The 72089-nt window shown below is 42.3% G+C and overlaps 1 protein-coding gene across 1 annotated transcript; it reads right to left on the bottom strand.

Moving 5' to 3' along the window:
- Positions 1–23907: 23907 nt before the first annotated feature.
- On the bottom strand, positions 23908–70541 carry LOC124719984 (prostamide/prostaglandin F synthase-like). The gene is made up of 5 exons (XM_047245210.1): positions 70354–70541; positions 57290–57494; positions 54327–54442; positions 49389–49566; positions 23908–27310 (listed from the first exon to the last, which is right to left on the bottom strand). Exons 1-5 carry the CDS (start codon positions 70420–70422, stop codon positions 27183–27185), a joined length of 696 nt encoding a protein of 231 aa, XP_047101166.1. The 5' UTR covers positions 70423–70541; the 3' UTR covers positions 23908–27182.
- Positions 70542–72089: the final 1548 nt, after the last annotated feature.

Here is a 72089-nt window from a genome sequence, read left to right as displayed (position 1 = left end):
TGGAAAATTGCAGGGCACCATTGTTTGACAGCATAAACTTCAGTCACAGGAAATTTAGTATTGTAACACTTAAGTAAGTTGGAATTACTGAATTTTGTGGAAATGCCCTACACAGAAATGGTGGAGTCCACTCGAGAGAACTCAGCTGAACCACTTGCAAAGAGAAAGTATGGCCTGGGAGGGCTTCACAAAAACAGCAGGAAATGTAAGTTACAAATAATCCAACAAATTTCAACCAGTCACTGAGTATGTTAGGTGGACACAATCACATGGAAACTCCCATAAGGAATCGATCTTAAAATGAGCAAACTTTAGGTACACTTTCTGAAGAAAGTGGTAGAGATAAAAACTCAGAACTTTTACAGAATACAAACGAAACACCAATTTCAAATCCCATAAAAGTTGAAGACTATATTATGAATGTTATGAGTAAACTTTTTTAAAATGTTGGAGCTTGTAAATTTGTTCTAGATGTCATTAGAGGTCCGTTTTTTATCTGATTAATTATCATTTCATCTTTATCAGTTGTAGTTTTTGAGGGAAGTGTTGTTGTTGTGGTCTTCAGTCCTGAGACTGGTTTGATGCAGCTCTCCATGATACTCTATCCTGTGCAAGCTTTTTCATCTCCCAGTACCTACTGCAACCTACATCCTTCTGAATCTGCTTAGTGTATTCATCTCTTGGTCTCCCTCTACGATTTTTACCCTCCACGCTGCCCTCCAATACTAAATTGGTGATCCCTTGATGCCTCAGAACATGTCCTACCAACCGATCCCTTCTTCTGGTCAAGTTGTGCCACAAACTTCTCTTCTCCCCAATCCTATTCAATACTTCCTCATTAGTTATGTGATCTACCCATCTAATCTTCAGCATTCTTCTGTAGCACCACATTTCAAAAGCTTCTATTATCTTCTTGTCCAAACTATTTATTGTCCATGTTTCACTTCCATACATGGCGACACTCCATACAAATACTTTCAGAAATGACTTCCTGACACTTAAATCAATACTGGATGTTAACAAATTTCTCTTCTTCAGAAACGCTTTCCTTGCCATTGCCAGCCTACATTTTATATCCTCTCTACTTCGACCATCATCAGTTATTTTGCTTCCCAAATAGCAAAACTCCTTTACTACTTTAAGTGCCTCATTTCCTAATCTAATTCCCTCAGCATCACCCGACTTAATTCGACTACATTCCATTATCCTTGTTTTGCTTTTGTTGATGTTCATCTTATATCCTCCTTTCAAGACACTGTCCATTCCATTCAACTGCTCTTCCAAGTCCTTTGCTGTCTCTGACAGAATTACAACGTCATCAGCGAACCTCAAAGTTTTTATTTCTTCTCCATGAATTTTAATACCTACTCCAAATTTTTCTTTTGTTTCCTTTACTGCTTGCTCAATATACAGATTGAACAACATCGAGGAGAGGCTACAACCCTGTCTTACTCCCTTCCCAACCACTGCTTCCCTTTCATGTCCCTCGACTCTTATAACTGCCATCTGGTTTCTGTACAAATTGTAAATAGCCTTTCGCTCCCTGTATTTTACCCCTGCCACCTTTAGAATTTGAAAGAGAGTATTCCAGTCAACATTGTCAAAAGCTTTCTCTAAGTCTACAAATGCTAGAAACATAGGTTTGCCTTTCCTTAATGTTTCTTCTAAGATAAGTCGTAAGGTCAGTATTGCCTCACGTGTTCCAGTGTTTCTACGGAATCCAAACTGATCTTCCCCGAGGTTGGCTTCTACTACTTTTTCCATTCGTCTGTAAAGAATTCGTGTTAGTATTTTGCAGCTGTGACTTATTAAGCTGATAGTTCGGTAATTTTCACATCTGTCAACACCTGCTTTCTTTGGGATTGGAATTATTATATTCTTCTTGAAGTCTGAGGGTATTTCGCCTGTTTCATACATCTTGCTCACCAGATGGTAGAGTTTTCTCAGGACTGGCTCTCCCACGGCCGTCAGTAGTTCCAATGGAATATTGTCTACTCCGGGGGCCTTGTTTCGACTCAGGTCTTTCAGTGCTCTGTCAAACTCTTCACGCAGTATCGTATCTCCCATTTCATCTTCATCTACATCCTCTTCCATTTCCATAATATTGTCCTCAAGTACATCGCCCTTGTATAGACCCTCTATATACTCCTTCCACCTTTCTGCTTTCCCTTCTTTGCTTAGAACTGGGTTTCCATCTGAGCTCTTGATATTCATACAAGTCGTTCTCTTATCTCCAAAGGTCTCTTTAATTTTCCTGTAGGCGGTATCTATCTTACCCCTAGTGAGATAGGCCTCTACATCCTTACATTTGTCCTCTAGCCATCCCTGCTTAGCCATTTTGCACTTCCTGTCGATCTCATTTTTGAGACGTTTGTATTCCTTTTTGCCTGCTTCATTAACTGCATTTTTATATTTTCTCCTTTCATCAATTAAATTCAATATTTCTTCTGTTACCCAAGGATTTCTACTAGCCCCCGTCTTTTTACCTACTTGATCCTCTGCTGCCTTCACTACTTCATCCCTCAAAGCTACCCATTCTTCTTCTACTGTATTTATTTCCCCCATTCCTGTCAATTGCTCCCTTATGCTCTCCCTGAATCTCTGTACAACCTCTGGTTCTTTTAGTTTATCCAGGTCCCATCTCCTTAAATTCCCACCTTTTTGCAGTTTCTTCAGTTTTAATCTACAGGTCATAACCAATAGGTTGTGGTCAGAGTCCACATCTGCCCCTGGAAATGTCTTACAATTTAAAACCTGGTTCCTAAATCTCTGTCTTACCATTATATAATCTATCTGATACCTTTTAGTATCTCCAGGGTTCTTCCATGTATACAACCTTCTTTCATGATTCTTAAACCAAGTGTTAGTTATGATTATGTTGTGCTCTGTGCAAAATTCTACAAGGCGGCTTCCTCTTTCATTTCTGTCCCCCAATCCATATTCACCTACTATGTTTCCTTCTCTCCGTTTTCCTACACTCGAATTCCAGTCACCCACGACTATTAAATTTTCGTCTCCCTTCACTATCTGAATAATTTCTTTTATTTCATCATACATTTCTTCAATTTCTTCGTCATCTGCAGAGCTAGTTGGCATATAAACTTGTACTACTGTAGTAGGTGTGGGCGTCGTATCTATCTTGGCCACAATAATGCGTTCACTATGCTGTTTGTAGTAGCTTACCCGCATTCCTATTTTCCTATTCATTATTAAACCTACTCCTGCATTACCCCTATTTGATTTTGTCTTTATAACCCTGTAGTCACCTGACCAGAAGTCTTGTTCCTCCTGCCACCGAACTTCACTAATTCCCACTATATCTAACTTCAACCTATCCATTTCCCTTTTTAAATTTTCTAACCTACCTGCCCGATTAAGGGATCTGACATTCCACGCTCCGATCCGTAGAACGCCAGTTTTCTTTCTCCTGATAACGACATCCTCTTGTGTAGTCCCCGCCCGGAGATCCGAATGGGGGACTATTTTACCTCCGGAATATTTTACCCAAGAGGACGCCATCATCATGTAATCATACAGTAAAGCTGCATGCCCTCGGGAAAATTACGGCTGTAGTTTCCCCTTGCTTTCAGCCGTTCGCAGTACCAGCACAGCAAGGCCGTTTTGGTTATTGTTACAAGGCCAGATCAGTCAATCATCCAGACTGTTGCCCTTGCAACTACTGAAAAGGCTGCTGCCCCTCTTCAGGAACCACACGTTTGTCTGGCCTCTCAACAGATACCCCTCCGTTGTGGTTGCACCTACCGTATGGCTATCTGTATCGCTGAGGCACGCAAGCCTCCCCACCAACGGCAAGGTCCATGGTTCATGGGGAGGGAGGGAAGTGTACCAGAATACTAAAAAAGGAGTTTTGAGAAAGACTTAAAAGTTTTACATACAAAAAACTAATGTGCCATTACTATGCAGACACTTAAAATATTCCAAGACTGTACTGTGGTTCAGCTTCATCCCCTATGCTTTTTTACCTTCTGGCTATCCTTGCCTCCCCAGTAGCATATCTTATAGAAATTTCTGCGTAAGAGGTACGGTCCATGTCCATGCTTTTCAGTCCCCTTTCAATATTGATACAGTCCTTTGTCTCCAAGAGCCTTAACACATTGCTCCTTTTTACACACCAACACTGAACCGTGTCATTCCATCATAAATACCAAACATTAGTATTCTTTTTCTAACAAGAACAGTTTCTGGTAGCCTCGCACAGTGACAGAACTCAAACTTTTATTCGCACTCAGTGTTTTACAATGGAGACACTTTTACAAGAGCTCTTGTTGGCTAAGGTCTCTGAACACACATCTCACAGTAAGCAGGATAGTTTCTAGAATTCAATGTTCACGCTTTTAATTGGAACTTATAGCTGGGTGGTTGAATTTATTCCAGCTGTCGGGTCCCCGTAGGCAAAGGTGGTGGTTGTGGTTTCTCAGCCACTGAAATTTTATGAATGAATGTATCCCAGATAGCTCTTCTCATTGCTTCTACATTGTTGCAGTTAAGAATAACTGCCGTACCATAATAATCCTCCACCCTTTGTCAGGCCACCTTTACTAGTGAACTTTTCTCCTTATACATTTTAAGAAGTTGTGATCCCATTCTTTTCTGTACATCCAGTATACACACCAGCTTATTTATTTTGACTGTAGACCCATCTGGTCTCTCTTCCAACACTCCCTGATAGGCCTTACTGTTCCCCAAGACAGTCTGTACATGGGACACTTCTGAACTGCTTAGACCTTCAGGGATAACAGGAAGCACCTAGAAGCATTTCACCCGAAGCACAGACTCGAGGCTGACTTTACCTTATTATTTACTTCCCTCTGTTCGTAATTAGAAATTTCATTGTTTATTTTTATATATTTATTTACATGAAATTTGGCCTTCTAGCCAAGCTTTCTCGTTCTGCCCATTCTACTTTCAGCTTTTCACATAAGGGCATCACATCATCGCATTTCTATCGCAAAAACATAAACAACAAAGATGAAAGAGTTGAGAAATGATAGTTAATACTGCAGATGGCATGGCAAACGTCAAAAACAAAATCAATCCTCTCCTGTGACTGAAATAACAATATCTGTGAAACAAGTATCTGCAGTGCTCAGCAACAGAGTGCAAATGTGGGTGTGCCACTTACCACATCTCGCACACAAAATTAATAACTCAGAACCCAATTCTCAAATTTGAATGAAACAAATGACGCTCTGCAGCCATATAATAGCAGCATTAAACAAGACTAAAAAATATTTGATTTTTTAATAATTCTGTTCGCAGTTGTCCCCCCTTCATGACAAGGAAACTGCCTATAATTCATTAAATTTGTTAAACTTTTTAGCAGAAAAGTATGGCTGATCAACTTTTATTACAAAAAACCTTGCTGATAATGAAGTTTAATGCAAATGACAAAACTCATCAAAAATAATTTTTTTTTAAGTTTGATACGTTAATGCACAATTTGAAAGCATATGGTGATAATATTTAAGAAACTTATACCATGTGTGGTTCATTTCTAAGAATGCTTAAAAACACAAAGTTACTCTTATAGCTCTGAAAACCTTGTCAACTGAAACAGTTTTGTGAAAGTAGACTATGAGACGAAGAAACAAAATGTAATAATTTTAAAGGTAGTCAAACGTTACTAAATGGGCTGTCTTCATCTTGAGCATTTGTCTCGCAGCAAGATCAAAGAAAGCATCAAGTGAGAACTGAGTCGCCAAGTATGTATGATACAAAGTCTAAATTACATTAATAATTTTTCTGATGTCTTGACCACACTTTTTTTTATTATTTCCAATATCACCTTACCCATTTTAGCAATGTTATTTATTTATTTAACGTGATCAGATTAGGGCCATCAGGCCCTCTCTTACATTGGACCAGTGTTCCACACATGCAGCATTTCATACATCAGAGTTACATCATGACAATAGTTTAAATAAGAAAATTAGATTATTCTAGTCACAATTTGAATAAAGAGTAATGACTAAGACCTAATAAAGTAAGTACTGGTAGTATTTTTGCAATAGGTGCTATACATACAAATTATGATAAAAGCAATAATAGTAACAGTAAAAAAATCAAATAATAACCATAAACATGAGAAAAATTGGCAATAGTAATGAAGATTTGTGCAGATGTACATTAATATCTTGGTGTCTAAAGAAGATGTTTACTAGTGTAGCGAGTTTTGGGGAAGGGAGATTTAAGGAGGGGGGGAAGAGGGAAGTAATGAGGTGAAGTGCATTCATGTACAGAGGAAGGCATTACTGTTGCTTAAGTAGATAAGTCACTAACTGTTTTTTGAAGCTGGACATGTTTTTAAGTTCTCTAAGTTGTCAAACATATAAAATTGTTCATAAGATACATTGTATCTTGTCAACTTTCTCAATCACAAGAAAGTTGACAAAGTGCAATGTATCTAATGAACAGTTTTATATGACTGGCGTAACACTGGTCAAGACATAAGAAAAACTTATTAAGAGCATTCCAATGGCCACTTCACACTGTAGCATTTTCATGTAAGTTGCAGCTAAATATACTTGTTACAGGTGTGGGAAACCCGGTCATATTTCGGCACAATGAAGAGCAACATTATCACTAAACCATAAAAGTAACAGGTCCGCAAATGTAGTGGCTAACTGACAAGAAACAAATGGAAGTTAAGAATTTTTCTTTCTCAGGGGTTTCTGGAAGTTTTTCAAACAAAGTGGTGTGATTTCTCTACTCACAGGGAATGGAACATTTTGTTACTGAATGTCCCTTTGCAGATGTGGGGCAACTAGAAAATACAATAAGAATTAAGATTGCCAAAACAGATAAATTTTTGTCTGCCTTAAAGGTTGGAGAAGTTGATACTTAAAACATTGTTTCTGGAAAGATACTTCAAATAAAAATAAAAGACCTTTTGGCAGTGACAAAGTATTACTAAATAATCTACTGACAGCATTTAAACTTGAAATGGCTGGCTATTGCATTGTTTTTGAAAGTTCAGCAGGTTCAGTTCGAAAAGCTGATGAATAGCTGTAGCTCGAATGAAAGATTCGGGCTAGTATACCCATTGCTCTGACTTCTCATGAATGCTCTGTGCAGTGCTTGTGTCTCCAACAGTAATGTCAACTTACATAATTTGAACTCTGAAAACATAAAGAAACTTTGTTATCTAGCAGGAGAACTGAATGCAGCAAAGTTTTCTGCAAGTACACCGAGGTGGAAAAAGTCACGGCGTGACCTCCCCTTCTATCTTTGCTCGTTTCTTTTGCTGATCTTTCCTCTTCTTTCTTCCTTCTTCGCACCACAGCTATATCTCAGGGTTTTCAATGCAGAAATGTAGTGAGAAGCGGGCATGTGTGTGCGATGGTTCACGATATCGTAGTGCTGTGAGGGAGCGTCACTCGTGCCTCTGGTTTGAGAATACTAATGACTGAAGTACGAACATTCCTCAAAAGAAAAAAAACAGGTATGTGCTCTCTTTTCTTTTAAAACTATAAATAGTAGCGTAGCTAGTACTACCTGTCTTTCTACTAAACTGAATGAGCGGGACACCACTGATGAAGTTTCGATCTTGAAAGAAGTTTATTAATAACAATTAGCTGAAAAAATCTCATCCAATCCAGAAGTCACTCACAGTTAGAGTAATTAGTTTCTGATGTGTGTGTAGTGGTCATTAATACTTAAAAAAATCGTTTCAATAATTCTAAAACTGTCCGTTTATGAGTTGCTAAGCAACGTATCCACAAGCTGACTATAGAATGATTAATATTTGTCGTATTCCGACAGTAAATCACTTCTCACTTGCTTTAAGCGTCAAGACGATTACTTTATGAATACAATAGAGGGAAACATTCCACGTGGGAAAAATATATCTAAAAACAAAGATTCTGTAACTTACCAAATGAAAGTGTTGGCACGTTGATAGAGACAATAACAAACACACACAAATTTCAAGCTTTCGCAACCCACGGTTGCTTGATCAGGAAAGAGAGAAGGAGAGGGAAAGACTAAAGATTGTGGGTTTTAATGGAGAGGGTAAGGAGTCATTCCAATCGGGAAGACTTACCTTAGGGGGGAAAAAGGCAGGCGCGCGCGCGCACACACACACACACACACACACACACACACACACACACACACACACACACACACACACACACACACACAAAAAAAAAAAAAAAGAGAGAGAGAGAGCAAGCAGACATATGCCCGATATCCAGCTGCGTATCTTGAACTCCGCACCAATATTGCATAATGCAACAAGGTGATTTGCTATGTCAAAACATATTTATAACTGTGTCATTAAAATTAACCTATTAAATGTTGTACATAAATTCTTCACTCTGTAAATACTCAATAAAATTAAGAAATGAATGACCTGTATTAAAAAAAATCTCAAGTTGATATGACGTCTCTGGTCACTACTGGTTTCGACTCCCCTACACACACGTGATGCAAAGTAGATCCGACTATATAGGACATACTCTTGTAATGTTACAATGGCATAGCAATATGCACACACAGAGATGGCAGTATTATCGCATACCGTATTCACTCGAATCTAAGCCGCACTCGAATCTAAGCCGCACTCGAATCTAAGCCGCACTCGAATCTAAGCCGCACTCGAATCTAAGCCGCACTCGAATCTAAGCCGCACTCGAATCTAAGCCGCACTCGCCGCACTCGAATCTAAGCCGCACTCGAATCTAAGCCGCACCTGAAAAATGAGACTGGAAATCAAGGAAAAAAAATTTTCCCGAATCTAAGCCGCACCTGAAATTTGAGACTCGAAATTCAAGGGGAGATTAAAGTTTTAGGCCGCACCTCCAAATCGAAACAAAGTTGGCCCATTGTAATGTGAGACAATTTAGGACGAATGAATGACGATACAGCTACAGTAGTTTGGTTCGCGTAGTAAGCTTAGCAGTTAAGCTTTGCCAGGTAGCCATTGCTATACGTCAGGCGCTCCGTCCATATTTATATGGGTACCCTTCCTTTTTCATGTGCTTCGTCTGGTTTGGATTGATTGCTTATTTTTTCTTTGATCTGATAAGTGCCGTTCTCTTTGTTATAGGTGTTTACGTCACTCTAAGCTGAAAATGCATTACTTTACTGTGTCATGCACTGTTTGTCGCATTCTGATAATCAGTGTTTACGACCTGTCCCACTCACGGCATGGCTTGCTTTTGTGCGTGCTACCGCTGCTTACAATTAAAAATAGAAAAAGAGAGGAATCGTCTCATTAGCAAAACAATGGCAAGAGACTGCTATTTGTTGTTAGTTACTAACACTGCTGCTTTCTTTGACGATGATCAACAAGAACCAAATAATAGACTGCGTATGATAGAAGATGTTCTGAACGAGAGTTTAGCGAAAATTTTTCTCCGTTTGAAAATCTTTGCAGACGCCTCTTTAGTATATAACATTCTGCACAGAAATTAGTCATCTTAGATTTAAAAATCTAGTCAATTCACGTGCTTCATTTCTGACTGTATCACTATTAGGCATAAGAATAATACGAATATAAACATGAAATGATATATATATTCTTCCGCGTTTGCTGTTGTCTCACTCTAGTTTCGTTGTTTATTAAGCAGACAGGATTTAAATGAGATAGCAGCAAACACGAAACAATACACGGCAAAATGTTTATATACTTATTATTCTTATGGTGAAGAGAATACTGCATGTGATTCACAATTCATAAAAGTTCCTATTAGCAACCATCTCTTCTCATAGGTAGAAAAAATTCAGAACGTAGAGTTGGCCATATTGACAAACATCCCAAACAGTCTTGCCAGTCGGATTTTCGTAGTACAGTACATTGAAATGTTGCTACATTCGAAGATGAACAATACGGAAATTGTATTTACTTCGTTGGATAATGAATGAAACTGCAGTGATCGAAACTCTGGGCAGCGAAAAAATTCTCGTCTTCCACTTTTTTTTTGTTTATTTACTGACGCAGAGGTTTTGGCGCCAGTATTTATCTTTGTGCCTGAAAAGCATGCCTGTGAATTGCTACATATATTCGACGGCAGAAGTTAGTTGTGACGGCACCTACCAACATTTTTCAGAACTTCCGCTTACTTTGCACTCGATTCTAAGCCGCAGGCGGTTTTTTGGATTACAAAAACCGGAAAGAAGTGCGACTTAGATTCGAGTAAATACGGTACACAAGGTACATACAGGCAGTGCATTGGCAGAGTAGCCACTGTACTTTCGTGATACACGTGAGAAGGTTTCTGACACTTATCGCTGCAAGACAGGAACTAACAGACTTTGAATCCGTAATGGTTGCTGAAGCTAGACACGTGGGTCATTCAATTTTGGAAATTGTCACGAAATTCAATGTTCTGAGCACCATAGCATCACAAGTGTGTCAAGAAAACCAAATTTCAGGCATACTTCGTATCACGGACAACACAGTGACTGACGGCCTTCACTTAACGACCGAGAGCAGCGACGTTTGCACAGAGTTGTTGGCACTAACAAATGAGCAACTTCGTGTGAAATAACTGCAGAAATAAATGTGGGACATGCGACGAACATACTCGTTAGGACACTGCAGAAAAGTTTGTGTCAATGGGCTATGGCAGCACACGACTGACGCAAATGCCTTCACTAACAGCACATCACCACCTGCAATCTCTTTCCCGGGTTCGTGACCAAATCGGCTAGACCCTAGATGACTGGAAAACTGTGGCTCGATCAGACGAGTTCCAACTTCAGTTGCCAAAAGCTGCTGGTAGGGTTCGAGTGGGACGCAGTCCCCACAAAGCCGTGCATCGAGTTGTCAACAAGTCACTCTGCAAGCTGGTGGTGGCTCCATAATGCTGTGGGCTGTGTTTATGCGGAATGGACCGCGTCTTCTGGTCCAACTTAGACTGTTTTCAGCCGTTCGTGGACTTATGTTCCGAAACAACAATGGAATTTTTACGGATGACAATGCGCCTCGTCACCGGGTCAGAATCTGACTGGTTTGAAGATCATTTGGACAATTTTAGTGAATGATTTTTGCCCCAGATTGCCCAACGTGAATCTCATCAAACATTTATGTGACATAATTGAGAGGTTTGTGCACAAAATCTTGCACCAGCAACACTTCTGCAATTACAGACAGCTATAGAGACAGCGTGACTATGTTTCCGCAGGGGACTTCTGACGAGTTGTCGAGGCCGTGCCCTGTCGAGTTTCTGCACTACGCCGGTGAAAGGAGGTCAGACACGGTACTGGGAGGAATCTCTTGACATTTGTCATGTCAGAGTAAATGTTTAAGTTGCATACAAGGTGCAGCAACATCTACATCACATAGATTCATATATGAGCCAATCACTTTTAGTGATACAGTGATATGTTTCATCCTACAACACCTGTCTCTTTTGGTAGAAAAAAGTATACAGTGACTTCTTTATGATTATACTCATGTTACAGCAGCTTAAACCATTAAAAATCTGAATTGTTTCATTGTTTTTAACTATATTCTATAACAGCAGTAGCTCATTCTAGCATGAAAATCAGCGTATTTGGATGTGGCACGGATCATGAATATATTATACAAATAAAGGATGTGTAGTTAAGAGTTCACCATGAGTTACACACCTCAGCAAAATGAAGGGGCAGAACAACTACCTCTTACTGCTATAATTGGAAAGGCCCACTGAGTGATTCCTGGATGCAAACTCAGAAATCAATTGGCCAGAAGTTGTAATGGCAGCTGTTTTTATCGGTAACTGTAGTCCTACTTCAGCATTAGATGGAGAAATTCCAGGAACACTATGATATGGAAGAAAGCCAAACTTTAAGGAACTAAATATGTTTTGGTGCACTGCTTAAACCTATATTCCAAAGCAATTAATAATGAATAAGTCTCACACTACGTCACTTTAGTGTTTCAGGACTGGATTTTGCCCCAATGGTTATAGATAATGATGCCATTACTACAAACTTCTGTTTGGAAGAGACGCAATTTTGTGAAGAAGACATTTCTATTTGAAACTAGAAATAGTTATGATGAAGGAAACTATTATTTGAATAGTGACAACACAACACAGAATGAAGCACAAGCACAAGATCAAGGTCATTAGAAGAAACCACCTTTGAGGAAACTGAAGGTAACTCAGAACTTTGGAGGGAAAGGAAACAGAACCTCTATGGGAGAGCAAAAGAATAATGAGAAAATCTACATACTTGGATACTTACGTAGTGTTGGCACTGGATGCAGGAGGATTTGTGAAAAAGACCTCAGAATTTTGAAGATGTGAAGGATAGACACTACGAAGAAGGGACGAAAGCAATAACTGAAGAATAGGACACTTGTCATCCGATGGAAACTGGATTTATGTACAACTTCCAGCAAATAAGAGCACCACTGGTAGCAAGTGGGTGTTCAAAGCAAAATGAGATGTATCTGAAAATTTTGAACAGAAAAGGCACGATTAAACAATGGAAAATCCAGATACGAATATCAACAATGTATGAAAAGACAGATTGCTACTTACTGTAAAGAAAACATGTCTAGTTGCACAGCATCTAAGTACGCACGTGGGATGCAAGCAGCAGGCTGGAGGGGGTGGGGAAGGGACGGTGAACCGGTGGAGAGATGAGGTGGGGAGATGATGGACGAATGCTGTCTGGTGGGGTGTGCAGGGACTAGAATGTCAACAGGTGCGGCGTCAGGAGGTTGTGGGGCAAGCAAGTGGGGAAGAAAGCAGCAAAAAAGGAGAGGAGTGGAGGGGAAAAAAAGGAGAGGAGTGGAGGAAAAAAAAAAAAAAAGGAGTGGAGTGGAGGAAAAAAAAAAAGGAGAGGAGAGGAGTGGAGGAAAAAAAAGGAAAGGAGAGGAGAGGAGTGGAGGAAAAAAAAGGAAAGGAAAGGAGAGGAGTGGAGGAAAAAAAAGGAAAGGAGAGGAGAGGAGTGGAGGAAAAAAAAGGAAAGGAGAGGAGAGGAGTGGAGGAAAAAAAAGGAAAGGAGAGGAGAGGAGTGGAGGAAAAAAAAGGAAAGGAGAGGAGAGGAGTGGAGGAAAAAAAAGGAAAGGAGAGGAGAGGAGTGGAGGAAAAAAAAGGAAAGGAGAGGAGAGGAGTGGAGGAAAAAAAAGGAAAGGAGAGGAGAGGAGTGGAGGAAAAAAAAGGAAAGGAGAGGAGAGGAGTGGAGGAAAAAAAAGGAAAGGAGAGGAGAGGAGTGGAGGAAAAAAAAGGAAAGGAGAGGAGAGGAGTGGAGGAAAAAAAAGGAAAGGAGAGGAGAGGAGTGGAGGAAAAAAAAGGAAAGGAGAGGAGAGGAGTGGAGGAAAAAAAAGGAAAGGAGAGGAGAGGAGTGGAGGAAAAAAAAGGAAAGGAGAGGAGAGGAGTGGAGGAAAAAAAAGGAAAGGAGAGGAGAGGAGTGGAGGAAAAAAAAGGAAAGGAGAGGAGAGGAGTGGAGGAAAAAAAAGGAAAGGAGAGGAGAGGAGTGGAGGAAAAAAAAGGAAAGGAGAGGAGTGGAGTGGAGGAAAAAAAAGGAAAGGAGAGGAGAGGAGTGGAGGAAAAAAAAGGAAAGGAGAGGAGAGGAGTGGAGGAAAAAAAAGGAAAGGAGAGGAGAGGAGTGGAGGAAAAAAAAGGAAAGGAGAGGAGAGGAGTGGAGGAAAAAAAAGGAAAGGAGAGGAGAGGAGTGGAGGAAAAAAAAGGAAAGGAGAGGAGAGGAGTGGAGGAAAAAAAAGGAAAGGAGAGGAGTGGAGGAAAAAAAAGGAAAGGAGAGGAGTGGAGGAAAAAAAAGGAAAGGAGAGGAGTGGAGGAAAAAAAAGGAGAGGAGAGGAGTGGAGGAAAAAAAAGGAGAGGAGAGGAGTGGAGGAAAAAAAAGGAGAGGAGAGGAGTGGAGGAAAAAAAAGGAGAGGAGAGGAGTGGAGGAAAAAAAAGGAAAGGAGAGGAGTGGAGGAAAAAAAAGGAAAGGAGAGGAGAGGAGTGGAGGAAAAAAAAGGAGAGGAGAGGAGTGGAGGAAAAAAAAGGAAAGGAGAGGAGAGGAGTGGAGGAAAAAAAAGGAAAGGAAAGGAGAGGAGTGGAGGAAAAAAAAGGAAAGGAAAGGAGAGGAGTGGAGGAAAAAAAAGGAAAGGAAAGGAGAGGAGTGGAGGAAAAAAAAGGAAAGGAAAGGAGAGGAGTGGAGGAAAAAAAAGGAAAGGAGAGGAGTGGAGGAAAAAAAGGAAAGGAGAGGAGTGGAGGAAAAAAAAGGAAAGGAGAGGAGAGGAGTGGAGGAAAAAAAAGGAAAGGAGAGGAGAGGAGTGGAGGAAAAAAAAGGAAAGGAGAGGAGAGGAGTGGAGGAAAAAAAAGGAAAGGAGAGGAGAGGAGTGGAGGAAAAAAAAGGAAAGGAGAGGAGAGGAGTGGAGGAAAAAAAAGGAAAGGAGAGGAGAGGAGTGGAGGAAAAAAAAGGAAAGGAGAGGAGAGGAGTGGAGGAAAAAAAAGGAAAGGAGAGGAGAGGAGTGGAGGAAAAAAAAGGAAAGGAGAGGAGAGGAGTGGAGGAAAAAAAAGGAAAGGAGAGGAGAGGAGAGGAGTGGAGGAAAAAAAAGGAAAGGAGAGGAGAGGAGTGGAGGAAAAAAAAGGAAAGGAGAGGAGAGGAGTGGAGGAAAAAAAAGGAAAGGAGAGGAGAGGAGTGGAGGAAAAAAAAGGAAAGGAGAGGAGAGGAGTGGAGGAAAAAAAAGGAAAGGAGAGGAGAGGAGTGGAGGAAAAAAAAGGAAAGGAGAGGAGAGGAGTGGAGGAAAAAAAAGGAAAGGAGAGGAGAGGAGTGGAGGAAAAAAAAGGAAAGGAGAGGAGAGGAGTGGAGGAAAAAAAAGGAAAGGAGAGGAGAGGAGTGGAGGAAAAAAAAGGAAAGGAGAGGAGAGGAGTGGAGGAAAAAAAAGGAAAGGAGAGGAGAGGAGTGGAGGAAAAAAAGGAAAGGAGAGGAGAGGAGTGGAGGAAAAAAAAGGAAAGGAGAGGAGTGGAGGAAAAAAAAGGAAAGGAGAGGAGTGGAGGAAAAAAAAGGAAAGGAGAGGAGTGGAGGAAAAAAAAGGAAAGGAGAGGAGTGGAGGAAAAAAAAGGAAAGGAGAGGAGTGGAGGAAAAAAAAGGAAAGGAGAGGAGTGGAGGAAAAAAAAGGAAAGGAGAGGAGTGGAGGAAAAAAAAGGAAAGGAGAGGAGTGGAGGAAAAAAAAGGAAAGGAGAGGAGTGGAGGAAAAAAAAGGAAAGGAGAGGAGTGGAGGAAAAAAAGGAAGGGAGAGGAGTGGAGGAAAAAAAAGGAAGGGAGAGGAGTGGAGGAAAAAAAGGGAGAGGAGTGGAGGAAAAAAAGGGAGAGGAGTGGAGGAAAAAAAGGGAGAGGAGTGGAGGAAAAAAAGGGAGAGGAGTGGAGGAAAAAAAGGGAGAGGAGTGGAGGAAAAAAAAGGAGAGGAGTGGAGGAAAAAAAAGGAGAGGAGTGGAGGAATAAAAAGGAGAGGAGTGGAGGAGAAAAAAAAGGAGAGGAGTGGAGGGGAAAAAAAGGAGAGGAGTGGAGGGGAAAAAAAAGGAGAGGAGTGGAGGGGAAAAAAAAGGAGAGGAGTGGAGGGGAAAAAAAGGAGAGGAGTGGAGGGGAAAAAAAAGGAGAGGAGTGGAGGGGAAAAAAAAGGAGAGGAGTGGAGGGGAAACAAAAGGAGAGGAGTGGAGGGGAAAAAAAGGAGAGGAGTGGAGGGGAAAAAAAAGGAGAGGAGTGGAGGGGAAAAAAAAGGAGAGGAGTGGAGGGGAAAAAAAAAGGAGAGGAGTGGAGGGGAAAAAAAAGGAGAGGAGTGGAGGGGAAAAAAAAGGAGAGGAGTGGAGGGGAAAAAAAAGGAGAGGAGTGGAGGGGAAAAAAAGGAGAGGAGTGGAGGGGAAAAAAAAGGAGAGGAGTGGAGGGGAAAAAAAAGGAGAGGAGTGGAGGGAAAAAAAAGGAGAGGAGTGGAGGGGAAAAAAAAGGAGAGGAGTGGAGGGGAAAAAAAAGGAGAGGAGTGGAGGGGAAAAAAAAGGAGAGGAGTGGAGGGGAAAAAAAAGGAGAGGAGTGGAGGGGAAAAAAAAGGAGAGGAGTGGAGGGGAAAAAAAAGGAGAGGAGTGGAGGGGAAAAAAAAGGAGAGGAGTGGAGGGAAAAAAAAGGAGAGGAGTGGAGGGGAAAAAAAAGGAGAGGAGTGGAGGGGAAAAAAAAGGAGAGGAGTGGAGGAAAACAGGTGGATGTGATGGCAGAGGGCTGCAAATAAACAGGATGGGAGATGAGAATGGGAACAGAAGGGTGGAAACTGTTGGGCAGAGGGTGTGGGGACAGTATGCTACAGTAGGTTGAGGCCGGGTAATTACAGGAGAGAAGAATGTATTGTAAGGATAACTCCTACGTGTGCAGTTCAGAAAGGCCGGTGGTGGAGGGAAGGGACCAGATGGCTCGGGTAGCGAAGGAGACATCAAAATCGAGTGTGTTATGTTCAGCTTCACGTTGTGCCACAAGGTGATCTACTTTGCTCTCGGCCACAGCTCGGTGGTGGCTGTTCGTCCTCTGGACAGGGGGTCGGTAGTCGTATCGAAGTAAAAAGCTGCGCATCGATTGCAGCAGAGCTGTTAAACGACACGGCTGCTTTCACGGGGGGCTCAGCCCCTGACGGGCTACGATACACCTGTGACACGATTGAAAGTGCTGGGAGGGTGGATTGGGCAGGTTTTGCACCTGTCTTCCACAAGGGTATGATCCTTGTGGCAAGGAGTTGGGATTGGGAGTAGCATAGGGATGGACTAGGATGTTGTGGAGGTTGGGTGGGCCACGGAACACCACTTTATCTCTGAATCCTTCCTTTCTGAACTGTGCAGTTGGGAGTTACCCTTACAACACATTCCCACTCTCAAAACATACTGACCCCCATCCCTATTCTCATCTCCCACCTTGTTTACCTGCAGCCCTCTGCCAACCCACCTTTTCCCACTCCTCACCTTTTTTACCCCCACCTCCCTGCCCCACAACCTCCTGACACTGTGCCATAAGGTACAATTAGTTATTCAAGTTGTGCACATGTAAAAGGATACAGGTAAGATGAGGTATTAGCTCCAGTCACTCAACTCACTACTATGCAAACTTTTCTTTGTGTGGCAAATGAAAACGGCTATCGAACAAATGGACGTACAAAATACGTCGCTACATGCAAAACTGAAGACATTTGTTCGGAAGTGCCTCGAGGTGTACAGCAAAAAGACATGTATGTAAACTGAATGAAGTCTTATATTGAGTGAAGCAGTCTCCAAGAAACTTCGAACAATGCAGTTGAAATTTCATGAAGGCAATTAGTTAATGACAATCTGAAGTTTGTTGAAGTCTGTCTGAAAGCTCTGAGAATTCTAATACTTTTTTGCTGCTTCACGATTGTGATATTTTAACTGATAACAATTGTAACAGCAAACAAACTGATTTTAAGGAAAAGATAAAAACAAAATTCTGCGAGAACTCTGATTTAAAAGCCTTCTGGGAATTAATAGAGAATCGACAGAAAATGTTTCTTATAGTCTATTTAAAATTATTTAATAGTTGAAGTCTGTCAGATGCCACTGCGGTGTTGCTACATTGGCTGCTGGCTACTTCTGAGTTACACGCAAATGTGGCAAGTTACTTCAGGAATGCTGTTAATGTCTAACAGCCGAGCAATGCCGGAAGTGACCACTGCAAGGTATATTGGTAATGCGACACACTGTCGACAGCTGATTTTGAGGGGCCAATGACTAAACTGCAGCAGATGACATGTTTTGTAGCCCTGAATTTAAACTCTTGTCCTAAGCTATCACAACGACCCGACGCATAACGTAGCCGAGAAAGCAACAGTTGACAATCTACCGTACAACTAAACATCACGATTGCTTTGTTCACAGCTATTAAAGCTAACCTCTGCGAATCACAGAAAAAGTTAAGTTCAGACTAAAAGCAAACTGTAATTTCATGCTATCATTGGCTACCTGAAGCCATCCTCTCTCTGGCTACATGAGCCGCTGCGTTACAAACCGATGAACAGTCTTTGTTGGTACTGTGTTGCCGCTTACAGATAACCCTGCCAGATTCCAGACAAAAAAGAATGATGGCAGAAAAATAAGAGCAAAAAGAAGTCAATACAATGATAAAAATGAAGTGGCAAAGAACTAGAAATTTAAAAAATTACATTTAAACCAATTAAATGAATAAAAATGATAAACTCTTAATTAGAGTTAGAAATAAAAAAAATTAATTTCCATATCATTTGCAATGATTCTAACCTACGAACTTCAATATGAAGTACAGCACTGAGTCATGTCATATTTTTTTACTGTAATCACCTACTCACAAGGATGAATTGCAGCCTTCAGAAACTTGATTTCGTGTGATGACGTACAAAGCTTATCTGTCCGATTATGATAACCACACATATGATGCTGAATCCCGTCGTGCGTAGAAGTATCCAGTAATGTTTCATTAGTGGTGTGTGTGTGTGTGTGTGTGTGTGTGTGTGTGTGTGTGTAGTGGACTAATTGAGACAGTTTGGTAATGCAAATAGTTCAGGTGTGACGTCGAGTGCTCTGAAGGAAACCAGCTCAGACAGAGGAAGTGTCACCTATCAAGTAATTTTAATCAGACTACAGTTGACATGGATCATCAAAACTTATTGAAAAGATTCAATACAGAAGACTGTAGGCCTTATTAAATGTTGATGCAAGTCAAATCCAGGCAAGATACTTGTGGAGATACAGTTGAAAATACACCGTACAGAGGTTTACGGAGTTGCTTGACATCTATGACTACACATGACCAGTCATCAGTGCATCCATAAACTATTTTGGTAGACCTCAAAATAAACCCATAGAACTTTACTGGAAAGGTTCTCTTAGAAATATTTAAGGAATACTTTTTGTTGGCCTGTATAACAAGAAGAGAAAAGCAAAAGCTCGTCTTTGCTATGTTCATTCTGATTGGGGACGCAAAGAGGACCTAAGATCTACAACAGGATACATACTGCATGTTTTAGGAAATACAATTTGTTGAGTTGCAAAGAGACAAACTTATTTCACTGTTTTCAACAGAAGCAGACTATAATACTCTGCAACATATAAAATGGAAACTGTGGCTTAAGAACCTTCCAAGGATTTACAATATTTGTAAAGACTTCAGCAGTTTATATGGACAGACAGTAATGCATACAATTACAGTTGATAATTATGTGGATATTACATACAATCTGATATAACAGTTGTAGAATGAAGGACATCTAGATATGAAATTTATCACCACCAAAGGATAAGTGGCAGATATCTTAACAGAAGAAATTCTGAGTGTACAGTTAAATAGACTGCATCCTAGCATGGGGATGATGACACTGCAAGATCCTTTGTGCTTTAATGTTTGTGCTACTAATCCATCACTAAGTATGTGCCATTTTTTAAAGCCACTAATGAAGTTATTGAGGAGGGAAAAGGGGAGATTGAAAAAACAAACAATTTGATAATTATTTTGTGACTAATTTTCTCTCCGCTTTGATAGATTCGTATTCTGGCTCTGTTCATACTTCAGTACCTTTCCAGTAATGGTGGTTGATATGTAATTTTAATATCTAATAAAAGGCCTGTAAACAAGAAAAGTAAGAGGTTTGAAATCAGTTATTACAGCAAATAGATTCTATCACTGTGTGACCATCTTCAGTTCTTCTTTCCCTTTCGCTTTTGTCCCGTAATTTCGGCAGTGTCGGTGTTGTTACAATCGGATTTGGCACGGTTAGTTTGAAGGGGTGGCCTGGTGCCCTTCCTGCGACTACCCTGTACCCTCCGAGATGGAATAAGTGTACCCAAACTGTCTGTTAGGGAGACGTGGAAAACCGCCTAAAAGCCACAGCCAGGCTCGGGCCCAAAACTAGGAACGGTATATAAATAGACACTATTTGTGGCTGGCTGCAGTATTTCCCGCAGTGTAGCACACGTATTGTTATTTCCAAGACGGTACTAAGTTATTGCACTGTTATACAGAGATATCATTTATAAAACAAATATTTGTGAATAAGTCAACCTCGGCTGTATCAGCATCACAAAAACACACCGAATGAACTGAGTTTAGAATCTACAGTTTTTCAGTAAATTTAAAAAGTTAATTTTCCCTAAGAAAACAAATATTTAATAGTGCAACTATTTGATAACATACAGCCACATTAAATACTCACATATATTTGTTTTATAAATATCTCTTGCATAATTAATATGTAAATCATTAATGGAAAATCTCATATAAAGATGTGAAACAAATACTAACAAAGAGATAGAGGGGCTGGCCAGTACTTAGCTCAGCTCAGTAGAGCCGATAGATACACAAAAAACAGAACCAAAAATTTACGTTCCTAGCTTTCGGAACAAATGTTCCTTCATCAGGGAAGAGAGAGGGGAAAGAAAGGGAAGAAGGGAACGTAGATTCAGTTACTCACAACCCAGGTTATGAAGCAACAGGGAAAGGAAAACAGGGAGGGTAGCGAGGATAGAGGCATGATTGTCAGAGGGAGGCCAAAAATATTCTACTGTAAGTACTGTGCCAGTTTCAAACCAAAGAGGATGCATACAGAAGTAAAGAGGTATATAGTATAAAGATAAATACAACTATGTAGGATGAAAAGATGCATGAATGGCTAAAGAGGAAAGGGAAAGAGGAGAAGCGTGAAGAGTAAATGGGAGTGAGGTGGTTTAACGTAGGTTCCGTCCAGGGGGATGGCGGGATGAAAGGATGTGTTGGAGTGCAAGTTCCCATCTCCGCAGTTCAGAGGGACTGGTGTTGGGTGGGACAAGCCAAATGGCACATACAGCGTAACAGGTTCCTAGGTCCCTAGAATTATGCTGGAGGGCATGCTCCACTACTGGGTATTGGCCATCTCCTAGGCAGACAGTCAGTCTGTGTCCGTTCATGCGCTCAGCCAGTTTAGTTGTTGTCATACCAATGTAAAAGGCTGTGCAGTGCAGGCATGTCAGCTGATATATGACACGTGTAGTTTCACACGTGGCCCTCCCTTGAATTGTGTGTGTTTTACCAGTAGCAGGGCTAGAGAAGTGGTTATGGGGGGATGCATGGGGCAGGTTTTGCAGTGGGGTCAGTTACAGGGGTAGGAACTGCTGGGTAGAGAAGGTAGTCTGGCAATATTGTAGGGTTTAAAAAGGATGTTACAGAGGTTTAGGGGGGTGACGAAAGGCAACTCTGGGTGGTGTGGGGAGAATTATGTCAAGGGATGATCTCATTTCAGGGGTTGACTTGAGAAAGTCATATCCCTGGTGGAGTAATTTGTTGATGTATTCGAGGCCAGGATAATATTGGGTGACAAGAGGGATGCTTCTGTGTGGTCTGGGGGTAGGAACATTGTTGTTGGACAAGGAGGAATGTATTGCTCGGGAGATCTGTTTGTGGACAAGGTCCGCCATCCCCCTGGACGGAACCTACGTTAAACCACCTCACTCCCATTTACTCTTCAGGCTTCTCCTCTTTCCCTTTTCTCTTTAGCCATTCATGCATCTTTTCATCCTACATAGTTGTATTTATCTTTATACTATATACCTCTTTACTTCTGTATGCATCCTCTTTGGTTTGAAGCTGGCACAGTACTTACAGTAGAATATTTTTGGCCTCCCTCTGACAATCATGCCTCTATCCTCGCTACCCTCCCTGTTTTCCTTTCCCTGTTGCTTCATAACCTGGGTTGTGAGTAACTGAATCTACGTTCCCTTCTTCCCTTTCTTTCCCCTCTCTCTTCCCTGATGAAGGAACATTTGTTCCGAAAGCTAGGAACGTAAATTTTTGGTTCTGTTTTTTGTGTATCTATCAGCTGTTCTGAGCTAAGTACTGGCCAGCCCCTCTATAATTAATATGTAATAGCTTTATATCTTTTTTGAATTAATAATACTTGTGTACCTGTAGAAATGCAGCATCATTACATTTGAAATTCTGTTACTTGTGTTTACACATGTGCTACACAATGGGAAGTGCCTGTATGTCCATAAACATGTTTACTTTCACTGTGCTTCAAAACCACGCATCCATTAATACAGATGTTACGTTATTTTTTAGTTTGTCTTAGTTTTCTAAATTTATAATTACATTGTGTCACTGTAATGTACCACTGTAATCTTAACAGGACCACAATAAACCCAAATTTTGATGGGGGTGGTGAACGGTACTGCACTGTATTCAGCAATTTATGCGTGCCTTAGAGTTAGCACAAATTATATCTATCGAAAATCTTCCATTTGTGCAACATTTAAAGGTGCGAGTAATTTGCTTCACGAAAGTCTCGTATTTAACAGGATCTTAAAAACTATGTTGTTCTCTCCCACTGCCACATGCTCAAGGCAGTGCACTGTGGACAGCTTCGGTCAATGTTTGACTGTTGACTGAAATTTCAATACAGTTCTTACATCACAAAAGTAGAAGAAAACAAATGAAATTAAATTATGAGGCTTCATCTCTTTCTCTGATGCAAAATGTTTTACAAAAGAGCTGACACAGAGCTAAAATAGTTTTGTCATTTAACAGTGACGACTGCAGTCCTGTCGAAATCTTTGTCCTGTGAAATAAGAACTTACAGTTTTGACTAGTCACAGATATAAGAAAATGTGTGCCTCAAATGTGTCTACTAAATACAATGCCTCTAAATGATTAAGTAATTATTCAAAAAATATTTTTGCACGAGCGGCACTTACAATATAGTGCCGACCGAGGTAGAGAATCGAGTGATACCGATATTGTAGCAACAGAAAAATTACAGTAGTCCTTTTTTTGTTCCCAATATAGATTGAGAAAGATATGCCAACAGCATCTCAGAATTCAGAAATTATCTCGGCATTACAATTCCTCAACATTACGTAATCGTGTAGTATATGGTAAGTTCTCTACATATTTTTCCGATTTTTTAAATAAAGAAAAATGTAGTATTGTAAAAGAATCACAGTTCCGTACTACACCAGACGACCACAGCCCGTGAGCATGGCACCGACCCGGGGATGGGTCCCGGTCTTCTGGCACCCCGGAAAGACGTGGCGACGTTACTCCGGACGTCACAGTTCGGGGAGCCACCGGGTACGAGTTCAGGCACGTCCCGCACCGTCTAGTGTTGCCACTTTTCCGACAGGACGACGCTCGTCTGCACACGACTACTGTTTCTACAAACTGTCCAACTTACGTTGAAGTACAGCCGGCTGCCAGTGAGATCCACGATCTGTCCCCGATAGAAGGACGTCAAATCCCGCCCAAGTGTCAGTGTACGGGATATCGAGGGCCGGTCGGGACAGTTACGGGCAGACTCGTCTCGGGACACGGTACAACGGCTTTACGACACCCTTCCCGATCAAATCGGTGCGTCAGTGGGGACCGGAGGGGAGGGGATTTGCAATGTGCAACATTGCACTGACGAGCACACTCGTACTGCCGAGTTCTGTGCGAATTATTCCACTTTTTAGTGATCGCAGAAATAACATTGCGTATCCTCTCGAACTGCAAAGTTTCATTTTGTTTCCTCCCCTCCTCCTGAGTGTTTTACATTTTGTATATGCAACAAATTTTTTATGTGATCAGTGTGTATGTGATAAACCTAACAATGAACAGCACTATGTCCTCCAACCTGGACCTGCAGGATACAGCAGCTCCTAGACATCGCAGGTTGCCTGAAACTCTCGTCACCTAATTTTTAAATAAAAATTACAGCAGTGACTTCCCTCACCCTCAACTTACCCGATTGTGTCGCAAGTCGCAGGTGGCCGAAAGTGACCACTGTAGCACCACAGTGGAGTGGCCGTGTCGTGTTCTTAAGTTTGGCGAAAAATATAAGTGTGTGTTACTCTTCCTAAATTGACACTTTTTTATTACTCTTCTACAAAATCCATGTGTGTAACAGAGCAAATTATGAAGAACATTTGTAATTTTGTTAATAGTCTGTGCTGAGGGTAATTAACAATTGTCTAGTCCATGTGAAAGACATTTATTGGAAGAATATACGACATAATACAGTGCGAAACTGCAACTAAAGAGCTACATCAGTATAAAAAGTATATAACAACAAAGCTTCAGAAACACCGCAATATAAAACATATCCATAAAAAAACTCATCAGTCTTCATTTATCGAGAGCAAACGGAGGTATTCACATCCAAAAGTGTGTGTCCGAGGAGCAGCCCAGTGCGCGTCTGTCAAAATTCTAAATATCACTCTCAGACTCCGCATTACGCTGGCTACAAATGGCCGAGACAACTGCTCCCCGACACGGGACCCACTTTTATCTTTTACTGCCTCCGAACAGTGATTTTAAAAAGACTACCCAATATAAGAATACAAATGCTTCGAAAAGAGCTTTACAAATTGTGCCCACACATTTTGTGATGTAAGTACCTAGCAGAGCTTAGACAGTCTTAACTGCAGTACACTTAAACTGTGACCGACGAACGAACTAAAACACTTAGTGGAAGAAATTGCCACAACAGATACTCTTAACCTCAAATGAAATCCTTGACACTGTTGTGGCTTAGCAAAAAAGTTGGACAAAATTAATGGAACATTAGTAATGTAAATATAAAATTCCAGTAGGGTAATACAAGAAAATGTATATCATATTCTGCTATTTTGAGAGAGTTGCTGACAGTATATGAAATAAAATACAAATTCACATCTAACATCTAAACACTGACAACATAGCTTGAAGAATATAATGGTAATAGCCACTAGGCTCATTTTCACTATGTGTAAACATGATCAATGTCCTGCATGTTACTTCCAGAAACTGTCACATACACCAGAAGACAACTGACAAGTATCTGTAAGTAAACAAAACAGTAAAAGTTTTACATCTCATCTAAGCAGATGTCTGCTTCTCCCACAGCATCTTCTGCTGTGTATGTTTCAGTCCTCTAGTGAAAATCCTTCCAGTTTCAGGTTCTTTATTCCTACGTTACAGGCGAACTACAAAATTTGGTATCTGTAGTTAGGGGCGCAGTTATCTATCCATCTGATTCCAATAGCCATTTTACTGATGGACCATCAATGTTCCCCCAAATGTCACTGTAGACAGACTCGTACTGAAAATTAACTTAGTACGAACCTGAACTTCAACAGAATTTTAGAGGCTGTTCACAGATTTTTTTTTCGGGTATTTTGGTATAATGGAAAGTTATATTGTGCACATAGTAGGTCCCCATAAATTTGTGGCCACAGCAGACTTCGATGTGACGCATAACGATAAATCTTAAAAGGCAGCAAGCGGCACTTCCGGCTCTCCTGTGGGAGCTAAATGCATATTCTGAAGGTGGAACTCGTGTCTAAGAATAGGATGAAACGAATGAAGAGAATATTATTAGTGACAGGCCACGTGGTCTAGTGGTGAAGTGCACATCCAGAAACCGGGAGGTTGCCGCATCAAATCCTGGTCAGACCACAGAATTTCAGTCTGCTTTTAATCTAGCCTTCATGTCTCAAACACTGTGAGACTTCACCTGGAACAACAGGCAGTTCAGATCCCACGTTAAACTGTAGGTCCCCTTTGCCCAGTTGAATAACTGAGGTATATTAGGGACGTAATAAGTCCCCACAGAGGTACCCGACCTCAAGACTTTTGCCTGGTCATTCAGCTCGTATAATTAATTTTTTTATTACAATATAATTGGATAGATAAAAAAAATCTACTCGCAAGGTGGCAGCAGGATGAAACGTGTAGAAGTTAAGGAAATTGCAATCTTTTAGTGCTAGTGGCTCCCCCCTCCCTCTGGCAGAAGGAGAAGGACGAGGGATGCAGGAAATGGACTGACAAGGTTTACGAAATAAGCCGGTCGAAGTATTACGCTCTCGTGTTTTCGAATCTCGTCCGATGCAGTCCCCGACAATCGGTCTTTCCTTCTCGTCCCCTGTGGTACGTCTGCTCCGACCGGGGTTCCGGACAACTTTTCAGTAGCTCTCCACATTCCGTAAACCTTGTCAGTCCTTTTTCTTCATCCCTCTTCCTGCACCTTCCGCCCACCTTGCAGAAGGTGCTGCCGGCCTCAAAAACTTCCACATTTCCTCGAATTTTGTGCGAGTTCTCTCTCGCTGCCACTTTTTGAGTAGACTTTTTATCTAGCCAATTATATTATAGTTCCAAAAATTAATTATTATGTTAGCAAGATATCACTCTGACCAAACAACAGAGGTAAAAGTAAAGTGTACGGTGAATAATTAAGAAATAAAGGTAAGAACTTGCCGAATAGTAGAGCTGCCGAGTCATCAATAGACACAAACAAGCTTCACAATACTGATAGGCTTTGGACAAATACTTCTTCAGAGAGACAGGGCACGCACGCATGTACATACACCACATGCCTGAAGAATTTATCTAAAAGCTAGCATTCTCAAAATTTTTTGACTCAAACCTCAAATATACAGCGGACATTTTCTAATTTCATTTATATTCCACCGAGGACCTTACATTACCACATGCAAGTACTATGCTACAAAAATATGAAACTGCTTGTTCCTGGAAAAGTGATTTTCATGTCCAATTAAATTTATCATCATGCAGAACAAGTAATTAAAGTATTTTCCACTTGCAATATATTTTATGAAAGTGAAGCTGCAGTTCATTTTAGATAGTATAACATTAAATTTATTCACAGCAGTGTCTATATAGATAATAGTTAATCACGTTATGGAAGAGAATTATTAAGATATGGTTTAGAGATGACAATTTAATAAGTAATTGCCATTAGTGATAACTTTAGAAGTAACAAGCCAACTCTCAGTATGTGAGTGTGCGTGTAATGAGGCTGGCAGAGCCACCAGACAGACAGATGTTAGCTTTAACAGTCGACACCTGAGCCTCGCTCTCAAGACAGTTCCAGCTAATATCTGACCATAGCCACAAGCCACGACAACACTCCTTTCCCAGACAGAAATGCCCATTTCTCAGGGCAACCAATAATTCTAGTCCTCCACATAAAGTGGGTGGGAAAAACACAGACGCAACCATTTAACGTAACGAGTCACACACAAAGTTCGCCGAGAACTGTCGACCTTTTGATACGCTCTTTAGAGATAAACTGCAGAATTTTTGCATGCTTACACACAGGAAAATGATAAAAATCTGGAATCGAGTAATACACAGAGAAATTGTGTCTCACAGACAGGTACAGGGGACACAGTGGAAAGATATATGTATATATACACACATGTAGACAGGAGTAAAAGGTGGTTTTGTCACAAACCCTCCCCGAGGGAGAGCTACTCAGCAGCACTGGCAGCCTGCTGCTTCTCGGGAGTGCCGGCTGCGCCATTCATCTCGCACTTGCCCTCCAGCACCTTTGTCCCGTCACTCGGAGACTCTGCCTTTGTCTTCTCTTCTGTGTCACCTGCAACAGCCCAAGGGACTCCTCAACTTTGGTGGCACTCCGTAACAGTCAGTTGTTAGATTCCAACATCAACTGATAGCATTTGTAGATTTTTGGAAAATCTTTTGGGTATGTTTACTGGATACACTCTATGAAATTCCAGTGCGTGTGTGTGTGCGTGTGTGCGCGCGTGCGCGTGTGCGTGGGGGGAGGGGGGGGGGAGGGGGGGGGCGGCGTTGCAATTTACAGGCTCTCAATAGTTAGGTAATTAGTGCCCTTGTAAATGTTAAGAGAAATGAATGTGGATGTTGTTGTGGTCCTCAGTCCAGAGACTGGTTTGATGCAGCTCTCCATGCTACTCTATCCTGTGCAAGTGTTTTCATTTCCCAGTACCTACTGCAGCCTACATCCAACTGAATCTGCTTAGTGTATTGATCTCTTGTTCTCCCTCTATGATTTTTACCCTCCACGGTGCCCTCCAATACTAAATTAGTGATCTGTTGATGCCTCAACATCTCCTACCAACGCATCCCTTCTTCTAGTCAAGTTGTGCCACAAACTCCTCTTCCCTCCAATTCTATTCAATACCTCCTCATTAGTTATACGATCTACCCATCTTATCTTCAGCATTCTTCTGCGGCACCACATTTCAAAAGCTTATATTCTCTTCTCGTCCAAACTATTTATCGACCATGTTTCACTTTCATACATGGCTACACTCCATGCAAATACTTTCAGAAACGACTTCCTGACACTCAAATCTATACTCGAAGTCATTTAACCGTACAGTAAAGCTGCATGCTCCCGGGAAAAATTACGGCTGTAGTCTCCCCTTGCTTTCAGCCGTTCACAGTACCAGCACAGCAAGGCCGTTTTGGTTAGTGTTACAAGGCCAGATCAGTCAATCATCCAGACCGTTGCCCCTGCAACTACTGAAAAGGCTGCTGCCCCTCTTCAGGAACCATATGTCTGTCTGACCTCTCAACAGATACCCCTCCGTTGTGGTTGCACCTACGGTACGGCCATCTGTATCGCTGAGGCACGCAAGCCTCCCTACCCACGGCAAGGTCTGTGGTTCGTGGGGGAACGTGGATAAAATGGCTAAAAATGTTATCACACAGAGGAGAGTAAACCTACAAAATGACACACTCAATCACTAACTCCCACCTCACTCGTGTTAACACACTCTCGCACGTCATAAGACTATAAAGAAAGGGTGAATGGAGTTATACCTGGGATGAAATTTTAAGTAAAACAAAACAAGCTAAAATATCAGCACAGGGATAAGTAACTGGCTGATCACTTACCAAAAAATATGGATCAGCCAGTCATTCGGTTAACACATTAAGACCACCTGCCTAAAATTTTAGTAAACAATTTTGACACGCAAATAGATTTAAAACTCGCACAGCATTTGTGTGATCGTCACTCAAAAATAGGGAGCAGACCGAGAGTTAAATCTGCCAATTCCCTCAAATATGAAGATAATATGTGGCACACAGTGCTCTGTACGTAACAAGCACCACATACCGGAAGGCCCTCTCGCCAGAGCGAGAAACCGTGCCTCATAGGGCTGTGGCCTATTCCGAGACGAGTAACGAGCAACTCGTCCCACCTGCATAGCTAGAAGGGATGTAAACCACAGTCGCGTTGCGGTCTTTTCTAGATGCAGCTACTCTGTCACTTCCAGCTACTCTTCCACCGACACGCGACTCCGTGCCTTGACAGTGAGGCGGTATTACGCGAGGGGATGGCACACTGAACTGAGTGACAATCTCTACACGCTGCCTCCACACTGAGAAGAAAGTGAGACAAGAGTTGTAAGTTGTCTCCAATGCGACTCAATCTGCACACATAGTGAGCAGTACAGGAAACCGAGTTGAAATTTGAGAAGATAATTATAGTGCAGACAGAAGAAAAATTACCAACGGTACTGACTTTGAAGAGTAAGTGAACACAATGCATACTGTTGTGAAAAGAGGTTTTAAGATGAACACAAACAATAGCAAAAGGTGAGTAATGAAATGCAACTGAATTAATTTATGCAATGCTGAGGAAATGCGACACTGAAAGTAATTAACGAGTTTTGCTATTTGGGCAGCAAAATAACCAACGAGAGGTAGAGAGGATGTAAAATGCATACTAATATTATGAAGAAAACTTATTCTGAAAGAGGAGTTTGTTAACACTACATACAAAATTACTTTTTTTTTTAGGTATTTGTCCTGATAATAGAAGTGAAGGACTCTAGCAGCACAGAACAGCATAGTATTGTTTGAAATATAGTGCTATAGAAGAATTTTGGAGATAAGATGGGGTGATTGAATAACTAATGAGGACATCCCGAAGCAAATTTCAAATTGTGGATAAAAGAAATTCACAGTAGTACTTGACTAAAACAAGGGATCGTCACTTGGTAATACATCCCAGGGCAACAGGATTTTTTTTTACTTTGTGTGTGTGTGTGTGTGTGTGTGTGTGTGTGTGTGTGTGTGTGTGTGTGTGTGTGAGTGAGTGAGTGAGTGAGTGAGAGAGAGAGAGAGAGAGAGAGAGAGAGAGAGAGAGCGAGCAGGTGTGCGAAGGTGGAGGGAGGAGGTAGAGGAATTGTTGCAGAAGACCAATGCATGAATGCAGCAAGAAGGTCCAAACAGATGTACGTCGCAGCAGTTATGCAGATATTCGACACTAGCAAAGAATGAAAGGATAAACTTCTGTGAGGAGCTGCATCAAAATGTTCTTTGGACTGAAGACCACAACAATACTGACTGAGAAACAAAACACACAGTGCATCTTAAGTAATTTCACAAACCTTATGAGGCTGTTCTCAGAACAGACCAAAAGTAAACTCTGCAGATCTTTGTATTGACTAACTATGTTGATCTAGCAATCTGAAATGTACATGTACTAACAAAGAATTACTGTTTCTTCAGAAAAATTGGATGATTTATTCAAGAGAGTGTGTCACAAATTGAGCATGTCAATAACACACAGGCCCATGCAATGAGAGATGATGCTAGCAAACCCACCTGTGAAAACTCCACTGACCCATAATCATGGAATTTAGCAAGAAGCAAGGTTTCACACTATAATCAGAGCAAAAATTCCAAAGTCATGAATTTGTTATATAATAACACGAAAAAAGTCATTCGTTGTCAGACTGACTGGTAAAACCCCTTTTTCTCAGGAACAGGTAGATGTAGCAAGTTTAAACTTATGTCACTTATTAAGGCAGTATCATAAGTGTTCACTTCCAAATCCTTGCAATAAAAAGTTTCACCAACAGCCTTTACGATACTTCCCACTGGTCTAAAATCGTGAATCTGACATGAAGAAAGGTGTCACAGTGCAAGTAAAAGAAAATTGTTAATTTTTAATCGTATCACAGGAAAAAATATTTCTTCTGTCACTAGTTATTGGTTGGTGGGATTAAAGGGACCAGACTGCAACGGTCATCAGTCCCTTTTTCCAAAAAATTAAAACCACCCAAAGAGAATAAAAACAAACAGCAGGAAAGACGTCAGATGACACGGGACAAGAAATACGCCAACAGAGATCAGACAAAACAAATTAAAATCACACAGAGTGGTTGGCCGATCATAGAGACAAAAAAAGGAAAAGCCAACCACCGAGAACACATTAAAAACTCGGTTTAAAATCAGAGGCCAAAAGCCAGAATCAACACTAAAAAACAGAAACACTCAGATTAAATGATAAAAACCCTCTGCCCTAATAAAACGCAAAACTAAGCCAACCATAGCAGGGTCATCTGTTAAAAGGGCAGGGAGCGTGTCAGGCAGCGCGAACGTCTGCCTGAGCACAGCTAAAAGCGGACACTCCAATAAAATGTGGACCACAGATAAAACGGAGCCGCAGCGACACAGAGGTGGGTCCTCACGGCACAATAAGTGGCCGTGTGTCAGCCGAGTGTGCCCAATGCGCAGCCGGCAGAGGACAACAGACTCCTGGCGGGAGACCCGAAGGGACGACCACCACACACTCGACGTCGCCTCGATAGGGCGAAGTTTGTTGGGCACGGGCAGGTTGCACCATTCAGTGTCCCAGAGGTCGAAAATGTTGCGACATAACAGTGCCCGCAAATCAGTCGCCGGGAGGCCAATGTCCAGCGATGGTGTACTGGTGGCCTCTTTCGCCAGGCGGTCAACATGTTCATTGCCCGGGATACCGACACGACCGGGGTCCACACAAAGACCACAGAGCAGCCGCAACAGGCAAGAGTATGCAGGGACTCACGGATAGCCATCACCAGACGAGAACGAGGGAAACACTGGTCGAGAGCTCATAAACCGCTCAGGGAATCGCTACAGATCACGAAGGACTCACCTGAGCAGGAGCGGATATACTCTAGGGCACGAAAGATGGCGACCAGCTCAGCAGTGTAAACGCTGTTCGGAATGGTCCCCTAGAGTGAGCGCATAACTGACACGACCAGCGGCCATCGAACCGTCAGTTTATACAACGCCAGAGCCCTGTTACGTGGCCAGGATCGAATAAAAGCGGCGGCGGAAGGCCTCTGGAGGGACTGAGTCCTTCGGGCCCTGTGCCAAGTCGAGCCGAAGGCGAGGGCGAGGAACACACCATGGGGGTGTACGCAAAGTGGCCCGGAAGGGAGGCGGAACAGTGAAAACCCTAAGCCCGGAGAGAAGCTCTTTGACGCGGACCGCAATCGTACAACCTGACCGGGGCCAACGTTCTGGCAGATGGACGACCGATTGCGGGAACAGGAGACGATAGTTTGGATGCCCGGGCAAGCTAAAAACATGGGCAGCATAAGCGACCAGCAAACGTTGGCGCCGTAACCGCAGGGGAGGGCCACCTGCCTCCACTAGGATGCTGTCCACAGGGCTGGTCCGGAAGGCACCTGTAGCAAGTCGTATTCCGCTGTGTAAGATTGGGTTGAGCACCCGCAATCCAGACGGGGATGCTGAGCCAGAAGCCAGGCTCCGATAATCCAGACGAGACTGGAATAAAGCCTGGTGGAGCCGTAACAGGGAAGATCGGTCGGCGCCCCAGCTGGTGTGGCTCAAGCATCGCAGAGCATTTAGATGCCGTCAACACGCCTGTTTAAGTTGCCGAATATGAGGCAGCCAAGTCAACCGGGCATCAAAAACTACACCCAAAAATCTGTGGGTCTCCACCACAGCGAAGATTTCGTCGGCAAGATAAAGCCACGGCTCAGGATGGACTGTTCGGCGCCGGCAGAAATGCATAACACGGGTCTTGGCAGCCGAAAAACTGAAAACCGTGCGCTACAGCCCAAGACTGTGCCTTGCGGATAGCGCCCTGTAGATGCCGTTCAACAGCTGCAATGCCAGTAGAGCTGTAGTAAAGGTAGAAGTGGAAGCGGAAACAGAATTTCCCACTGCTGCAGCGAGCCTGTTTATTGCGATTAGAAACAGGCAGACACTGAGGACAGATCCCTGTGGCACCCCGTTCTCCTAAACTTGGGAGGAACTATGGGAGGTCGCGACTTGCACGCGAACGGTACGATACGACAGAAAATTTCGGATAAAGATCGGCAGAGGGCCCCAAAGACCCTATCCGTGAAGTATAGAAAGGATGTGATGACACCATGTGGTATCGTACGCCTTCCGCATGTCGAAAAAGATAGCGACCAGGTGCTGATGGCGGGCAAAGGCAGTACGGATGGGCGACTCCAGACTCACCAGATTGTCGGTGGCGGAGCGGCCTTTACGGAACCCACCCTGAGACGGAGCCAGAAGGCCCCGAGACTCCAGTACCCAATTCAAGCGCCGGTTCACCATCCGTTCGAGAAGCTTGCAAAGAACGTTGGTGAGGCTAATGGGGCGGTAGCTGTCCACCTCCAAAAGGCTCTTGCCCGGTTTCAAAACGGGGATGACAATGCTCTCCCGCCATTGCAACGGAAACTCACCCTCGACCCAGAGACGGTTGTAAAGGTCGAGGAGGCGTCGCTTGCAGTCCACTGAAAGGTGTTTCAGCATCTGACAGTGAATGCGATCTGGCCCAGGAGCGGTATCAGGGCAAGTGGCAAGGGTGCTGTGAAATTCCCACTCACTGAATGGAACATTGTAGGATTCCGGATGGTGGGTTCGAAAAGAAAGGCTCCGAAATTCCATCCGCTCTTTAATGGAGCGAAAGGCCAGTGGGTAATTGGAAGAAGCAGAACTAAGAGCAAAATGCTCTGCCAAGCTGTTGGCAATTTCGTCGGAGTCTGTACAAACTGCTCCATTCAGTGAGAGCACAGGGATGCTGACAGGGGTCAGACAGCCACTGAGGCGTCGGATCTTGGCCCAGACCTGCGATGGAGAGACATGGAGGCCAATGTGGACACATACCGCTCCCAACACTCCTGCTTGCTTTGGCAGATGAGGCGGCGGGCCCGCGCACGCAGCCATTTGAAGGTGATGAGGTGTTCAATGCAGAGGTGTCGCTTGTGATGCTGTAGCGCCCGCCAGCGATCTTTAATCGCTGCAGCGATCTCAGGCGACCACCAAGGCACAGTCCGCCGCCGAGGGGATCCAGAAGAACGGGGAATGGCAGATTCTGCGGCAGTAACGATGCCGGTGGTGACCGATTGAACCACCGCATCAATGACATCACTAGAGAGAGGCTCAATAGCGGCAGGAGAGGAAAACAAGTCCCAGTCAGCCTTATTCATAGCCCAGCTGCAAGGGCGCAGAGAAGACTGACACTGTGGCAGTGACAGAAAGAGCGAAAAGTGGTCACTACCACACAGGTGGTCATGCACTCTCCATTGGACAGACGGTAAGAGGCTAGGGCTGCAGATCGAAAGGTCGATGGCGGAGTACGTGCCGTGCGCCACACTGAAGTGTGCGAAAGATCGAGCTGTGCTAATAAATGCTCAATGGTGGCACCTCGACCTGCCGCCACTGACCCACCCCACAGAGAGTTATGGGCGTTGAAGTCGCCCAGTAACAAGAAAGGTGGTGGCAATTGGGCTAGCAGCGCAGCCAGGACATGCTGCGCAACATCACCATCCGGTGGAAGGTAAAGACTGCAAACGGTAACAGCCTGTGGTGTCCACACCCGAACAGCGACAGCCTCTAAAGGTGTTTGTAGAGGGACAGACTCGCTGTGAAGAGAGTTAAGGACATAGATGCAGACGCCACCAGACACCCTTCCATAAGCTGCCCGGTTCTTATAATAACCCCGATAGCCACGGAGGGCGGGGGTTCGCATTGCTGGAAACCAAGTTTCCTGAATAGCAATGCAGAAGAAAGGGTGAAGGCTGATAAGTTGTCGGAGCTCAGCTAGATGGTGGAAGAAACCGCTGCAGTTCCACTGGAGGATGGTATTGTCCATGTCTGAGAAAGGCGTGACGGGACTGGGAAGGCAGATTACGCCGCTGGGTCACCTGCTGCCTCCAATTGAGCACCGGTGTTAGTGCTATCCATGGTGTCTGAGGGACCGGCGAGATCGAGGTCCTCAGCGGATACCAGAATCTCCACCTCGTCCTCAGACACAGAGCTTGTAGGAAGCGGTGGGACTTTCTTGTTTCTGTTTCTCTCGTTGTGCCTTCGGTGGTTCAGGCTTGGAGGGCTTCACAGGGTCAGTCTCAGTCTCAGGGACAGACGACGACCGTGAGGCCCTACGACCAGGTGCTGGTGGTTGTTTGAGCCACTTGCAGGTGCCTGCTGTGCCGCTGGTCGGAACTTGCGAAGGGAGGTCCCCAAGGGACCCCTTCCTTGCGAGAGTAGCCGAAGAAGTCTTACTCTTCTCCGGCTGGGAAGGGGGAACTGATGTCCCCGATTGTTAGGGGGGGGGGTGTTGCACCTGAAGTAGATGGAGCAGGAGCAACAGGTTGCGAAGTGCCCCCCACAAGCAAGGGGGCCGGTGGATTCTGACCGATCTTAGAGCCGATTCGTGACGATGGGAGAACCGTCGTTGCAGCAGCGGCGTAGGTCGACGTCATTGCCACAGGATGGAGTCGCTCATATTTCCACCTAGCCTCGGGGTAGATCAGGCGGTCCAGGGTCTTATATTCCATTATCTTCCTTTCTTTCTGGAATATCCTACAGTCCGGCGAGCAGGGAGAATGGTGTTCTCCGCAGTTAACACATATGGGAGGTGGAGCACACGGAGTATCGGGATGCGAAGGACGTCCACAATCTCGACCAGTGATGCCGGAAGTACAGCGAGATGACATGTGCCCGAAATTCCAGCATTTAAAACATCGCATCGGAGGAGGGATATATGGCTTCACATCACAACGGTAAACCATCATCTTGACCTTTTCGGGTAAAACATCACCTTCGAAGGCCAAGATGAAGGCACCGGTGGCTACCTGATTATCCCTCGGACCCCGATGGACGCGCCGGACGAAGTGAACACCTCGTCGTTCGAGGTTGGCGCGTAATTCATCGTCGGACTGCAGAAGAAGATCCCTGTGGAATATAATACCCTGGACCATGTTGAGACTCTTATGCGGCGTGATGCTAACTGAAACATCCCCAACTTGTCACAATTGAGCAACCTCCGTGACTGGGCAGAGGATGCCGTTTTGATGAGTACTGAACCAGAGCGCATTTTGGACAAGCCCTCCACCTCCCCGAACTTGTCCTCTAAATGCTCCACAAAAAACTGGGGCTTGGTCGACGAACGATTCCCCATCAACTCGCGTACACACGAGGTACCGGGGTGAATATCCACCACTGCCTTCTTTAGCCATACGTTCCTCCCAGGGAGTGGCCAGGGAGGGAAATGATCTCGGTTCATATTTATTGCCGTTGAGGTTAGACCTCGATTGCTTAGAGACTGCTGGTGGAGGCCCACCAGCGAGAGATGATGTACCACACTTCATTGCGGGTCATCTGCCCCGATGCCAACCACTCCGACCAGGGGCTCTCCCCACGGGCGCCACCCAGCCGCATCAAAGACCACCTGGCAGGATGGCCTTTACCGGGAGTCCCGATGCCCCAGAGGGATAGGCATCTACTCCTCGGCATACGTGGGGAGGTAGCAGCTCAGGCATCAGCAGTGCAATCCCTGTGTATTCAGGGGGCTGCCACCAAGAGGGTACATGACGACCCCACCATAACGGACTGGCTACCGTGCTGGATGTCTGATGTCTAATATCCATATGTGTCAGGAGGGCAAAGATGGAAGTTCATAATGGAGGGCATGTATGCTGCCCGGAACACACAGCAGCTGATGTGGCTGGAAGCTCGGTGGAAAGCCAACTCCATGACAATATCGGTTGTGCCAGATCTTAGGGCAAGATGGATATATAATACACCACGTAAGGCGTCCTTCCCCAAATGGTACGCACTAACAGAAAATTTGGAAAGGTAGTGGTCAAACCCCTTAGGGGACCATCACATTAAGGCCGAAGGTAGTGGTCAAACCCCTTAGGGGACCATCACATTAAGGCCGAAACGTTTGAGACTCCTTTTAGTCGAATCTTACGACAGGCAGGAATACCGCGGGCCTATTCTTACCCCCGAACCCGCAGGGGGGCACTAGTTATCCTACTTCAAATGTGAAGTTTAAACATTCTCAAAAGTCTTGGAATTCCTGGGATTGGTGTTTTGCTGGGAGTAATACTGGTATCAGGGAGTCCTACTCGCACCTGGCAGTCCTCCTGCCTGAATACTACCAAATGCTCATCAGCAGTCTGATAATGTGTGATGTAGGCACACACATCGAGCCTGAACCACCATTGCCGTTCGGGACTCCAATCTAGTTTGTGCCAATGTTTGTGGAAAGTTTCATTTTACCATGGTTAGTGTGTATATGTGAACGAGGAAAACAAATTCTTGTATCAACCCAGTTACATATGCACCTTTTACCAGGTGAAACTACACTTTTTCTGTGTTAAGTGACAATATACTTTCCCTTTGAGTTGTAAAACTTACAAATCCTTTGAATGATAAACTTGTTTTACACCAGTGTAGAACCTGCCACTTCTGGAAAAGAAACCCAACAAAAAACAACACATTTTGCAAACATGTTTGATGCTTGGCAACATGTACACTGCATATTTTCCTATTGTTGTTGTTGTTGTTGTTGTTGTGGTCTTCAGTCCAGAGACTGGTTTGATGCAGCTCTCCATGCTACTCTACCCTGTGCACGCCTTTTCGCCAAAGAACCACTGCAACCTACATCCTTCTGAATCTGATTAGTGTATCCATACTCTCTGTCTCCCTCTACAATTTTTACCCTGTATTCTGCCCTCCAATACTAAATTAGTGATCCCTTGATGCTTCAGTATATGTCCTACCAACTAATCCCTTCTACTCAAGTTGTACCACAAATTCCTCTACTCCCCAATTCTGTTCAGCACCTCCTCATAAGTTACGTGATTTCTCCATCTAATCCTCAGCATTCTTCTGTAGCACCACATTTCAAAAGCTTCTATTCTCTTATTGTCTACACTGTTTATCGCCCATTTTCACTTCCATACAAGGCTATACCCCATACAAGTGCTTTCAGAAGACTTCCTGACACCTAAATCTATACTCAATGTTAACAAAACTCTCTTCTCCAGAAGCTTTCCTTGCCATAGCCAGTCTGCATTTTACATCCTCTCTACTTTGACATCTTCAGTTATTTTTCTCCCCAAATAGCAAAACTCACCTACTAAAGTAAATGTCATTTCCTAATCTAATACCCACAGCATCTCCTGATTTAATTCTACTACACTCCATTAGCCTCGTTTTGCTTTTGTTGATGTTCATCTTTTTCCAAGACACTGTCCACTCTGCTCAACTGCTCTTCCAGGTCCTTTGCTGTCTCTGACAGAATTACAATGTCATTGTCGAACCTCAAAGTTTGTATTTCTTCTCCATAGATTTTAATACCTACTCCAAATTTTTCCTTTTGTTTCCTTTACTGCTTGCTCAATATACAGATTGAATAACATCGGGGAGAGGTTACAACCCTGTCTCACTCACTTCCCAACCACTGCTTCCCTTTTCATGCCCCCCCGATTCTTATAACTGCCATCTGGTTTCTGTACAAATTGTAAATAGCCTTTCGCTCCCTGTACTTGACCCCTGCCAACTTCAGAATTTGAAATAATATTCCTATCAACATTGTCAAAAGCCTTCTCTAAATCTAATTGCAAAGATAAGTCACAGGGTAAGTATTGCCTCGCATGTTCCAATATTTCCACAGAATCCAAAATGATCTTCCTCGAGGTCAGCTTCCACTAGTTTTTCCATTCATCTGTAAAGAATTTGTGTTAGTATTTTTTAACTGTGACTTATTAAACTGATAGCTCGTAAATTTTCTTACCTGTCAACACCTGCTTTCTTTTGGATTGGAATGGTTATATTCTTCTTGAAGTCTGAAGATATTTCGCGTGTTGCACCCATCTTGCTCACCAGATGGTAGAGTTTTGTCATGACTGGCTCTGCCAAGGCTTTCAATAGTTCTAATAGAATGGTGATCACTCCGTGGCCTTTTTTTGACTTAGATCTTTCCAGGATCTGTCAAACTCTTCACGCAGTATCTTATCTCCCATTTCATCTTTATCTACATCCTCTTCCATTTCCATAATATTGCCTTCAAGTACTTCGCCCTTCAAGTACATAGACCTTCTATATACTCCTATATTTCTTCTTTCCCTTATTTGCTTAGGACTGGTTTTCCATCTGAGCTCTTGATATTCATACGAGTGGTTCTCTTTTCTCCAAATGCCTCTTTAATTTTCCTGTAGGCAGTATCTATCTTACACCTAGTGATCTATACCCTCACACTTGTCCCCTAGCTTTGCCTGCTTAGCCATTTTGCACTTCCTGTCGATCTCATTTTTGAGACATCTGTATTTCTTTTCGCCTGATTCATTTACTGCATTTTTGTATTTTCTTCTTTCGTCAATTAAATTCAATATCTCTTCTGTTACCCAAGGATTTCTACTATCCCTCGTCTTTTTACCTACTTGATCCTCTGCTGCCTCCACTATTTCATCTCTCAAAGCTACCCATTCTTCTTATACAATATTTCTTTCCCCCATTCTTGTCAACCATTCCCTGGTGCACTCTCTGAAACAGTCTACAACACCTGTCTACAGTGCAAACCAATAAATTGTGGTCAAAGTCCACATCTGGTCCTGGAAATGTACAACAATTTAAAACCTGGTTTCTGAAATGTGTGTTACTGTAATATAATCTATCCGAAACCTTCCAGTGTCCCTAGGCCTCTTCCACATATAAAATGTACTTTCATGATTCTTAAACCAAGTGTCAGCTATGATTAAGTTACACTCTGTGCAAAATTCTACCAGGCGGCTTTCTCTTTCAGTCCTTACCTCCACTCCATAATCACCTACTCCTTTTTCTTCTCTTCCTTTTCCTACTGTCGAATTCCAGCCCCCCCCCCCCCCCCCCCAATGACTATTAAATTTTCATCTCCCTTAACTATCTGAATAATTTCTTTTATTTCATCATACATTTCATCAATATCTTCGTCATCTGCGCAGCTAGTTGGCGTATAAACTTGTACTATTGTGGTAGGCATGGGCATTGTATCTATCTTGGCCACAACAATGCGTTCACTATGCTGTTTGTAGTACCTTACACACATTCCAATTTTTTATTCATTATTAAACCTACTCTTGCATTACCCCTATTTGATTTTGTATTTATAACCCTGTATTCGCCTGACCAAAAGTCTTGTTTCTCCTGCCACTGAACTTCACTGATTCCCACTATAACTTTAACCTATCCATTTCCCTTTTTAAGTTTTCTAACCTACCTGCCTTCCCCCATGAACCATGGACCCTGCCGTTGGAGGGGAGGCTTGCGTGCCTCAGCGATACAGATGGCCGTACCGTAAGTGCAACCACAACGGAGGGGTATCTGTTGAGAGGCCAGACAAACATGTGGTTCCTGAAGAGGGGCAGCAGCCTTTTCAGTAGTTGCAGGGGCAACAGTCTGGATGATGGACTGATCTGGCCTTGTAACATTAACCAAAACGGCCTTGCTGTGCTAGTACTGTGAACGGCTGAAAGCAAGGGGAAACCACAGCCGTAATTTTTCCCGAGGACATGCAGCTTTACTGTATGATTAAATGATGATGGCGTCCTCTTGGGTAAAATATTCCGGAGGTAAAATAGTCCCCCATTCGGATCTCCGGGCGGGGACTACTCGAGAGGACGTCGTTATCAGGAGAAAGAAAATTGGCGATCTACGGATCAGAGCGTGGAATGTCAGATCCCTTAATCGGGCAGGTAGGTTAGAAAATTTAAAAAGGGAAATGGAAAGGTTAAAGTTAGATATTGTGGGAATTAGCGAAGTTCGGTAGCAGGAGTAACAAGGTCAGGTGAATACAGGGTTATAAATAGAAAACCAAATAGGGGTAATGCAGGAGTAGGTTTAATAATGAATAAAAAAATAGGAGCGCGGGTTAGCTACTACAAACAGCATAGTGAACGCATTATTGTGGCCAAGATAGATACGAAGCCCATGCCTACTACAGTAGTACAAGTTTATATGCCAACTAGCTCTGCAGATGATGAAGAAATTGATGAAATGTATGACGAGATAAAAGAAATTATTCAGGTAGTGAAGGGAGACGAAAATTTAATAGTCATGGGTGACTGGAATTCGTCAGTAGGAAAAGGGAGAGAAGGAAACATAGTAGGTGAATATGGATTGGGGGGAAGAAATGAAAGAGGAAGCCGCCTTGTAGAATTTTGCACAGAGCATAACTTAATCATAGCTAACACTTCGTTTAAGAATCATGAAAGAAGGTCGTATACATGGAAGAACCCTGGAGATACTAAAAGGTATCAGATAGATTATATAATGGTAAGACAGAGATTTAGGAACCAGGTTTTAAATTGTAAGACATTTCCAGGGGCAGATGTGGATTCTGACCACAATCTATTGGTTATGAACTGCAGAATGAAACTGAAGAAACTGCAAAAAAGTGGGAATCTAAAGAGATGGGACTTGGATAAACTGAAAGAACCAGAGGTTGTAGAGAGTTTCAGGGAGAGCATAAGGCAACAATTGACAGGAATGGGGGAAAGAAATACAGTAGAACAAGAATGGGTAGCTCTGAGAGATGAAGTAGTGAAGGCAGCAGACGATCAAGTAGGTAAAAAGGCGAGGGCTAATAGAAATCCTTGGGTAACAGAAGAAATATTTAATTTAATTGATGAAAGGAGAAAATATAAAAATGCAGTAAATGAAGCAGGCAAAAAGGAATACAAACGTCTCAAAAATGAGATCGACAGGAAGTGCAAAATGGCTAAGCAGGGATGGCTAGATGACAAATGTAAGGATGTAGAGGCTTGTCTCACTAGGGGTAAGATAGATACTGCCTACAGGAAAATTAAAGAGACCTTTGGAGAGAAGAGAACCACTTGTATGAATATCAAGAGCTCAGACGGCAACCCAGTTCTAAGCAAAGAAGGGAAGGCAGAAATGTGGAAGGAGTATACAGAGGGTTTATACAAGGGCGATGTACTTGAGGACAATATTATGGAAATGGAAGAGGACGTAGATGAAGATGAAATGGGAGATAAGATACTGCGTGAAGAGTTTGACAGAGCACTGAAAGACCTGAGTCGAAACAAGGCCCCGGGAGTAGACAACATTCCATTAGAACTACTGATGGCCTTGGGAGAGCCAGTCATGACAAAACTCTACCATCTGGTGAGCAAGATGTATGAGACAGGCGAAATACCCACAGACTTCAAGAAGAATATAATAATTCCAATCCCAAAGAAATCAGGTGTTGACAGATGTGAAAGTTACCGAACTATCAGTTTAATAAGTCACAGCTGCAAAATACTAATGCGAATTCTTTACAGACGAATGGAAAAACTAGTAGAAGCGGACCTCGGGGAAGATCAGTTTGGATTCCGTAGAAATGTTGGAACACGTGAGGCAATACTAACCTTACGACTTATCTTAGAAGAAAGATTAAGAAAAGGCAAACCTACGTTTCTGGCATTTGTAGACTTAGAGAAAGCTTTTGACAATGTTGACTGGAATACTCTCTTTCAAATTCTGAAGGTGGCAGGGGTAAAATACGGGGAGCGAAAGGCTATTTACAGTTTGTACAGAAACCAGATGGCAATTATAAGAGTCGAGGGGCATGAATGGGAAGCAGTGGTTGGGAAGGGAGTGAGACAGGGTTGTAGCCTCTCCCCGATGTTATTCAATCTGTATATTGAGCAAGCAGTAAAGGAAACAAAAGAAAAATTCGGAGTAGGTATTAAAATTCATGGAGAAGAAGTAAAAACTTTGAGGTTTCTCCGATGACATTGTAATTCTGTCAGAGACAGCAAAGGACTTGGAAGAGCAGTTGAACGGAATGGACAGTGTCTTGAAAGGAGGATATAAGATGAACATCAACAAAAGCAAAACGAGGATAATGGAATGTAGTCAAATTAAATCGGGTGATGCTGAGGGGATTAGATTAGGAAATGAGACACTTGAAGTAGTAAAGGAGTTTTGCTATTTAGGGAGTAAAATAACTGATGATGGTCGAAGTAGAGAGGATATAAAATGTAGACTGGCAATGGCAAGGAAATTGTTTCTGAAGAAGAGAAATTTGTTAACATCGAGTATAGATTTAAGTGTCAGGAAGTCGTTTCTGAAAGTATTTGTATGGAGTGTAGCCATGTATGGAAGTGAAACATGGACAATAAATAGTTTGGACAAGAAGAGAATAGAAGCTTTCGAAATGTGGTGCTACAGAAGAATGCTGAAGATAAGGTGGGTAGAACACGTAACTAATGAGGAGGTATTGAATAGGATTGGGGAGAAGAGGAGTTTGTGGCACAACTTGACTAGAAGAAGGGATCGGTTGGTAGGACATGTTTTGAGGCATCAAGGGATCACAAATTTAGCATTGGAGGGCAGCGTGGAGGGTAAAAATCGTAGAGGGAGACCAAGAGATGAATACACTAAGAAGATTCAGAAGGATGTAGGTTGCAATAAGTACTGGGAGATGAAGAAGCTTGCACAGGATAGAGTAGCATGGAGAGCTGCATCAAACCAGTCTCAGGACTGAAGACCACAACAGCAACAGCAACAGCAACAACAACAACAACAACAACAACCTACCTGCCCGATTAAGGGATCTGACATTCCACGCTCCGATCCGTAGAACGCCAGTTTTCTTTCTCCTGATAACGACATCCTCTTGAGTAGTCCCCGCCCGGAGATCCGAATGGGGGACTATTTTACCTCCGGAATATTTTACCCAAGAGGACGCCACCATCATTTATCCATACAGTAAAGCTGCATGCCCTTGGAAAAAAATTACGGCTGTAGTTTCCCCTTGCTTGCAGCTATTCGCAATACCAGCACAGGAAGGCCATTTTGGTTAGTGTTACAAGGCCAGACCAGTCAATCATCCAGACTGTTGCCCCTGCAACTACTGAAAAGGCTGCTGCCCCTCTTCAGGAACCACACATCTGTCTGGCCTCTCAACAGATACTCCCTTGTTGTGGTTACACCTACAGTACAGCTATCTGTGTCGCTGAGGCACGCACGCAAGCCTCCCTACCAACGGCACGGTCCATGGTCTGTGGTGGGGAGGGGAAGGGGGGCTTTTCCTATTGCAAAAGCATGAATACAAATTCCCACATATTACAATACGATAGCTTTTGAAGTTGTGATGAGATTCTTGTCAGACAATCATTGCTCGTGTCATGTTATTCGCCAGCCAATCACAGCACACATTCAGAGCATAGGCTTTGTGATGTAGTCAGTCAATAGTGCAAACACACAAATAGGAAAAGTTAGTCGTTTATATATTTTCAGTACAGCTAGATGAAGAGCTAATCTTTCTCCTATAGTACAGGCTGTCAAAACCTTTTATCTGTTGCCCGCCCCCCCCCCCCCCCCCCCAAAAAAAGGGTGTGGTTAGGCAGTATCCTAAGAACATAGCTTAAACTGCAGCAGTTGAATATTTCTGATGAGCTTCATTACAAATTTCACTGTTGTGCGTCGAAAATTTCGTTTATTACCTGGCCGAATAAATTTTTTGACATGGACTTCGACTTTTCGGTAGAAAAGTCAGTTACTTGGGAAATTTGCTCTAGAATTCACCAAGAATTTTCTTAAGGATAATTATACTCTTTTCCATCATTATTGCATAATAGTAATCTATGAAAGAAATATGAAAAACTAACCTTAACGCTCGGTGTTTGTTTAGCGTGTTGTTGTTGTTGTGGTCTTCAGTCCTGAGACTGGTTTGATGCAGCTCTCCATGCTACTCTATCCTGTGCAAGCTTCTTCATCTCCCAGTACCTACTGCAACCTACATCCTTCTGAATCTGCTTAGTGTATTCATCTCTCGGTCTCCCTCTACGATTTTTACCCTCCACGCTGCCCTCCAATACTAAATTGGTGATCCCTTGATGCCTCAAAACATGTCCTACCAACCGATCCCTTCTTCTGGTCAAGCTGTGCCACAAACTTCTCTTCTCCCCAATCCTATTCAATACTTCCTCATTAGTTATGTGATCTATCCACCTTATCTTCAGCATTCTTCTGTAGCACCACATTTCGAAAGCTTCTATTCTCTTCTTGTCCAAACTGGTTATCGTCCATGTTTCACTTCCATACATGGCTACACTCCATACAAATACTTTCAGAAATGACTTCCTGACACTTAAATCTATACTCGATGTTAACAAATTTCTCTTCTTCAGAAACGATTTCCTTGCCATTGCCAGTCTACATTTTATATCCTCTCTACTTCGACCATCATCAGTTATTTTACTCCCTAAATAGCAAAACTCCTTTACTACTTTAAGTGTCTCATTTCCTAATCTAATCCCCTCAGCATCACCCGATTTAATTCGAGTACATTCCATTATCCTCGTTTTGCTTTTGTTGATGTTCATCTTATATCCTCCTTTCAAGACGCTATCCATACCATTCAACTGCTCTTCCAAGTCCTTTGCTGTCTGACAGAATTACAATGTCATTGTCGAACCTCAACATTTTTATTTCTTCTCCATGGACTTTAATACCTACTCCAAATTTTTCTTTTGTTTCCTTTACTGCTTGCTCAATATACAGATTGAATAACATCGGGGAGAGGCTACAGCCCTGTCCCACTCCCTTCCCAACCACTACTTCCCTTTCATGCCCCTCTTTTCTAACTGCCATCTGGTTTCTGTACAAATTGTAAATAGCCTTTCGCTCCCTGTATTTTACCCCTGCCACCTTTAGAATTTGAAAGAGAGTATTCCAGTCAACATTGTCAAAAGCTTTCTCTAAGTCTACAAATGCTAGAAACGTAGGTTTGCCTTTCCTTAGTCTTTCTTCTAAGATAAGTCATAAGGTCAGTATTGCCTCACGCATTCCAGTATTTCTACGGAATCCAAACTGATCTTCCCCGAGGTCGGCTTCTACCAGTTTTTCCATTTGTTTGTAAAGAATTCGCGTTAGTATTTAGCAGCTGTGGCTTATTAAACTGATTGTTCGGTAATTTACACATCTGTCAACACCTGCTTTCTTTGGGATTGGGATTATTATATTCTTCTTGAAGTCTGAGGGTATTTCGCCTGTCTCATACATCTTGCTCACCAGATGGTAGAGTTTTGTCAGGAGTGGCTCTCCCAAGGCCGTCAGTAGTTCTAATGGAATGTTGTCTACTCCGGGGGCCTTGTTTCGACTCAGGTCTTTCAGTGCTCTGTCAAACTCTTCACGCAGTATCGTATCTCCCATTTCACCTTCATCTACATCCTCTTCCATTTCCATAATCTAGTCCTCAAGTACATCGCCCTCGTATAGACCCTCTATATACTCCTCCCACCTTTTTGCTTTCCCTTCTTTGCTTAGAACTGGGTTTCCATCTGGGCTCTTTATGTTCATAAAAGTGGTTCTCTTATCTTCAAAGGTCTCTAATTTTCCTGTAGGCAGTATCTATCTTACCCCTAGTGAGATAAGCCTCTGCATCTTTACATTTGTCCTCTAGCCATCCCTGCTTAGCCATTTTGCACTTCCTGTCGATTCATTTTTGAGACTTTTGTATTCCTTTTTGCCTGCTTCATTTACTGCATTTTTATATTTTCTCCTTTCATCAATTAAATTCAATACTTCTTCTGCTACCCAAGGATTTCTACTAGCCCTCATCTTTTTACCTACTTGATCCTCTGCTGCCTTCACTACTTCATCCCTCAAAGCTACCCATTCTTCTTCTACTGTATTTCTTTCTGCCATTCCTGTCAATTGTTCCCTTATGCTCTCCCTGAAACTCTCTACAACCTCTGGTTCTTTCAGTTTATCCAGGTCCCATCTCCTTAAGTTCCTACCTGTTTGCAGTTTCTTCAATTTTAATCTACAGTTCATAACCTATAGATTGTGGTCAGAGTCCACATCTGCCCCTGGAAATGTCTTACAATTTAAAACCTGGTTCCTAAATCTCTGTCTTACCATTATATAATCTATCTGATACCTTTCATGATTCTTAAACGAAGTGTTAGCTATGATTAAGTTGTGCTCTGTGCAAAATTCTACCAGGCGGCTTCCTCTTTCATTTCTTAGCGCCAATCCATGTTCACCTACTACGTTTCCTTCTCTCCCTTTTCCTACTACTGAATTCCAGTCACCCATGACTATTAAATTTTCATCACCCTTCACTATCTGAATAATTTCTTTTATTTCATCACACATTTCTTCAATTTCTTCGTCATCTGCAGAGCTAGTTGGCATATAAACTTGTACTACTGTAGTAGGTGTGGGCTTTGTATCTATCTTGGCCACAATAATGCGTTCACTATGCTGTTTGTAGTAGTTTACCTGCATTCCTATTTTCCTATTCATTATTAAACCTACTCCTGCATTACCCCTATTTGATTTTGTGTTTATAACCCTTTAGTCACCTGACCAGAAGTCTTGTTCCTCCTGCCACCGAACTTCACTAATTCCCACTATATCTAACTTTAACCTATCCATTACCCTTTTTAAATTTTCTAACCTACCTGCCCGATTAAGTGATCTGACATTCCACGCTCCGATCTGTAGAACGTCAGTTTTCTTTCTCCTGATAACGACATCCTCCTGAGTAGTCCCCGCCCGGAGATCCGAATGGGGGACTATTTTACCTCCGGAATATTTTACCCAAGATGACGCCATCATCATTTATCCATACAGTAAAGCTGCATGCCCTTGGGAAAAATTACGGCCGTAGTTTCCCCTTGCTTTCAGCTGTTCGCAGTACTAGCACAGCAAGGCCGTTTTGGTTAGTGTTACAAGGCCAGATCAGTCAATCATCCAGATTGTTGCCCTTGCAACTACTGAAAAGGCTGCTGCCCCTCTTCAGGAACCACACGTTTGTCTGGCCTCTCAACAGATACCCCTCCGTTGTGGTTGCACCTACCGTATGGCTATCTGTATCGCTGAGGCACGCAAGCCTCCCCACCAACGGCAAGGTCCATGGTTCATGGTTTTTTAGCGTGTTATGCTTTAACGTACATCAAACACAAAGATGCTGGTAAATTTTAAGTAACAGCATAAACGGTTGGTCTTCAGGCCTGAAATTTCTCTAAGTGGCTGGACCTTAAAGGGTAAAGCTTTGAACGAGAGTAAACCGCTCTGCAATTTAAGAAATTAATCGCACATTCTCACACGTAACATAATGCACCTTGCGTGCAAGGAAATTTACCCTGAAACTAATGCTAGTCAATATTTTCCTGCGACCTGTTAGAAATGTAAACAGCTGTGCCATCACGCTCATCAAAAGCTATTTGTTGTTACTAAGTCACTGTTCTAAGGCGTTTGACATATTTTGCTGTTGGCAGGTATTAGCGTATGCAGTTTGGTTTGCTGTAAATAGTGCATTTTCTCTTAAACTAAAGTTTTATTTTGGTGTTATTCTCTCTTTTATGTTTTCTTGTGGCAGTATTTTTCTGCTGTTGTGGGCAAAAGTAAAATTCTTTATTAGAGTATCAGTTCTTATCAGTCAAAGTTAGAAAAATGTATCGGGAAACTAAACCGATGAAAAATTTGCCGAATTCTAAAAAATTCCTGGATTTTTCCCCCAAAAGAAAAAATTCTCGGGATATCCTGGGTGTATACTCACTGTGTGGCCTAACTAGAAAGAAGGAACAGATTATTAAATAAAACAAAATTGTCCAGTTACTAAGCTAGATTACAAAAGGAACACCCAGGGAGAACCAAGTTACAGTTCCCAAAAGCAAGTACTTACTTATAAAGTTACTCATTCGTGCATTACCAGTGTACCAGTATTTTGTTCGAGTATAATGACTTTTCTGGAGACTAGAAATCTACTCTGTAGGAATTAGCATGGGTTTCGAAAAAGACTATCATGTGAAACCCAGCTCACGCCATTCGTCCACGAGAATCAGAGGGCCATAGACATGGGTTCCCAGGTAGATTCTGTGTTTCTAGACTTCAAGGCGTTCCATACAGTTCCCCACAGTCGCTTAATGAACAAAGTAAGAGCATATGGACTATCAGACCAATTGTGTGATTGGATTGAAGAGTTCCTAGATAACAGAACGCAGCATGTCATTCTCAATGTGGAGGTGTCTTCCGAAGTAAGAGTGATTTCAGGTGTGCCGCAGGGGAGTGTCGTAGGACCGTTGCTATTCACAATATACATAAATGATCTTGTGGATAACAACGGAAGTTCACAGACTTTTTGCGGACGATGCTGTGGTATATCGTGAGGTTGTAACAATGGAAAATTGTACTGAAATGCAGGAGAATCTGCAATGAATTGACGCATGGTGCAGGGAATGGCAATTAAATATCAATGTAGACATGTGTAATGTGCTACGAATACATAGAAAGAAAGATGCTTTATCATTTAGCTAGAATATAGCAGGTCAGCAACTGGAAGCAGTTAATTCCATAATTTATCTGGAAGTAGGCATTACAAGTGACTTAAAATGGAATGAGCATATAAAGTTAATCGTATACTGCTTACTGGTGTGGGATCTGTACCAGATAGGGTCGTGTGAGAGAGAGAGAGAGAGAGAGAGAGAGAGAGAGAGAGAGAGAGAGAAGAAGAAGAAGAAGAAGAAGAAGATTTATGTACGTCGGTAATATGCGTGAACGAAATAGTCTGCCGTATTTGCAAAGTTGAAACAAATATTAATGACTTTTCATAAAGTGAGGAACGGTGACAGAGCTCTCACCCGCAGGCTCTGGCTGCAGCCCCAGTGCGGCCAGGATGGTGGCGTTGTCCAGCACCTCGGCCGGCCGCTCCTGCTTGAAGTAGGACAGCACGCCCGAGCCGCCCGCCCCCACCACCAGGGCGCCGCCGTTCTGCAGCCCGTCGCCGCGCAGGTCTCCTCCCAGCTTCATCGCTCGGCCCTGCACGGTGACAACAACTACTTATGTACGTACTTCAAATACTCCACACTAAAAATAAATGAGGCAACTGCCGACACGAGTCGACGTTACCATATAATCTACATCTGTACCCTACAGAGCCCTACAAAGTGCACATCAGATGGTACGTCACAGTGAAGTGCACAGCAGAGAGTACACCCCACCACACCAGTTATTAGGGCTTCTTCTCGTTCCGTCACATACAGAGCCCGGGAAGAACGATCGATCGATCGAATACCTCTGTGCGTACAGTAATAATTTGAAACTTATCCTCACAATGTCGGAGTGAGCGATACGTACGGGGTTGTCGTATATTTCTAGAGACACGATTTAAAGCCAGTTCTCGAAAATTTGTTAGCAGACTTTCTGGGGATAGTTTATGTCTATCTTTGATAGTCTTACAGTTCAGTTTCTTCCGTATCTCTCTGACACTTACCCCAAAGATAACACAAACCTGTGATTGTTCGTGCTGACCACCTCTGTATACGTTCAATACGCCCTATTAGCTCTGTGTGGGACTGGTCCCACACACTTGAGCAATATTCTAGAACCACTCACACGAGTGATTTATCGGCAACTTCCCTTGTAGACTGACTGCACTTCCCCAGTATTCAACCAATAAAACAATGCCTACCACCTGCTTTACCCACAACTGTGCCTTCATATTCCTACTAGTTTTACACCCAGGTATTTACGCGAGTCAGCCGATTTCGACAGTGACTCCCCGATATTATAGTCATACGATATTATGCTTTTTTTGTTCTGTGAAGTGTACATTTTTGAACACTTAGAGCAACGTGCCAATCTTTGCACCACTTATCCATCTTATCCAGATCTGACTAAATATTGACGCAGCTTCCTTCAGACACTACTTATTGTAAATAAATGCATGATCTGCAAAAAGCCTGAGGCCGCTATTAATATTATCTGCAAGATCATTAATACACAACATGAACAGCAAGGTTCCCAACACACTTTGCTGGGGCACACCTGAAGTTACTTCTACATCTGACGATGACACTATGAAAGATAACGTGCTGCGTCCTTCCTACCAAACAGTCCTCATTCAGGTCACTAATTTCACTTCACACCCCTTACAATTGTACTTTCGTCAATAAGCGTAAGAGCGGTACCGAGTCAAATGCTTTTTGCAAATCGAGAAACACTGCATCTGTCCAGTTGCCTCGATCCGAAGCTTTCAGTACGTCACGAGAGAAATGTGCGAGTTGCATTTCACGTGAAGGTGCTTTCAAAATCCGTGCCGATTTGCACGGAGGAGGTTATTCTGTTAGAGATCCCACATTGTGTGTGAGCTCCGAAAATGCACCAAGATTTTACAACAAAGCAATATTAAGAATAATGGGTGGTAGTTTTGTGTGTGACTAACTGCCCTTCTTGTAGACAGGTGTGAGCTGTACTTTCATCCGAGAACTGGGCATGGCCTTTTGTTCAAGCGACCTACAATAGATTATAATTAGAATGTGCTAACTCGGCCACAATTTCAGCATAGAATCTGATAGAGATTTCATTGGGCCCTGGAGCTTTAACAAATCATAACTGCAAAATGCTGACAAATCATTTACAGAAAATAGGAAAGACAGAAAGGGGTGACCTGTTGGTGTGGGGGGCCAGTTTGGGTTCTGGAGAAATTTGAGAAGACTCAAAGCAGTAGTGGTTCAATGACTTAGAAGATAAGTTATAATGAAGAAAGGCAAATTTTTCAGCTTCTGCAAACTCAAGAGAAGAACAGCAAAGCTCCACATTTCGCCCCAAAGGGCCAATTCACAGATAGCCGTGTTTTCCCCTGCTGGTGGAGTCACCGGGTGCAGTGTGGAGGTCTGCGAAGTAAATGCACCACTCCTGCGGTCACTGTCAGTTTTCTCATCCTCTGAGCCACTAGTTCTCCAGCGAGTAACTGCCCAATTAGTATAATGAAGCTGAATGCACCTTATTCCAGTCCTCCAGCCGAGGAAAAATCCTTGGCAGTACGAGTAATTGAATCCGGGTATTCGGTACAGCAATTGCACAATGATAACTGAGTAAGAGTGAACAGATTTCAAAAAAGGTACCAACATTACTGACTAAAATATACTCTTTGGGATCTAAAGGTGGCTAAGACAAAATACAGGGAGTGAAAGATTATTTACAACTAGCACTGAAAGCGGACCACACAGTTATAAGATGAATATATCAAAGAAAGCAACACAGGGGTAACTGAGTGTACTGAAATTAGGTTAGGTGGTATCGAGGGGATTAGACTGGGAAATGAGAGACTAAAAGAAAGACACACGCTTTGTTCACAAAATGACTGATGATAGCTTCAGTAGACAAGATATAAAGACAGGCAATAGCAAAAAATTCATTTCCCAAAATACAGCAAATTTGTCTTAAGTGTTAACAAATTAAGTGTTATGAAGTCGTTTCATAAGATACTTGTCAACAGTCGTCTTCTGCGGAAGTGAAACAGACAAATAGTTCACACAAGAAGTGAATACAACCTTACAAAATATGGGGCTGTAGAAGAACATTTAAAATTCAGATGGGCATATCCAGTGATTTCTTTTTATTATCTGGATGTCAGCACCAGCAGCCTAAAAATGCCAGCCACAGATGCTCTTATTTCATCTCTCGCCTAACTGCAACACGGCTGCCACAAAAAACACCGACCGAAAATACTTCTCAATTCTCCTCACACCCGTCTACAAGAAGGGCAGTAGAAGTGATCCACAAAACTACCATCCAATATCATCTACTTCAATTTGTTGTAGAATCTGAACACTTTCTGAGCTCACTATCTCACACAGAATGACCTCGTCAATGCCAACCGCCACAGATTCTGAAAACACTGCTCGTATGAAAACCGACTCGCACTTTTCTCACGTGACATATTGAAAGCTTTGGATCGAGGCAACCAGGTAGATGCAGTGATTCTCTATTTCCGAAAAGCATCTGTCTCAGTACCGCAACTACACTTATTGCCAGAAGTAGCACCTACACCCCATGTCCTCAGTTATTTATTAGATGTATTTCAATCTCCACCTTCCTCTACAGTTTTTGCCCTCTACAGCTAGGAAAGTGCTTGCAACTTTGTTCTGGGATATGTATGATAGATCACTGGTGGACTTTGCTGAACACGGGGCCACTGTGAATGCTGCAGCCTACGTTACAACTTCAGTTAAGCTGCATCATGCCTTTTGTGGCGAGCGCCACAACACTAGTGCTGAGAGTGTCGAACTACTTCGTGATAATGCTCGCCCCGCACGTTGCTGCTCCTGTTTGTGAGAAAACTGCCAAATTTGTGTGGGAGGTGCTCCAGAATCCACCATACAGTCAAGACAGCACACTGTCGGACCGTTGCTGCTCCTGTTTGTGAGAAAAACTGCCAAATTTGTGTTGGAGGTGCTGCAGAATCCACCATACAGTGCAGACAGCACACTGTCAGACCTTCATCTGTTTGGTCCCGTGACAAAGTTTCTGCCCAGCCAACACTTTGTGACAGATCCGTTAGTGTAATAGACACACTGCAGACGACAGTGTGCTGGCCAGCCTGTGGATGGTTTTCCATCTGCCTCTGTGAATGCAGGCTGGTTCCCCTCATTCCAGCTCAGTTACACTGTCAGCAATCGCACACCGTAATTACTTTACCACGCAATTATTGGGGCTACACTCGTCTGGAATAAGACATTCCATTGGGGGGGGGGGGGGGGGGGGGGGGGGGGGGGTGTCCACGGGGGAACGAAATGCGGAACACTAGGCTCGGTGTGAGGCAGCAGTGGGGTGAGTGGACTGCTGTAGCCTGCTGTAGGGTTGTGTACCACTCAGGGCTATGACAGGGACGGAGCCTCTCCATCATTTATAGATCCTCAGTTCAATACATACATACATACATACATGGCTAATAAATATAAAAAATTAGTGAACACCACATAACTGGTAAAAGAATGAAACAACACATAACTGCTAAAAGATCTAAGTACCTATAACGAGACTGTCTGAAGCTTTGCAAGGCTGTTTGTAGACGATGTTTTTTTCCAAAGGCATGCTGCAGTATGAGAAGACAACAAAATGCAAGACGACCTACAGAGGACTGACAACTGGTTCCTGAGCTGGCGGAATTAATCAGCAGAAATAGTATCTCATTTACATCACCCAAACTGTTGACTTCGGAACCAGTTTACGACAAAAAAATTGTGACTGGCAGTAACAATGTTGTGCCGGCACAAGCTTTGTCATTTACGCATCAACAAGATTTTGTTTATTCGGAGATGTTATTCAATATTTAGGTGGTACATTACAATCAACGGTATTTAAATTCAGAAATATGAATAATGCCAGTCATTCTGCATCCTCGTACAATTTAGAACATAATTTCAAAAGTTTACATCTCTCTGTACATATGTGAAACAACTTTTGAGGCAGAGAAAATCCCTGACCCCGCCGGGAATCGAACCCGGGAACCCGGGCGTGGGAAGCGAGAACGCTACCGCACGACCACGAGCTGCGGATGGCTCAGCACATTTGTGGAAGATGACCGAGTGACATTTAGCTTTCGGCAAAAGCGCGAGCAGATTCAGGTCCCACGGTACAACTTTAAAGGCAAACAGTGTTGCAGAACTTCAAAACTGAAATGTACCAGCAGGTGGGATCTGAACTGTCAAGCGATGCCTCTTCCGATAACCGAATCTCTATGCGCATTTCAACTACAAACAAATGTAATCCTATCTCGACACACGATCTCTTACCTTTGCGATAGCAGCTCTGGATTCACTCGTGAACAGTGCGGCCAGAACACTGAACATGGAGAACCTCTTGAATGACAGGAACTTGTAGGTTTTCTTCTCGACATCGACAAAAAGCTCTGGAACGAAAAGATTAAATACAAATAAATCTTAGCACACTGAACCCACGATACTGACATTCGTCTTTTGTACAGTAACACACACACACACACACACACACACACACACACACACACACACACACACACACACACGCACACAAAAACTATGATTAAGAGTGAAAGAGAGAAAAATGCAGTGAAGTCTCACCAGATATTGTGTTTCTTTAGGACCGAATGACATCGGTTCTGACTGTGACGAGGTTGGTTTTAAGGGTAATCAAAGGCTTTGTTACCAGTGCCCTTATTGAAGAGAAATGTGCACATTCTATGCTCCAATATAAGAGGTTTCCTCTTACTAAGCAGCAAATCCACGATACCTCGAATTGAACTCTCGTGTATAAAACAGCTCCAAACGCCCGATTATTGTGCGACTTAGTTAATGTGTTAAATATATGACTAAGCATGTAAGTGAGAAAAATGTTTAGGAAGGTCTGAAATTACGCTTCAAGTTCCCTGGGAGTTGCTAAGTGCTCTCATTATTCACACTGCACAAATATAGTATGTGTAACGTGTGCTCCATTTTAAACAAAAGCTAAATTTTCACTGTTTACAGCATCGTGTCTCCTTAACTGTGTAAAGTGAATGCAGTCGGTAGTAAAGAAGTAATACATTAAAATGTCGTGCCCGATGCCAAAGTCTGACTGCACGTCAATAATTCGAGTCGTGAACGCTCCCCTTTCGTCGTTTTGTGAGGTGTCAGTGAGATAGTATAGGTATAAAATGTTTAAAGTTCTCAAATACCGAATGAATATAGTCCAGCAATTCGTGTGCCGTCTGTTACATTGCGTCAAGACAAACCGACAGTTTCTACCTGCATTACTCATCTTATTGTGTCAAAACCTTTAATGCAAGACCTTTTTGTTGCCCCTGGAACCCGTTAGATAGGCAACACGTGACTAGAATTAGGTTGCAGGAGGATAATTGCTTAGGAAAATCAGTAATACTGCTATGGTGTGGAACTACGCAAATAAATAAGTTCCCAGCCCAAAATTTTTCCAAGCACCTGGTCCTTAAAGTGTTAAGTTCAGAATGAAAGACAACACTCTGTGATTTAACAACATCACACATTCTCACATGAACATTGCGTAAACAGAAATTTACTTTCAAAGTAACGCTTCTCATTCCACCATTCACAATATTTTCCCACAACCTGTCAGAAATGTAAACAGTAATGTCATTCTCATTGAAAGCAGATTTTACTGCTGCAGTATTACTCTCCTGTAGAGGGTGCTGGAAATTTAAAAAATTCTAATAATTTTACCTGATGAAAAAAAAAATTTCTCGCTTTTCCTCCCCGATTTCCTGGTTTGTCCTGACGTGTATACATCCTGTGTAACTATGACCTCGATAAAAATAGAGATGCCACTACAAAATTTTGCTGCAGTGTTAGTCTTCTACATAGTCTCCATTAAATGCGAAACATTACGGAATGATGGATGATCCACAGAACTCTATTGCTGTCCAGGAATTATTTCTCTCAATGTCTGCATCTACGCGAGTGTTTTGCAATTCACACTTACGTGACCGGCAGAGGGTTCATCAAACCAGATTCGAGCTATTTCTCTACTGTTCCAAACACTAACAGTGAGCAGGAAAAACTAACACTTAAATCTTTCTGTATAAGCTCCAATTTCCTGTACTTCAGTACGGCAATCGTTTCTCCGTATGTTGGTGAGTGCCAAAAAACTATTTTTGTATTCCGAGGAGAAAGCTGGTGATTGAAAATTTGTCGAAAGAACTCACTGCAATTAATTACACCCTCGTTTTAACGACTGTCACCCGAACACACCCCAACTGTGGCACACACTCCTGTATTTTGCGATAATACAAAACGAGGTGCCCTTCTTTGAACTATTTTGGTGCCCTCTGACAATCCTAACTGGTAACAGGTCTGTAGAACAAGCAATACTCTAGCAGATGCCAGACAAGCACGGTGTACGCAGTCTCTCTAGTAGACCTGTTGCAGCTTTTAAGTGTTCTCCTTCCTGACAACATTATCTATGCAATTGATGGAAACTCGTGGATTCATCGCAGCCAAAAGGGGCAAAGGACCAGTTGTCATCGGGCAAGGTGATGCTGAGTATTCTTAGGACCACCTCGTTGTAGTGCTAACACATTATGTTCGCAAGGGACACACGACGACGCTCCAGCTCATCCTGCACAGGACACAGTCACTCGCGCTGCCTCTGCGCTGTCAAATTTGCCCACATATTACACCAATACAATACCCAGGGACTTTTCTCGGACAACAAAACCGTTGCGAAGCCGGTACTTCCAGAAAGGTGGTGTATCAATTTTTGAGGTGCAACACTCCCTGAACGGCCAAATAGCAGACCTCCACAACTGCGGTCTCCACCGAGTCGTCCACTGCCGGCGACACGTTTTGCATCTAAGGGTGAATATGTAGGTGAAGACTGACACCGTAATCAAATTGCACAGATGCAGATCCATTCGTTTGAGGTGCTGCTTGAAACATTAAGATTTGCCATTTGTAAAACGCCCACAGCCAGTGAATTCAGTAACGGAGAACCAAATTTTACTCGGGCTCAGAATATACAGGAAAACCGATGAAAATACGATCAGATGGCAGCCGTGCAAATTCTGCGCACACCATTATTTGAGGAACATTTTTAAGTGGAGTAACTCTTAACATCGTTCACACGACATCCGAAGCAAGTCAACTAGGCAAAGTGCACGCGGAATTCACAAGGACATACAGTGACCGCAAAGCTGTAGTTATCGGGGAAAAATGCGTGCGGCAAATGGCCAGCTGGCCGAGATAAACAGCTGTGTCCGGCCACTCACCTCCGTCAAAGAATTTCCCGTCACTGAATTCTTGCACGCCGATGTCCTCGACACCTACCCCGATGAGGCGAACGCCATTCTTCTGGAGTTGGGGTGCAATCTTGCTGACCTCTTTGGCCCACAGCCGGCAGAAGATGCACCCCCAGCGCCGAAAGAAGATTGCGACGAGGGGCTGGGTCGCCCACAGCGACGACATCTCCACCACCTGGAACAGCACGGCACAGCTCAGGCATTGTTGTTGTTGTTGTTGTCTTCAGTCCTGAGACTGGTTTGATGCAGCTCTCCATGCTACTCTATCCTGTGCAAGCTTCTTCATCTCCCAGTACCTAATGCAGCCTACATCCTTCTGAATCTGCTTAGTGTAATCATCTCTCGGTCTCCCTCTACGATTTTTACCCTCCACGCTGCCCTCCAATACTAAACTGGTGATCCCTTGATGCCTCAGAACATGTACTACCAACTGATCCCTTAGTCAAGTTGTGCCACAAGCTCCTCTTCTCCCCAATTCTGTTCAATACCTCCTCATTAGTTATGTGATCTACCCATCTAATCTTCAGCATTCTTCTGTAGCACCACACTTCGAAAGCTTCTATTTTCTTGTCTAAACTATTTATCGTCCATATTTCACTTCCATACATGGCTATACTCCATACAAATACTTTCAGAAACGCCTTCCTGACAAATCTACAGTCGATGTTAACAAATTTCTCTTCTTCAGAAATGCTTTCCTCGCCATTGCCAGTCTACATTTTATATCCTCTCTACTTCGACCATCGTCAGTTATTTTGCTCCCCAAATAGCAAAACTCCTTTACTACTTTTAAGTGTCATTTCCTAATCTAATTCTCTCAGCATCACCCCACTTAATTCGACTACATTCCATTATCCTCGTTTTGCTTTTGTTGATGTTCATCTTATATCCTCCTTTCAAGACACTATCCATTTTGTTCAACTGCTCTTCCAAGTCCTTTGCTGTCTCTGACAAAATTAGCTCAGGCATATGCCCGCCAAAGTGATGTTGCGGGGAGAGTCGCCCGACCCTATCTTAGCGTTACAAATAGTGACAGCGACACACGTTTCTCTCACCTCAGCTACATCAGGCAAGCATTTATAAATTTATATTTCCAATATATTTACAAAGGCATTAATTCGAAACATTCACACAATTTTATTCCTCCTCTCAGAGCCGTGCGACTTATGAGACGTTACAACTCCGAGTATAAAAGTATCGTTAATTATTGAGGAGAAAAAAAAGCAATCAAAAAATATAATTACAGAATTAAGAGAAAACAACCAATAACTACAATATTGACGATTGATTATTGCCTCTGGCTTAATAATAGAAAACTTAAGTTTTATAAATAACTATCGCTAATCTTGAAACTGTCTCCTGTTTTTACATCAAATCATTTGAAGAATCTGCAATTAAAGAGAAAAATAATTTTAAATGTAAAGAAAGGGAATATTACCACTGTCTAACAAAATAAATGGCGATATGTGAGGTTTCCTCTTACTATTTGAAAGTCTGGCACAGATGAGCCAGTGAACAAAACCACAAGGAACACTGCAACCTTTTAACTAATTTTTTGTTCACAGTCACGTAGAACTTTATAAAAGACATCATATTTATGCCAGCGACTGTAGCACTTTATTTCACGACTGCAGTTTCTGCCTTAGGTCATCATCAAGCGAAGATGTTATGGCTATTAGGCCATGTCAGTCTAAAATGGCCTAATATGTAAAGTACACAAGCGGCAAGACGCAGTCAATACCTTCGGTGCGCAGTGCCTATGTTACTGTTACCGACGACTGTGCCGCTAAAGCGGAGTTATTGAACGCAGTTTTCCGAAATTCCTTCACCATGGAAGACGAATGAAATATTCCAGAATTTGAAACATGAACAGCTGCTAGCACGAGTCTCTTAGAAGTAGATACCTTAGGGGTCGCGAAGCAACTCAAATCGCTTGATACGGGCAAGTCTTCAGGTCCAGATTGTATACCGATTAGCTTCCTTTCAGATTACGCTGATACAATAGCTCCCTACTTAGCAATTATATACAACCGCTCGCTCACCGATAGATCTGTACCTACAGATTGGAAAATTGCGCATGTCGCACCAGTGTTTAAGAAGGGTAGTAGGAGTAATCCATCAAACTACAGACCTATATCATTGACGTCTGTTTGCAGTAGGGTTTTGGAGCATATACTGTATTCAAACATTATGAATCACCTAGAAGGGAACGATCTATTGATACGTAATCAGCACGGTTTCAGAAAACATCGTTCTTGTGCAACACAGCTAGCTCTTTATTCGCACGAAGTAATGGCCGCTATCGACAGGGGATCTCAGGTTGGTTCTGTATTTCTGGATTTCCAGAAAGCTTTTGACACCGTTCCTCACGAGCGACTTCTAATCAAGCTGCGGGCCAATGCGGTATCGTCCCAGTTGTGCGAATGGATTCATGATTTCCTGTCAGGAAGGTCGCAGTTCGTAGTAATAGATGGCAAATCATCGAGTAAAACTGAAGGGATATCAGGTGTTCCCCAGGGAAGCGTCCTGGGACCTCTGCTGTTCCTGATCTATATAAATGACCTGGGTGACAATCTGAGCAGTTCTCTTAGGTTGTTCGCAGATGATGCTGTAATTTACCGTCTAGTAAGGTCATCCGAAGACCAGTATCAGTTGCAAAATGATTTAGAAAAGATTGCTGTACGGTGTGGCAGGTGGCAGTTGACACTAAATAACGGAAAGTGTGAGGTGATCCACATGAGTTCCAAAAGAAATCCGTTGGAATTCGATTACTCGATAAATAGTACAATTCTCAAGGCTGTCAATTCAAGTAAGTACCTGGGTGTTAAAATTACGAACAACTTCAGTTGGAAAGACCACATAGATAATATTGTGGGGAAGGCGAGCCTAAGGTTGCGTTTCATTGGCAGGACACTTAGAAGATGCAACAAGTCCACTAAAGAGACAGCTTACACTACACTTGTTCGTCCTCTGTTAGAATATTGCTGCGCGGTGTGGGATCCTTACCAGGTGGGATTGACGGAGGACATCGAAAGGGTGCAAAAAAGGGCAGCTCGTTTTGTATTATCACATAATAGGGGAGAGAGTGTGGCAGATATGATACGCGAGTTGGGACGGAAGTCATTAAAGCAAAGACGTCTTTCGTCGCGGCAAGATCTATTTACGAAATTTCAGTCAGCAACTTTCTCTTCCGAATGCGAAAATATTTTGTTGAGCCCAACCCACATAGGTAGGAATGATCATCAAAATAAAATAAGAGAAATCAGAGCTCGAACAGAAAGGTTTAGGCGTTCGTTTTTCCCGCGCGCTGTTCGGGAGTGGAATGGCAGAGAGATAGTACGATTGTGGTTAGATGGAGCCTCTGCCAAGCACTTAAATGTGAATTGCAGAGTAGTCATGTAGATGTAGACATCTTCACTTGATAATGGCCTAAATCCGAAATTGCAATTGTGAAATAAAAAAAAGTGTTACAGCCACTGGTGTAAATATGATGTCTTTTATAAACTGCAACCTTTGTAATGTGACAAGATACTACAGCTTTCAAAGTATTCTACTTCCTACCTCAGCAATTGCTCGTGTGGAGACACAGCAGTAGTTTAATATTTCTTAAACTGATTTTTTATGTATCAAAAAGGTTTTATTTGTGTATTACAAAATTATAAGAAACATTTTTCTGTTTCATGTCAAGAGCCAGAGTGATGCAGCATGTTGACAGCAGAATCTCATTTGCGGCAGCCACAGATGCTGAGCTGGCCACTTAGGGTAAAACCCACTCTTCTGAAGCCAGATATAGTGCCATACCTTGTATAAAAGTTACAATAAATGATAAAAATAGTAAAAATCAGACAACTTTTGTTTCAGACCAGACCAACATACCTCAAACATCTGCCTTACAATCATCTAAATTGAAGTCAGTTCACTGATAGAAGCAGACCACACAGCACACTATACACACCATCTATTCCAATAGCAGAGACCTGTTAACACTACTTCCTTCTAGCTTAGTGACAAAAAAGTTTTTCTGCTGTCAAGTAATCTTATTTTATTTCCGTCGAATGCAGCCATTTGCGTGTATTATTCTAATTTTGGCGCAAAAATGCTACATGCCACATACTACTACGAATATGTGACACACGTGGATAAAAATGCCTACCGTGAGCCACACACAGTAGGCTGGAACTTAACTTCCTCTGGATAATGTACGACCGTTCAATAAAAACTTGGCTCACAGATGTCTCACGGTCGAACTGTACACTGTCTGCTTTACGCTCTGATGTCTTAGTGACCAGTCAATCCACTTCACTGGTGATCCAATAGTCAATTGGTTGAGGGTAGATACGTAATTTGAGGTAAACATAACAAATATCAGGCAAATCACAGTAATAACATATGCTACACTCCAGACATATTTTCCATAGCAGACTGACTTGACAAGATACAGCTTCCTACTGAACGGTGGTCCTTAATGAAGTAAAATGTGAGTTCACCTAGTAAGACTATCCCTTTTCCAACTTATCTATCAGTACACGAGTGATAACCACAAGCTCAGATTCTAAACTAAACTCCACGCATAACAAAACACAGTTCCGTGCCCTGACAGTCCAACTCACAATCTAGAGTCTCTCTTCAGAATCTCTCACTAGGATGCACCCACAATTGCAGAAAACACACACAAGTCACTGATGGTAGTAACCAAACACCCACTCACACCAGAAAAGCCAAATCAAATCCCCAAAAGAAAAAGTCACAAGGCGTTAGGTGAGGCAACCGGGGGAGCCTACGGAACAAAGCCCCACCATCTGTACCACTACATCCAATCTGGCAATGAACATCGGTGCTCTGACAAAGCGTTCTGTCAGAAGGCGAAATTCTTGAAATCTGTAGTCAGATTTGGAAACTGTCAACGCAAAATGTCGAGTTAAAAGCTACCCAACACAGTCTTCTCGCAGAAGAAAAATAGTAAGTACAGCTACACCTGCGATGCTGCAAACAAAAAGTAAGCCTTCAGCAAATCTCATTCGTGCACCACAATTTCATGAAGATTCTCAGTGCCCCACACTCTCAAACTGTGGTGAAAAACACTTAAAAAAAAGGGGGGGGGGGGCTCGGTTCCCTGCAGAATATCAGCTCGAAGGCAAAATATTCCTCTCGTGTAGTCTAGTACGTAAAACTCTTCTCACTTTGACATTTTGTCGAGGCACTGGACTTATCGCCAACTGATATGCACGATGCAATCTCCGAGTTTACAATTCTATTTGTGCATCAATCATATCTGCACATATAATACTTTGGAAACAGAGAGAACTTCGAAAACAAATGAATAATTCATCCGTTCAGAAAGCTGTTGCACTCTGCGACTGTTATATTAACTTGTAAATTATAGATTGCAGCGATAGGTCTTCCTTTTTAAATTTTATTGTGCAGATCTAGATTTCGGCTAGAAGCTAGCCATTCTCAATGCACTATTATTTTCACTCAATGCACGAAATTCCCTGTTGGTCGGGCTTCATCCCCAGTTCATTGAATAATTTATAGTAACCCTCCATTTACTTAACCATACAGGAAGTTTTGAAAGAAAATAGTTACGTACATCTGTAATAACAGACATCTGTTTACAATACACTACACACTGTTTCAACAAACACTGCTACAGAGCCCTGGAATCATCAAATTTAGATAAATGGCAAATTTGCAGAAGCAACCAATGATTTATATTTTTAATGTCCTTTTGTATATGTTTTAATTTGCAAACTCTCACTTTATGTTAGATGCTCACTGAAGGAATGCATCACAGTACACTTCACTTTGAACTTCAGACAAGGGGATCAAAGTCTATAAACAGTTTCTGCATTTTTCCTTTAATACTGTAAATCACAATTAAGTTGGTACACATTTTTACTGACAGCAACAAAATCCCATAAGTTGTAAATCTACTGGAATTGAAAGTGAGTATTACAAAGAGGCCTGTGCAAGATGCGCAATTACCTTCTTTACACAGTGTTCTTACTTCTGAATAAAAATTTAAAATTAAGTGCACTCTCCGGACTATATTTCAACAAGATGACTATGTGAAAATACGAAAATGAGGCCAATGCTCCTGTTTTGTATCCACATAAATAGAATTCAGAGCAAAACGGGCTGAACAGATCATCTGCATCAGATCATCTCCACCCTTCTCCTTTATGACAGCCCGAGATCTGCCGGGTACATTTTTGACGAGGTATCGGAATGTTTGTGGAGGAATGGCAGCCCATTCTCTCTCGGCAGCCAAAACGAGACAAGGTACATATGTCGGATGCTGCGGTCCGGAGTGAAGTTAATGTTCGAAATCGTTCCAGAGGTATTCCGTTTGGTTCAGGTCGGGACTCAGTGCAAGCCAGCCCGTTGCAGGAATGCTACTGTCCACACACCACTGCCTCGTAACTGCTGCTTTATGATTTGGTGCATTCTCATGCTAGTACAATCAATCATTGTTTCCAAACTAGTGCAAGCAGTACACAATATTGTGAATGTACTCGTATCCTTCCGAACTTAAAAGAGTTTCTTGTGGACAATAAGGAGACCACACCCTAATCACAAAAAAATAAAAAAAAATAATAATAATACCGTAAACCGCCTCCTCCGCCCTTCACTACTGGCACTACACACAGTGGCAAGTAACTTTCTCCACACATCCGCCATACACAAGCCCTTCCATCATATTGCCACACAGTACAGCATAATCTGTCGCCCTGAATTACTCATTTCCATTCGTCCACTGTCCAGTAGCATTACTCTATACACCAACCCAAATGTGTCTTAGCACCGACAATAGAAATGTGTGGCTTATGAGATGCCGCTTGCCCATTCTTTTAAACTCTGCCTGGCTGGCGGTAGCACTCAAACACACGAGTGATTCCTTCCACTGATTTTGTGCAATTTTTTTACAACCGCCCTCCGTAAGGCTCGACGGTTCCCTGCCGTCGGAATACGAGGTCTGCACAGTATCTTATTAGCTGCAGTCGTTCTTTCACGTTTCCACTCCGCTGTCACGTAATCGACAGAAGACTGACAGGTTTAGAAAGGCTGAACATCCCTGAAGGATTTTGTACTCCAGTGAAATCAGATGACTAGTGTACGTTTCAAGTCACTCAGCTGTCCTCAATGGCCTATCCTGCTTCTCTACTGACAACACAGATCCTCTGGATCACTCCATTGTTTGTTACTATTCATTTTCACCCCAAGAAATTTTATACACCGTTTCACTTATTGCACAGGTGTTATGTCTGCTTCTAGTAATAAAGTGTCACGTCAGTTGTTTGTAGCCAAATAATGTACGCCTCTACGAGATTTAAACTCTAAACTGGTGCGAATCAATTGCATGCCTGCTCAGTTACCATCTCAGCTTGGACTGTTAAGGTTGAGCTGGAGCCTTAATTACTAAGTTTCTGTTATCAGCAGCCACTGGGAGCACAGAAGAAACCAGCTACCCTACAGCCGCAATACACTAATTCTGCAGACAAATCAGTACAAACAGCCCGACTGACTGTGCTCCTCGGACAGTGCACAAACCTATCGGCCGAGTCTTCCGATCCACGAGCATCTTCAAAACAGTATACTTCGACAAGATTTTCACCGTCTACAGCACGATAAGGAAATATAGACAGATTTCCCTTTCAGTGCCCAAATTTACAGTTGTCACCTTTCGTACCGAAGGCATCTCGTCCAGTAAAGACGGGTTGCCGAGCAGACAGTGAAGAGAACACAATCTCGACGTTGCGTGCGTCCGACAAACCTACTGACACACCGACCGGAAGCCGAGGCCTGCAACTCTTGGCTGAAATATCTATCGGCTAATATGGTAGTGCCATATTCACAAAATCTGAAACTCATCTTGTTAACAACATTTACATCAGAAAATAAGACAAATTTTAACAAGCAAACTTTTCCACAAAATAGTTATGCCAGTCTACAAGCAGCTAAACCCCATTTTCTCCTTCAGTGGACCAGTGAAGTTGAGGAATCAAAAATTAAACTTTGTGACACGAGATTTTAACTGAATGGGGTATGAATGCAGAGAATAATGGTGAATTGCTACAACAATGGACAGATTCCAGTGAACTCTCTCTTATTTGTGACAGTAGACTGTCAACTTACTTCAACAGCAGCCACCTGCAAACAGGATATAGCCTAATCCACACCCAAATTTTCTCTCTCTTAGCATAATACAACAATGCACTAAAATATTACGCAGTCCTATTCGTAAGTCTCAACAAAGACCAATCCTGTGTCAGTTTCATTCAGCGATCCGACCACAGTGTGTTCCCTTTCACCTTTGATATAACTTCACAAAATCAGATTGCCCAAAATTCTTTTCTTTGCTGATGCCTTGCTCCAAAATATCAAACCCACTCCAGAAGCATATGACCAGTTCACAGAGACTTAAGAACAGTTTCAGTAATTCTATTCCCTGCTGATATCGCACAAACTCCATTGAGGGTATCAATTCAAATGTGATCTTGCAACTACAAAATTACTACCATCCATTCAAACAGAACTCAGTGGGTGAAGAAACCACTGAACCACCACATGGCGTATGTTCTGTTACAGCCTTGTCAAACAGAAAGGGAGGGGGGGGGGGGGGTAAGAGAGAGAGAGAGAGAGAGAGAGAGAGAGAGAGAGAGAGAGAGAGAGAGAGAGAGAGCACAAGGATGGAAGAACTGGAGCAGTCAAAAGGCCTGGAGATGAAGATCAATAGAGATCCAACTATGAGTAATACCCACTAAGATGCAACTGCCAATCAGATTGCTCATCAATTTCCTATGACTGGCAAAACTGAACAAGAAACCAAAACCAGGCAATTTATGTGGAAGATACCTTCAGATAAAAATAGAAAAAGAAAAACTTAATCAGAAAATGAAATAGTCTATTGCAAATTAGGAATACCTGCTGGTTTGGATGGTATTCATCTTTAACATAGAAAGAAATTTCGATGTTCAACAAATGAATAACTGATATAGCTTTGTAAGACTGAAGGAATTATAGGCCAAGACCTCTGCTGCATCACCTATATAAGACTCCCAAAAGGATGCTACTCAACGGACTCGTCCAGGCTATTGATCGACACCACAATCCACAACGGGCAGGCTTCAGAACAAACAAAAGTGCTGTCACAAAAGTTCTTAACATCACTCGGCACACTGAGAATGGATCTGAAAACTGACAAAACACAGGGATAGCTTTCATTGACCTCAGCACTGCATATGACAGTGAACTACCATCTATTGTTACAGAAGATGTTTGCACTCGCAATGTACCTCAAACTTACCAGACTGAGTCAACCTTACTGCAGAATTATAGTTTTTTCTTAACTTTCAATGTCAACTAAGTAAATGGAGAATACAGAAAAATGGAATGCCGCAAAGAAGCAGTCTGGCTCCATTACTATTCAATACTTACACTAATCACAAACCACTCTCAAACAACACAAGAGATTTTATTTACGCAGACAACCTTGGACTAGCTCAACACGGTGGAGCCTTAAAAAAGACACACAGTGGCCAAAATAGAGTTACAGAGTCTTACAAACAACATACAGAAAATTCACTCTTATTTTAAACACAAAATAAAGAGTACTAAAAAATAACAAAAATTAATAATAATTATTATTATTAAACACAATGTATTGAACATTCAATAGGTCAATAGTTCAGAGGAGGCACTGGAATAATCATCACAAATTTCTATACACAACTCAGCACATTTCAACACGTTTCATCTGGTGCGATTTCCACAGCCACATTGTAAATGTTTGTTTTCAACTCTTCAGCTGTATGTGGGTTGTCATTTTACACTTTAAATTACACCACAAATAAAAAACATGTAGACAGATCAGGCAACCTGTGAGACTATAACCTTGTGGAACCTGTACATTTTCCTCCAAAAGCTTCATGGATGTATGACATTGATACTGAAAATCTTTCTGGAAAACACATACTCTCATTCTTCCTCCATTAGATGTGTTATGAATGGTTGCAACAATTCCGTTGAGAGTTCGTAGTGTTAAAGAAAATGGAGCCTACAATCTGTTGATCTGAAACCGCACACCAAACACCTACATTCAAATTGCGCAGAGGCCACTCAAAGTGGTCTCTGGGATTGTCTGTTGCCTAATAGCACATGTTTTGAGAGTTCATGTACACACTACGGTGAAAACATGATTTGGCCGAGTTAAAGTAAAGATCTGGATCCAGATAACTATCAGCAACAGGCGAGAGTAACCATTCGGAGTAGTGATGATGTGTGTAATTCATAGGTTTTAATGCTTGCACCACTCTTACTTAGTATGTTTGCATATGTGACAGCTTCAACACGTTCTGCCAGGCTAGAGATGTAGTTTATTTCCGTGAACTTCTTGTGATATTGTCCCGCTGCCAGTGCACCTCCAAGTACTCGTCGAGAAGTCGCTGTCGATCGTGAATGACTGAAGTTTGGGAACAACGGAGATCACCCATTGTTTGGCCATCGACAGTCTCAAACTAGGCAGAAATGAAAGGAAAGTATCCCCCAGACATCAAAGCCTCAAACGTATATCCAGATAATGCAAGACTTCCAACGTTGAAGTCTTGCTACAGCCACATGAACATCTTTCAGCTAGCTGCAAGGACTCGTCGCTTAGGAGGCCAGCGAGAGTGAGCGTGGCCGATAACGCACTGTCACTCGTGTGAGTCAATGCCTTTTCTGGCAATTTTCATGCTCACACGAGATCTATTGCTTGCCGTATGTGCGGCTCAGTTTTGAAGAAATGTTATTGGAATGCAGATATGATTAATTCCTTTGTCTAGTTTTTGTAATCTAAACACACACAACTATAATTATCGTGTAATCACCTATCTATTAACTGTATATATTTGGCATATTTCTGACACGAGTGAATGGAAATAAAATCAGCAACCATTACATTTTTAATCATCCTTTGGCTGTCGTTATGTAGGACAGAGGTACCAAAGCAAAGGAACAGATTGTATAAGTTTCCTCTTCAGAACAAAGACAAACTCTCTGACCACACACAGTATGCCACAATTACTATTTGTTGCCAGTTTTGAAACCGCACAGAGATGAACGAGACTTATTTATCAGAAATTTATTGACAATTGTGACTTACAAGCAAATGGTATGCACATAAAACAAAGTGATGCAGTAAATTCTCTTTTAAAATTTTATGCCTACAATTCATTATACATTCCTTTGCCAGTTCGATCACGACTGCTCATTGCTTGGTGGCAATGACACAAAAAAAGAGTCCAGATATTTTAGTATAGAATATGTAACGCATATTTGCAGCAGTACAAAACCAACTGCACATGAAGGTAATACGTACACAGAAACATACATTCTTTCTCAAACTTATATTTGGGAAAATTTGTTGTTTTATTGCTTGCTGCTCCCATCTATACAACTGTATACTGTGCAGCACAGCCTGTATTTCAAAATGCATAACATATGTATGTAATTGTGGTTGGTATTTTATGTGCCTTATGAGTAAATGAATGTCCATGAAATGTGGGTAGCATTTTTCAGGTATAAATGGCCCACCATGTGTTTCTAATGCTTCCTTCAATGTTGAGGGCTAATACTTCAGTTCTCTTTCTACATGACTAGAATACAATTATAACTAGGTAGGTGAAACTTTAATAATGACTAACATTCTTTCCTGTAATAATAATGTTAAAAACATCACTATCAAATTAATATTAGCATTAATAAGGCTGGAATGTAACAGTAATACAACTGCTCTACTTCGAAAGGACTGTGGGTCATATGCACAAGGAAAATAACTTTGTGATAAATTTTTTGTTGGTGAAGCACATCAAAGGTTCTTATGTTTAAGCACAATAATCCATTTGTAAATTACAGAAACTGTGAACTGAATCAGACTGTGTTAATGCAGGGTCAGAAAAAAATAGTTTTCTCAGAAGAATTTCCTGTTTCAAAACGATTCTATCACTGCCTCTGCCCAAAGCAGGAGCATTACGAGGATATTATCTCTCAAGTTATGTAAGTATTACCAGATAACGTTTTCTTTTACTCTTCCAAAGAATCTCGTCTGACCCACACTGCATGACTCACGAAGTTCGTGAGAAGGAATTACACAACCGAAAACTATGTTCAGTCTTATCTCTCGCTACAGCTTCTATACTGTCCAGGTATTTTACATCTTCGGGCTATTGCAACAGCTATTCTGTCGCAGAAATATCCAAGGAAATTTCCTATTCTAGTTTTTAATGTACTTTTATTTATTGCAAGCAAACGTCTTCCTTCAGGTCGATTTTTCAAAACGCATCAAACATACCTAACATAACATTCCCAAAACTTACCCGAGTTCTCAAGTTTTCAGTACCAGCACTACTCGGTTGGGATGACAACTGTAGACCCGTTAATGAGTCGGGAAAACTTAAACACAATAAAATTCGGATTGCAAAATTTAACGAAGGAATCCACAATTAAAAAAATAAATAAATAAAAAGATAAAAAAAACACCAGAGCTAACCAAAAATATGTTTCGATGGATTGACTTGACAGAAGAAAACCAACAGTGAGGATCTACGTAAGAATAGCATTTGGTATGCTGTAGCAGTAATATTTCCCTGAAATTTCCGCGCAAAAAAATATATAAATAAAACAAAAGATGAGGCTTTGTGAGTTACACACTAGACACATGAGGGGGCCGCTTTTGTTAAAAACTTTGTAAGTAATAATGTCAAGTGCATTTCTAGGTCGTCATCGGTGAGAGTTAAATTTATTGCTTTCTTACCGCAAAAACTAGACAGAAGTCTTAAACGCACACCATTCAATTCTAAATCTCGGGCTCATTATATAGGACGCTACTCTAGTTGATAATAGCCATAATCGCAGAGCTCAGATCCGACCGTGATCTAAAACTTATGTATGTTTTAAATTCAACAGCAGCTCTATCGAACGGCGGTTGCACGTAGTTTGTACGAAACTACATGCACAATCCCAGCACAACATAATGCACGGCTTTCGTGACTTACCTCCCCCGTAGCAACATTCTTCAGCTGATTCTTTCCCAGAGCATCAAGGTCTATCTTTGATTCGGTCATTTCAAATCAGAAGCGTAACTCTGTGACTGATTATCACTACACTCTCTAGACAGTGCAAGAAACTATTCCGACGCTGGACAGAAAGACACTCGTAACCTTGGACTCAGCCAATAAAGACGCATTTGTACCTTACTCAGTAGTCGCCAGATGGCTGTATTGTCGCTTACGTAAGGTACCGCGCCCATTCGAGTTCCCTGGCATGACAGAGGGAATAGCATGTTTCCACAGCACTGTTGTGTGGCATTTGAGGCGTTGGGGCTACCTATGCACACATTTTCGTAAACTGCGTAAAATTAATATGATGCCAGATTTCGACACGTGTAATTTGATGTATAACGATTAATGTTAACTACCCCGCCCAAACAGACCGACTACACTCTCTACACAGCATTTGCTCTTAATGTCAGTCAGAAAATTTAAAAGTACTTATAATGAATCTAGACATTATCGACCGACGGTGTTGTGCTGGTGGGATTGTGTAACTGACTTTTGTGGTAGACAGCATGAAAGATGATGATGTGATAAGCCAATAAGTCAGATCCACTACTGCGAACTCTACGTTCTCCAGACCTTCAAATTTTTCGCCATCTTCTTTGTTGTTGTGTATGGTGCTTGTATTTTAACGTTGACAGGTAGCTGATTTCTTCTACCTCTAGTCCTCTTCCGGGTCAGCATTCGTTCCAGTGTATTCTACATTGTGCAACCTCTTCTTATCCAATGTTCTAGCCAGTTTCTTTTTCTCCTCTTAATTGTATTCAGTACGCGTCTTTTCCTATTCACGCGTTCATTCACTCTGTATAACATGAACTCATTCCTCATTTTATCTGTTCTATTCACACCTTCCAATTTTCTCCAGATACACACATTAAAAGCGTCTAAGAGTTACTCCATTCTTGCTCTAATTTTTCTTTCATTTAACCACAGTACTCCCGTGAAACATTCATATCTTTTTCTCCAAATATTTCTGCCATCAATTTTTGTGCTTGGGCTAGGTGAATGTTCTTTCTAGCTTAAGTCATTGGATGTTATATATTTAATCTAATTTTTGATGCACTGTTTCATTGTTGCAGTTTCAAGTGTTGTTTGTATCATGCATATAACAAAATCAATCCCTGTTTGTTGTATGAGTATGTGCTGTGTGGAGATTACCTAAGTATATAAGTGTGATTTTTGCTATGATAGGCACTTGTAAATGAGTGGCTACGTACATTCGAAACTAGTCACGAGTATAAATTACACAAACTGTGACATAAATTTAATAAAGAATTAATAGACAATTGTTTCCAACAAAAACCTTCACACACAGCAAGCCACATTACCATAAAGTGAAGCGGAAGGTGATTCACTTGCCACTAGTATGCCACGCCTTCACACTTCCAGTCCCGTTCACATATTGTGAATGGGGAGAACTACTGATGGTAAAATGTTCTTTGAATGTGCACTCAAGAGACATTAAACGATTAAGCAGACATGTTGCACAATCGTCTTGACACCCTAAAATATAAGACGGAATGGGATTCAAAAAACTTCTTATGGGTACTAGTGTTTCGTAAGACCCCTAGAGATGTTTCGACGGCGCATTTCGAAAAATGACGACAGTTTCAGGCCGCCAATTTCTGCTTCCTTCAGATTAGCAATCGCATTTTGCACCCATAATTCACTGCAAA

Source organism: Schistocerca piceifrons, chromosome 11, assembly GCF_021461385.2.
Source record: "Schistocerca piceifrons isolate TAMUIC-IGC-003096 chromosome 11, iqSchPice1.1, whole genome shotgun sequence".
NCBI lineage: Eukaryota > Metazoa > Arthropoda > Insecta > Orthoptera > Acrididae > Schistocerca > Schistocerca piceifrons.
This window is presented reverse-complemented; position numbering and strand designations above follow the sequence as displayed.

Excerpts from the sequence above, each read along its gene's own strand:
- LOC124719984 (XM_047245210.1), bottom strand. The coding sequence starts at position 70,422 with ATGACCGAATCAAAGATAGACCTTGATGCTCTGGGAAAGAATCAGCTG. Across the intron at positions 54,443-57,289 it reads CGGGAAATTCTTTGACGGAG|AGCTTTTTGTCGATGTCGAG; the intron begins GTGAGTGGCCGG and ends TTTTCGTTCCAG. Across the intron at positions 49,567-54,326 it reads CCAGAGCTGCTATCGCAAAG|GGCCGAGCGATGAAGCTGGG; the intron begins GTAAGAGATCGT and ends GTCACCGTGCAG.